Source organism: Toxotes jaculatrix, chromosome 15, assembly GCF_017976425.1.
Source record: "Toxotes jaculatrix isolate fToxJac2 chromosome 15, fToxJac2.pri, whole genome shotgun sequence".
NCBI classification, from domain to species: domain Eukaryota; kingdom Metazoa; phylum Chordata; class Actinopteri; family Toxotidae; genus Toxotes; species Toxotes jaculatrix.
The window spans coordinates 12991055-13051499 of record NC_054408.1 but is presented as its reverse complement, the minus strand read 5'-3'; the positions used below and the strand labels follow the sequence as shown (position 1 = coordinate 13051499).

At 39.4% G+C, this 60445-nt stretch overlaps 1 protein-coding gene across 1 annotated transcript; it reads right to left on the bottom strand.

Annotated features, from left to right (window-relative positions):
- Positions 1 to 852: 852 nt before the first annotated feature.
- Positions 853 to 34591, bottom strand: LOC121193981 (potassium voltage-gated channel subfamily H member 7-like). Its single transcript, XM_041056438.1, has 16 exons — positions 34516 to 34591; positions 33880 to 34110; positions 24034 to 24189; positions 18245 to 18685; positions 16811 to 17022; positions 14062 to 14487; positions 11653 to 12052; positions 11210 to 11409; positions 11041 to 11043; positions 9315 to 9567; positions 6609 to 6814; positions 6330 to 6417; positions 5997 to 6158; positions 4346 to 4502; positions 1866 to 2046; positions 853 to 1146 (listed from the first exon to the last, which is right to left on the bottom strand). Exons 1-16 carry the CDS (start codon positions 34589 to 34591, stop codon positions 853 to 855), a joined length of 3486 nt encoding a protein of 1161 aa, XP_040912372.1.
- Between the last annotated feature and the right edge of the window lie 25854 nt (positions 34592 to 60445).

Below are 60445 nucleotides of genomic sequence, written 5' to 3'. Positions count from 1 at the left end.
AGAAAGGATGGGTGTTTGAGTGTCTGTCTTTGCCGTAAGTCCAAGTGTGTTGGACAGTGGGACCAGCACAGTGTGAGGTAGGTCAGTCAGCTCCTCTTACTTCACAAGTAATGACTGAGGAAGGGGAAACATCTCTGTGAGTGTCAGGTCTTTTTCCTTCCTCTGTGAATAAAGTTGTGAAGGTTGATAGACTTTTGCATTGGTGCTTGTGTCCGATAGGGAAATACAAGACCAGATTTCATGACCGTAGGCCAAGTGTTGGGAGATAAAATGTTCTAACAGAGTCACAGGAAGTACAGAACCTATTAGAGCCCTTTAGAGTATAAAGCCTGGTTAGCTGGTTGGTAAGTTGTTTAGGTGCTGCAGTGCGAGTTCTATCACAACCAGGTGGAGCCCTTTAACCAGCATCCCTACTGATTAAGTAGAATTTAGTTAAGAAGCTGTAAACTTGGTGATTGAGGGATTATTATCCTCACATAGGGGCAGTCTCGGATGGGTTGAACAGGTTCATCCTGATTGGTTGGGCATCTGAAATTTCGGTAAGAAAAGTGAGTGAGTGATGATGCTTAGAGATTCAATCAGAGGGCTCCTGTGTAGATAGAACTACTGTTACAATATGTAACCATTGTTATTACACTGACAACTGCAGAAAACACTTTGTTATTACACTGTTTACTGCAGAGAACAGTGTTTTATCCACATGCATAATGAAAAAAAACCCATTGTATTTCTATTACCAAGGCATTGCAAATTAACAATACAGGTGTCTGTGCCAGCATGCTGATAAAAAGTTGCTACTTAGTAATTACAGCATTACAACCCAGATATTAGAACACTGTGCTGCCCAAAGGTTTAGGGCCCTGGAAACTCTGGGTCTGAAACAGGCCTATGGAGTCCAGTGGCATTGAGGTTGGAGTCAGAGGGGGATGGGGAGGAAGAGGAGGATGTGGACGAGGTTTCAGTTGGAAGAAGCATCAATGCAGACTGTTGATGCCCTGTGATCTGCTGTTGTTGTTGTTGTGGCTCTGTATGTCTTTGTACAAGCAGTGCTGTAAGGCTGTCGTCGATGGGGGCATTCATGTTGGCCAAGCTCGACAGAGAGTCTTTGGATTCCTGAATGGTGCTCTCCAGTTTGTGGTTGGGGCCCTAAAAGAAGAGTGGCAGAGTACATAAAGCTTAGAAGCCTGCAATGGGGTAAGTGGACTTGTATTTACTCTGAAAGTGAATTACAGTTAATTAAATTTATTCATTCAACCTTTGTACTCATTTAAGATTTATTTTCAATCTGGTAACCTATTCCCTGTAAAAGAACTGAATGAGAATTGTCAAATATTAAGTTATCATTGACAGAAAAATGACTGTTGAATTGAATAATATTCATATAATTAATTGATTACAATCAATTACAATTACGAAACATTGTATGTATTTTTTTTTTATTAAAAAAATCGAATTCAAGCCAAAATATCTCAACACAGAAAAAACCCATACTACTTGGTTTAGTCATTCAGACAACTTAGATGGCGCCAGGTAAGTTGAAAGTGATAGAAGATATGTGACACTGGCTCAGATTCTTCCCTGTGATTGTCCAAATGTTATTTGGAAAAACTGTGGCAAACCAATCCATCAAGACATTCATCATTAACAGCGTGAAGCAGTTATTAGTGAATCTTTATAAAACAGTGGGCGCTTGTAAGATTATAGAGACCACCTCATTGTCTCCCTTAACATCGCTAATGACTTGGTGAGAATGTGAAGATGATTGTAACAGATGAAGCTCGACTTCAAGCGCTTCTTATACGTATGTGCAAAAATAACCTGACTCATTGGGTGAAAAAAAAACAAAAACACAAGAACATCCTTACTTGAGTTTCTGTATGGCTGAAAAAATGGCTTGCAGTCAGAGCAACTGGCTGAACCTTTACAGCAGGTCTGTGATAGTCTGGGCTGGCAGTTACAGTGCTGTAAGCTGGAGGTCCCAGAGTCGGCTGTCTCTGCAGCAGATGCAGGATGGTCTGAATATCTGACATCAGCTGGGACTCCAGCCTCAAAAATAACAGAAAAGAACAGAGTGAGACACACAGACAGACAATTAATCCTAGAGAAGAGGAGGTGAATGAATACCAGTAATTCTGTCAAGGCTGATCATTTAAGGGCTGAAAATATACTCTGTTGTACTTCACTGAGCACTAGATGGAGCTTCTGCTCCTCAACAGTGGGCAAATGAAGACATGGTAACGGCGTGGAAACACGTTTTGCCAGAGTAGTAGACGAAAGACTCTGCTCCTGTAAAGAGTGATAATGAGCTTTGTGTGGGAGGTGTGAATTTAGTGTTTACTGTGGAAATGACTGTATCACACTCATTTGGTCAATCTAATTATGACTAGATTTCATCCAAGCTCTATATTTAGGGCATCAGGCAAAATCAGGTAACGCTGAATAACTTTTTAATTACCTGAATCCCATTTCATATACATAGACAATGTCAATTTAGTTATGTTCCTGGTTAAATGTGTTCCTGTAGTGAGGCCCCATTTGTTTCCCAGGTAATGACTGATGTGGGGTAAAGAAAAAGCAGTCACAGTGTAGACATCCATTTCTGGTGCAGCAATTCAGAAAACTGAATTTTTCTTGGCTATTTATATGGATTTGTTGAGGGGAGTGCTACACCAACATTTTTTTCCTGTCATATCCTTTCAGAGTAGTCAAAGCCACAAAAACACAAGATGACAGAGAGGTACTGCTCATCCTGCAGCCAGCTAGCATTAAGGGGAAAAAAAAACAAGGTCAGGTAGAGTGCAGTGGATAAAATGTCTTATTTGTGCTAAATAAAATGAGCGAGCCCAATATTTCAGGCACCCTGATGCTGTCTCTCGTCGTCTGTGATAATTCCAGCTAAAAATACCACCTGCTGTTCAATTGTGTCTCTGTTTCAGGTGTCCTGCTGACTGCAGGTGTGTCATCATAACAATGGCCATCCAGTCAACTACAGGAAACAATGGGACTAAAATGTATTGTATTAATTCTGGAGAGGTAGTGTACTTACGTATTTATTGTTTAAATCACAGTTAGAGAGTGGCTTTGGTTCGAAGATAATTCAGATATACTTTGTTCGCAGTCATCAGTTTTGGATTCTGAGGACTACACTGTATTGTACAAACAAATCTTTTGTACCAATTCATTCTCAAGTTTGACATGTTCCGGTTCTAAAGTGGTATATCCTGCTTCCAGTAGATCCAGCCTCCCACTCTGAGTCCAACAACAACAGCTTCTGCCAGCTAGTTGCCTTCCTCCACCTACTCATGTACACTAGCAATTGAACTGCACGCTGCCAGTGATGGCAGTGTAGCTTACTTTAAGCAGTGTGGGAAGTGACAACTTAAAAAAAAAAATGAAGTATTAAGAAAATCATTAAGTCTCCAACTGAAAATATAATGGTAGGATAATTAATAAGAATAATCACAAATTTCACTGTGTTACTTCCTTAGAAGTTAACCAAAAATCAAAATACCCTGCCAGCTTAAAACATGCACAAATACAAATGTCTGCACAGGCTGCTTTTTAAATCCTGCATGTGTGATTTCCAGTCATTACCATTTCTTTGATTTGTAGTGGTCTGTGAACGTGACCGAAATATGTGCTGCTTCCACTATGACAGGGTAGACAGTCGCAACAGGAGAAATCAAACGACGTAAGCGGTGCCTGACTCTGCCTTCTGGCTATTCCCGTAGTAGCTGATAAAGTTTATAAGACAGCACCAGAGACATACAGGTGCATTTGCTTGTGTATCCCTCATCTTTTAAGACAAAACTACAAATTTTCCACCCTACAGTTAAAGAATGACTTTGAGGATGACAGTCACCAAATTTTGTTTTTAACAATGGACTGTACAAAGTTGAAGGACAGACTGCAGTGAGTGAAAGAATAAATTCTGTTGACGTCAACTTCTGCGGCAAAATGCTACCTTGTCAGACTAACAGTGGTGGAAGAAGCACTCAGATCCCTCACTTAAGATGCATGGAATCATATGAGATAATACTTACATACTTTGTCATCAAAATATATGTAAAGTGAACAAAGTACCTGCAGAAAAACTGTTCCTATGTAACATTCTTCTCGTCGTATTATTGAATCATGATGTATTTACAGTATGTACAGTTATCCTGCAAGTGGCCTGAGTTAAGATGGTATCTACCATTGCTTAGACAGACTCTTGATAGGTCTAGTAAACTGTTACACTGTATGCTAAAGCTAAACTGGTTAAATTCACATTCTGGGGTAATTCAAAGTTTGTGACAGTTAAATGAGGATCAGCCATCTGTGTGCTGACTCTAAAAAGATGTACCTGTTCAAGTGCTCTTGAAGCTGACCTAAGCGCTGTTCCACCTCTCCATATGTGATTTCGCTGGCAGAATTATCATCCTCTCTCAGGTCCTGGAACTGTGCTGACTCATCCAGGTAGTCTGTAGGCTTCTTACAGGCCCATTTATCACAGCACAGATCTGGAAAGCCAAACCAACACGCATGCTTTACATCCTCACATGTGGGTCAAAGCAACGTCATCACTAAACAAAAAATCCCACTAAAATAGAATGTAATTAATCTCTACAGAAGAGCTGTGTGTAGGCTCTTTGTTGTAATTTATCAAGCCCTTGTACTGGGAGAACTGTTAATGCAATGTTTTCCAGTAGCAAACTAACCCTGTTGTTATCTCTGCTGGGCACCTGGTAGTACTCATCTTGCTGTCCAGTGATATGGGTTGAGCCCCTTTTGTGATTTTAAACACATAGATGGTTAGCACTCTGATTACACTATCTCAAGCAGCAGTCTGTGCAGGAGGCTTTGTGCTACCATGATGAGCTGAATAGATATGAGCATCCGTGTTGGCTGCTCTGTGTGCCTTCGCCATGGATGGCACTTACGTTTCTCCTCATGTGGCCTTTTTTTCAGCACCCTTCCAGCAGGAAAGATGAACAATAGCTTCAGTCTGTCACTTGGCAGTTTTTTTTTCTTTCATATCCATTTGTCGGTTTTGTACTAGCTGGCTACTGAGTCTTCTCAATGGAATGTGTTATGTCCATATAAAACTTGTGATTTTAAAGTCAGATGTTATGTTACGGTAAGTGGACATAGTTTTACAGGTAGTGAAGTGTATTTTATATCTCTGAGCCAGACTCCACGGAGAATAAAAAAAGCTGACTCAAAATTTGGAATTAGCACTTTCTGTTTTTGGTTTTATTGAAGAAACTAAGGTTGAACATCAATATGAAGCGTACCGCTTCTGTATTCTTGGCCCACTTATCCAGGGATGAATACTGGACACCTGAAACTATTAGTACACAGCTGAATCTCAGCTCTCATTTATGTTTGCCTGTGTCATAGTTGTGTCTCTATTGTAGAAAAATAGGTCAGTGGTTTGGCTGTTGTTGATATGTATGGGTGTGGACACAAAAACATCAGAAGAATATGAAGCTTTCCATGGCAATGGCCACGCAATAAAAACAGCTTTTGTGAAGCTTGTAATGTTCACCTTTTGTTGGCTGTGTACAATAACTGGATGATGATTATATCAAGCTATTGTTGTGATTCAACTCAACCAATGCATTTTTGCTTTTTAACTCCCTGATTAGGACTGGCTGATGCCCCTGCACTGCGGTCCTTGTATCTCCTAAAGCTGTGTTCAGATCACCAACATTAGCACTACATGAAAAAGCAGTCTCCTCATTCAATTCAATAATACATTTATGAATCAAATATATGCAAGCACATGTTCCTGGTTGATTACTTTGTAATTATTAGGATGCAGAAATGTGAAAGCTCATCTCATACTATTATAAACTGCTGTGCAGTGTTTTGGCTTTTTTTTTTTTTTTTTTTTTTTGTTACCTTGCACCACCCAGGAGCAGCTAGTAACACTTCTTTACTGTTATTGTCATAACAGTAGAGCTTCTGTTAAGAAAATAATTACAGTTCATTAGTAAAACAACATATATTACCCTCAAAAGATGGACTTCTCTCCAAGCTGTCTCTGACAATAAGATCTGAGTCCAGGGCTGGGGGATTGGGCGAAGAGGGACCCAGGACTCCTGAACATCTCTTTAGGCATGAGTTAGACTCCCTCTCTCTCCCCACATCTGTAACCACTTCCTTGTTTTCCCCTGCAGAATGGCAATCAACAGGAGTTAGTGGAATAACACAGTCTTCTATCCCACAGAGAATTGTGTTCTCAGCGAGCACCACTCTGTGAACAATAATAAATAAAAAACAAATTTGCAGCCTCGAATTTGAACAAGACTGTACTAGACCTGTGTGGATTAGATTTAACTTACCCTTGGACAGATCTGGTGTGAAGGAGATTCTTCTTTTAATGCTTTTAGTGCCCTCGCCATCTGAATCACTGCCCTGGGAACTGGAGGGCTGCAAAAATATGAGAGTTAAAATCCATCAATAAATACAGTTAATGGTAAATGCTTACTAATCTAAAATCTAATCTAATCTTACTAAACTAAGTAATTACATGAATGTTCATGGGCGTGACAATGTGAATACTTGTTGAACAGCATCAACTGAACATGTAGTTCTGCAAACATCAGTATAACATTATCTACCTTGGCAGACTCATCTCTGAGGTTGAAAGTAAGCTCCAGGTTGTTGAAGAAGTAGTCAGCAAATTCTGGGTACATGTCTAACACCTCCAGCAGATCTTCCCTCTGAATGGTGCTGAGGTCACAGTAACTCAGAGCTCGCACGTCAGCATTGGACTTTCCAGGCTTAGCAAACAGATGGATCATTTCTCCAAAGATGTCATTTTTTCCTATTAGTGACACACACACACACACACACACACACACACACACACACACACACACACACACACACACACACACACACACAGACAATACATTTTCTGAAAAGGTTCACTGGGAATAGGAAAATGTCAGTTTTACCTGCAATGACTTCCACAAGTAGTCATGCGTATTATAGAGAAGATTTTGTGTTTTCTATGGGGAGTTGTCTAGCTATTCCTCAGGCTCTCACTAAAGGGCAGCAGACGTGTTTGTTTTTGTGGATAATGAAAATCAAACAAACTCTCCTCTCAGTGTAGATGTTCTCCCAAGGCTGGTGCATCAGTTGTCGTTCTATCCTTGATTCATTATTAATGGGGAAAAATAGCTGCTAAGTCACAGCAACTTTGATGTGGGAGGAAAACGAGGGTTTGATTGTGAATGACTCACTTTACTTGTGGCGTACTTCAAAAGGAAATGTGCTGATAATGGCTATCACATAATGGAGCAGAGTTTTTCAGCAAACTTCTAGGAAATCATAAAATCAAGTTTTCAACCACTACTAGAGGAAAAAAAAAAGATTTTCCTCTGCTGAAATGAGCATCCATTTTTCAAAGGACTGGAGGCCCAGTTTAAAGGCCATCATGAAAAATCACTAAATGCCAACACTGTAAGCAGGGGTTCAGGTGAGAGAGATATGATATGTTGGCTGCCAGTGTGCCTTTCACAGCATGCACTGGACACCTTTCTACCACAGAGGACAGCCTCACACAGAGTGGTGTACCTCTCCCCCACACACAGCTCTCACCACAAGGATTTAGATAGTCATTAGCTTGGATGGCAGTGTAAGACACTAATTCCTCACCTGTGGACAGTGCTACTAACCTTGTTGGACCTGATATTGCTACAAGAGAAAAATGTTTTAGCACTGTTGGCTGACCACTACCTTGTTACAAGCTGGGGCTGTTTGGTAGCTGATAACAGACTTAGCAACATGCAAGTTTTCACAAACAAATTTGTGCAAAATGCTGCTGATGGAGCATTATAGTAGTATCAAATATAAATGGGCTGATCAGTGACTTTTCCAGTGTGTTTGTTAATAATGGGTTTTGTGTGATGCAGCAGCTTTTGCTAAGCTTAAACCCCATTCTGTCAGGTGCAGCTTTGGCGACTATTCATCTCATGAATGATGACAGGTTTAATCCAGGCTTGGCCCGTAGCACCTGGCTGTGGTTCTCCCGTGAAAAAGAAAAAAGATAAATACTCATTATTCTAATAAGAGTAATGAGTATTCAGTAGTCAGTATCACTTTATTAGTAAGGGAAAACATTATTTCAAATTCAGAGCTGGCAATTTTACTCAGAGCTGTCTTTTAATGCCCTTTTTAATAATTTCTGTTTTGCAGCTTTAACTCATTTCCCTGTGCTGTCAAAAAAGTGGCAGTTATTTCACTGTGGTCTTTGAAATTGCCAAGCAACCTTTCATGGAGCCACTTAATAGAAATGTCAGAGTCTCAGACCTGTCACATGAACAGCCCTATTGCCCAGAGGACTGAAATGGGGGGACGCTAGGCACACCTTGCTATTCTTGTCAAAGTGTGCGAACATGATGTGGTTTAGCTGCTGTAACAACTTGAAAATTATTCAAGTTTGGAAGGACTCGCATTATAACAGTTCATTCTTTGATGTGCACACAACTCCCTCTGAGCCTCCTGTAAGTATTATTATGTTAAAATGGTTTGTGCCCATTGGGAAAATGCACTGCCTGTCTTTTCCTGAGCTTATGACAGCAGACATATTTGCAAATGTCAAGCATCCTGAGAAGAGCAGATCAATCAATAATTCAAATATTTCAATCAATCAGAACTAATTACACATTTAATCCCTTCACAAAAAAAGTCAATGGTGGAATCTGACATACGTACTAAAGGCACATTCTGTGTTTTCTGACACTGTGTAAAGCATATTGCACATATTTGCATGTTTATGCAAAATGTGAAAACCTATCAAATCCAACATGCGTCCAAGACAACAATGTGCATTGAAAACACATGGGGGTATCAGCGTGACCTTGTTGATTATATAAACCAAAAGCTAAATCTAAGCACACCGATAGCACTGACAAAAGATGCACTGAAGATGATAACCAAGCCAACATTAAGATCAGAATAACATGACTATGAATCATCCCTTTCTTTCTCAAGATAAGACCACCTATGGAGTAAAAGCCTTTACTTTGTCACAACAGGTTTGATGCTGACATTCAACACACAATCAGCTGAGAGACCTTCTATACAGCAGGGAGGTGACTTTTATAGTTCTTCACACCTCTAAGTGGATAGTGGACGTTTTGAGTGCAAGGGAGACTTCCACTACATCCATGACACTGATGGCAGCCAATGACAAAAAGTCAAACAAAAAGATTCTATTTTGGTGCTTACTCTGGACAATGTGTCCTATTAACTAAAGAATTTACCCGTGGATGTGGCAACATGGCAGTAACAAATAACCAACAAGGGATCGTATTTACCCAGGATGGCTACCACAATGTCATCTTTCAGGATCTCAATAGAGCCGCGAGACAGAAAGTAGAGAGCGGTGAGCACATCACCACTGTGGACCAGAGTGTCTCCAGGAGGGGCATGAGTCGTTTTGAAGCGCATGGCCAAGGCCCTCAAGCAGCCTTTGGTGGCTCCCTGGAACGCTTTGCAGTTGTGAAGAAGATTCCTGTTGAGGTGAAGGCAGATATCTGCCTGCAGGCACTCAGGAAAACCTTTTAACACCTGTGATGCAGAGTGAGAGTGTGAGTAAAATGCACAAAATATTGGTTTGATATCCTCAAAGATATGAGTTTAGATCATCACTCTGCAACCCAATGGACACTGTGAGCAGCAAGTATGAAAAGTTGTAATTGAGCTTGACAATAGCGGGGAGATGAGAATAAGTTATGAAAACAAACACATTACAGAGTCATAGACCCATTTAACACAGTTGAATACATAGAAATTACATCTCAAGTGTATCATAAGAGACAATTCAAATGTACAAAAGCAGACACTATTATGTTTTTTAATTAAGACACATTCATACAAATGATCAAGATGGAACTGCTGATATTGTGTGATTTTCATAACAAATGTAGTATGTAAAAATAACTGCCACTTGGATTTATGCAACCGCCCCCTGAGCTAAACACACAGAACAATGCCTGCTCAGTTTTGGCTTAGTCTCTTTCTTTTTCTGAAATGGTAACGCATAATATCAGAGTGAGGAGGAAGTGTGTTGTGTGATAAATGCGAGCAACAACGAAGGCATCATTTTTATAAATCTATTCTATTCTAAATCTATTCATTTGTAGGAGCCAAGAATTAAATTAAATCCAGACGTTTGATGTATGGAAAGAACATGCATGCAATATCATTAACATTATTATTAGCATTATTATTGTATAACTTGTAGAAAAGCAGAGTTTGTTTTTTTCTTGACCAGCAACCACAATTAATAAGCCATGACTTTTATGTCTTATCCCACTCCTTTATAAAATATCAACTTATGTGGTTATATGTAGTAGTAAAGTACAAGGATGGGAAACTTTCTTAAAGTTAGGTGTAACTACTAGATATTGCAAGATAAATACTTGGTAATTACAGAAAATTCTGAAGTAATTACCTTTGTATTTGTCATTGGTAAAATTGACATAACTCACATTTAATCTACTTCTTATAGTTTATCTTGTAAATAAACTGAAAAAAAGTCTCAAGTGGGTGGATGTGCATTATGCATGCCTCCAAAACAGAGATGCATGTGCACAGTGCATTACTCAGATTTAAAAAAAAAAAAAATCACAGTGACAAAAGAGGAACTAATGTAGTAGCTGTAGTAATGTAGTACTAGTGTAGTAAGGAATATAGCTTGTAGTACAAAAGTAAATAGTACAAATTTGCCACCTATAATTTTTTACCATAAAACCATGAAAAAATAAGTTTACTGCAAATGAACGTTACTGCTAAGAATATTGCAAATAACATTTTAGTTGGATATTAATATTAGACAAGACAGTAGCCTAATATCAGTGCTATTTTTCAGTGCATACATATAGTTTTTTCATACATGTTTTTGATCTCTTTGATCTTAGATAAAACTATGGAATTTCTAATGTTTATACTGTATGTAAGGTAATAATAAGAGGTTATTATAAAAATGCTGAAACAGTGACCCATTTAGCCATGAAAATAACAAGAAATAAAAATATGTACCTCCTGCTCTTACCAACGAAGAGTGGTTAATCCAGATGAAAAGCAGACAAGGGAGAGAAAGCTCTTTTTAGAATATTGCAAAACAATGATGAATAACTTTAATTTTGCGTGCATATGCTACCCAGTTACAGCCACATACAATATAGATGTAATGATTATTTTCATTTACCGTGTTCATATCAATGCCGTTTGTGTAGGTCCACGAATGTTGGAAGTACTCCTCCAGCCTTTGCCTCAGTGGGTTGGGAATCTGGTGGAAGCGGATGAACTCCTTTACCCGCAACATCTGAGCATGATAACGGGCCGTGCCCGAGTACAGCCTCTGGATGATGGCAGAGACGTTTCCAAAAATACTGGCATACATTAATGCTGAAACACAGACAATGATCAATAAAGGTGAGTTTCAATCTACTGACTGTTTTGCATTTTTATTGCCTCACTCACTGAGACACACTGTTAACTTGAATGAATGTGAACAAATGCTGCTATAAACACAGACAATCTGTTGTCCAGGATCTGATTAAAGCACTTCAAGTGCTATGCTTAGATGAAAGTAAAAGAAAGTTTTGCTAAAAGAAAATAAATACTGCAAAAACACCATCACATACTCACAGCCAATCAACATGACACAGATGGAAAAAATCTTCTCAGAGTTGGTGTTTGGGGAAACGTTTCCGAAGCCCACGCTGGTCAGACTGCTGAAGGTGAAGTAAAGTGCTGTGACATACTTGTCCTTGATCGAGGGACCAGAGCTAGGATCGCTGTAGTTGTATCGCTTCCCTATGGACACGCCCAGATTGTCTAGCCAGCCAATCTTGTGCTCTAAGTAGGGCTTCTCCACATTGCCGATGGCATACCATATACAGGCTAGCCAGTGGGCAATGAGGGCGAAGATGCACATAAGCAACATGAGGACTGCAGCTCCGTATTCAGAGTAGCGGTCCAGCTTCCTGGCTACACGCACCAATCGCAGGAGCCTAGCTGTCTTCAACAGGCCAATCAGAGTGGTTGTCTAAACAAAATGTACAGTAGGGCATTTTATTAGTAACAGCAGTAACGGTTTTCATGTTAATAATGTGAGACTAAAAATAATTTTACAGGATTATAATATGATAATATGTCATTTCCGTATTGGACATTTCATATATTATGTATTTCTCTCATCAAGAAACAGGCTTATTTGTTGCATATCTACCTCTAATGTGTTCTCTTTGTTGACAGGAAATCCAAGGTGAAAAATCGAGAGAGCCACCTCACAAATACTGAGTTTACAGCTTAACAGTGGAAAAAAAAGGCCAAGATTTTATTGTGGCAACTCCCCACAGAACTTTGGTTAATGGCCGAATTAACACAAAAGTGAAGAAACCAGCAGCGCACAGGTAAATCCTCAGTGAACAGACAGTAACACTCACTCAGTGGGTCCCCAGGAGTTTGTTTTGTGTCTTAAAGAAACACCAACAACAAAACAACTATTCCCATCAGCATGGTCATTCATCTACCTGACAATTACAGAATGACCTTTAAAAATGAAATGAATGTCTCCAGATGAGAGAAGCTCTCCTTTCTAAGAAGTCTGTTAGTATTGTGCTTATAAATGCCTACAAACGACTAACACTGATATCTTTTTTAGGTCGGTTAAAGCCATAAGCACACTGCACTGTACAATGTAATGAAAGTTCAATTCAGTATTAAACGTACCTGCACAAGTAATTACGTGATCTAACCGCACAGTCCTACAAGCCCCCCGCCCCTCTCTCTCTCTCTCTCTTTCTCTCTCTCTGTTCCTTGCTAATGGGAACACCATTTAGGGGTTCAAGCAGGGACAAAACACTCAACTTCTTTTCCACAGTGAAACAGCTTGCAGTAAATCTTTTGTTTTTTTGTTTCTATAATTATTATTATTAACCAAATACTCACTGCTTGGTGCCAATTTTGCAAAATGCCTCACACAGTATGTTCAATCTATCTGAAAAGACTACGTTGTTTTGAAAGAAACCAGACATTGATTGAAAATTATTTCAGATATATTCCCTGCTCTAATCAAAAGGTTTACTTAAGCGCTTGTAGGTTAAAACCGTCTTATTAAGCTGCTAAATTAAATGAGCCTTGTGGAAACCATCTGCCGCTGCCTCAGTTGCTTTTATTTTCTGAATGAGAACGCAGTTGAGCATGACTTTGCGTGCTTGGTCTGAAAACTATAAACACCAAGCTGGAAAGCTAAATATAGAAGTAATGTATCCTCATGTTATCACAGTATATGCCAGTCTATTTACAGACCAGAAAGGGAAACTTCCACTTTTTCAAACGAAAATCAAATTAATAGTGTTTGAATAGCCATGGCGAGGCAAAGGAGAATATATTTTACTTGCAACTCACTGTGCAAATTTGTCAGGACTGTTTTGTTGTTTGTTACTGTCTCCATTTCCTTTCTGGTTTGTTGTCACTCACTGAACTGACTCAGCAGTAGCAACAGCAGCAGCAGCAGTGGTGGAAAAGATGATTATGGTTTATAATCAGGAGCTTTTCTGGTGTAATGGAGTGCCTACAAAGCACGATAAAGCACTGAAGTGGATCCAGATCCTGAGGGGACATATCCTACCAGCAAACAAGCCAGGAGGCCTGGCAGCCAGCCTACCAATGGCCATCTCACATCTGCATGTAAGCTGTGCACACAGCCCTGTTGGCCTGCTCCTCACATAAATGCATCATTGATTGCCATTTGGTAAGCCATTAATCCGTGTAAATGTATTCTAGAATGAGGGCCATTCAAAAAAAAAAAAAAAAAAGAAAGAAAGAAAGAAAGAAAAAAAGAAAAACAAAAAAAGAAAAAAAAAACATGCAATTTAAAGTAATCCTTTCAGAGCCGAGACAGAACGATTCAGGCTTTAAGTAGTGGCCCAGGGGCACAAGTCTGGACTTAGTAAATGGATAACAGTGCAAGCATGGTGGGGTGATGTGCAGTAAAGCTCCCTGGGAGAAAAAAAATCAGGTGAAAAAAAATATGCATTAGAGATAACATACCTCATCTGATCCTGAGCCAAAGATAAGAAGGTCAAAGGGGATTGCTGCCACCATGTCTATAAGGAACCAGCCTTTAAAGTAATGGATTGCTATCTTAGCTGGATGGCTGACCACTTCCTCGTTCAGGTTTACGTAAGTGGTTCTGAAGTTAATGAGGATGTCAATGATGAACATAATGTCCACGATTAAATCCACCACATTAAGAGGACTGCAGGAGTATCCACATTCACGCCTCTTCTGCTCCTCTTGGTCATTGAGAAGAAAAGCAGCAGAGTAGGGAGTGAGGATTGCTGTGTAAATCACCAGCAGCAGGATCAGCCAGTCCCACATGGCTTTGAAGGGGCTGTAGTGGAGAATGGTGAACTTGTCAATGCGGGCTGTCTGGAGTTTGTACTCTGGCAGCACATCAGCGCCGAGTGACAGGACCTGTAGGAGTGGAATGAGAGGGTCAGAACAGCAAGGGAAAACACCTTATAATGCCATTCCTCTTTGTTCATGTGTCAGAAAATTTTGCTTAATCTTAATGTAGGTCAACCTCTTAGTTGCCTTGGATCACTGATGATAAGAAAGCTTTATTTTTTGTAACCTGTCTAAAATGATTCTGATTGTCTGTTTTCATCATATACAGATTTACCTCTTTATTTTTATGATAATTATTTGTGAAGCACGATAGGTAATTTACACAGCTCACAGACTTCAAGGACTGATTTGACAGCAATTGTGACACCCCGACATAAATGCGCTGCAGTCAAACTGCATTAGGTAAAGGCAGCGACTCTACTACAACAAGCAGATTGCCAATGTCATGTCACCATGAATAATGTGACTGCCACTGACTACATTTACAAGAGGTACATTGTTTGGAAAAACTGTAAGCACTTTCTTGTACAGATGATAAAGTGGAGAAAAGCAGTACAGATTTGTGCTGATAGATATTTTATTTATATTGTATGTTTAGGTAAGCAAACATTTCTTTTAATTTCACCATATGAACTCTGACTGGATTGTAAATTATTCAGCGTGCCCAGAAAGGCCAAGCCGTTCCCTGTTTTGGGCTTAATAAGCAGTGGCAGACAAAGAGAGCAGCTCTCTTATGGCAGAAAATAGTGCAGGAGTGAGGGTGAGGGCGGTGGGTCCTTCTATTCATTTCAGCACATCCCACTATCTTCAGCACATGAATTATTGATTTCCCCATGTTCGCAGTCAGGAAGTAGATGCAGTGTTCACATCTCAGCGGTGTCTCCACACTCCAAAGTAAAGTCAGCAGGGAGAGAATTTAATCATGATGATGGTTTGTCTTCATTTATGAATGAGAAAGCTGTGTTGATAGAAGTTCAAATATAAGGTTTCCGGGCCTCTCTTGTGCTTTGTTGTCACTAACATTGACTGGGGGTGCTTGCAGCATTGTTTTTTGGTAGTGGTGTGGCCTACACTCAGTAGTTTTCAAATTTGCAGTGAATAGTTGTGCACATTTTGTTATTTGTCAGAATGGTTCAAGATAACCCTAAACCACAAACACATACATTTTTTGTTTTCTATTTTATTTGAATTGATGAAACACAAGTATTTAGAGATAAGACTGTAATGAATATCTGCAGGGGGAGCTGTATGGGTGTGAAAAGTTAGGACAATTCTAAAGGCTTGTGACTGACAGGGGACCTAAAAAATTATTAGAACATTGGGTTCATTTTTAGGTATTAAATTATTAATCTGTCACCATTAATATTCTATTTACAAAGTACAAATAAAACTGACGGTTTCTTTTTCTTGTCTTGTTTTTGGCAAAAAGTTAACAGCCAGGGAGCCTCTATGTTGCATTGTGTTGAATGACATTTCAGTTGGCACAATTGCAGGGGGTCCATGGGAATTTATTATAATTATTCTTTTTATTATTATGAAAAAAGTGAAATGATTAAATCCTTTTCAATAATAAGAATTCAAATACTGTAATTATTTTCCATAATAATTATTACATAAAACAAAAACAGCTTATAGTCTTGGATGCTGGACAGTTTGAACCACTGAATCAGTCAGTCTGTATAAAAGTGACAGGGAATTCTGCCACTAGATAGCCCTTGTTTCAGCCATATGACAGGAAGTGTTGGACCTGCTGCATTGTCCTTGAGCGAGAAACTGAATCCCTGCTGTCTGCTGAGGTATTATGAGGCGGCACTGCAACTGAATTTCTTTTCTATTTCTATCACCCATAGCTGATGTTGATGGATATGAACGTGACCACCTTTCCTCAATATTATGGCAGTTTTCTCTGCAATTAAGAATGCCCAGTTACCCTTCTCTCTTGTCTTCAATGCCACTGCTCCACCATTGTTGTGGGCAGGCAGTAGGCATGTGTTACCTATGTGACACATGGGATCACCAGCTGCTTTTTTAACCTGCCAGCAAGAAATTTCACTGGCAGGATGTAACATGCTGTGTATCAATGCATCACGCTATCCCACAACCTTCCTTGGAGGCTTCCCAGCCAGTGACTACATTAGGAGTGATTAGTGCACTTAGTGATTAGTGACAAGGACCATTATCCTTTTGCCAGCTTCCCACCCGCAAATGCTGACAATTGTGTTCTTTGAAATACAGAACCAAGGACAATTGGTTTGTGCTGCAGTGGTGGCTGAGAAATTTCCCTCGGTACCACCTGTGCAAGTATGTATTTCAAAATGACCCCCTGCAGATGTCACAGGACACAAGACAAGATACTGAAATATCAAACAAGGAAAACTTCCTGACTCACCTGCGTGACTTTTTCTGTGACATTGTGAGTTCTGTCTTTGACCTTTGGTGCAATGATGGTTTTCTCAGATGTTGGCGGAGAATGAGCCTTTTTATCCGTCCCCTCAGAGAAGTTGAGTGCAATCAGAGGGATCTTGTTGATGGTGCTATACTTGTTGATGTTAGAATCAGAGGTAGAGCCAAGCAGGCTGGACTTCACATGATTAAAAGGGCCTGGTGGTTTAGAACAAATAGCAGTTAAATTAGTACCCTTGTTAAAGTTTTTATGTCTTGGTTAACTGGGTTAACTTAAGGTGTGTTAAAATTATACATTATATGGCTCTCATGAAAAGGTCAATATGTAAGATTTTAAACTTAGATTTTAAACCTTGTCTCCTTGTTTGAGATACTGAGGTAACAACACTGTGACTGACCATTGTATACTGTAGGTGTACTTATGTAGCCATTTGAAAAGTTGCAGCCTATGATACTTACACATTCCTACAGTAGCACAGTACTAATGTATTATAGCATCAGTTCATAGTGGTGGAACAAAAGGGAATGTTTAGCTGGTTTTTCTGCAAAATGGGAAATGCACTACAGCTCACTACAGCTCAGCTAGCTCATGTTGTTGTAGTGTACCAGGAACTGTTCTTGGATGTGAATTAGAACCAATTACACATTTAGAGGAACTGATGATTCATTTAGACATATTTTCCATTTCACACATTCCTAAAAGCAAAGTTTTGACCTACTCTGCCTTTTTATCACTGTTTATGCATGCATCAGTACACATGTAAAGTGTTGTATGGTGGACTGGCTGCTGAGTAAAGAGTAGGTTTTTCTGTACCCTAACATTAAGACGGTTTACAGCCAACTTTGCAATTATTTGGAATGGCTTGGAACATTAGCCAGTTAGGAGAGTTACAACAGTATCATATAATACAAGCATGCATTCATGCAGGTTAATTTAAAAGCAATGGTTTGATTAGCAATGAGAGTGGATATGGGGCTTATGTGATTACACTATTTGATTTCATAGGCTGCTGATATGACAAAATCACATTCATTTAAGTATACAATCATTTCACATAATTAACTCATGCTCCAGAACAGCACTGAGCAATGAAATCATGGGCAGAAATATATGATTACCTCTGACATGGCTACCATTGTCTAAATGCAGCGTTGTGTGGACAGAGAAAGTAAAGGATAAATATTTTAATAAACCTATACACATGGAGGAAAGGATTATAGGAGTAAAGGTGAGAGCAAAGTTAACTAAAACAAAAATGGTAGCTCTTAAACATTATTTTTAAGAACAAATCTGTAATCTGTATACATTGCTTTACTGACCCCAGTGTCATGTCTTGGTTAACACTGGTCTTCATTCTAAATTGCAAACTCAGTCCTAATGTGATGCTAATCACAGCTTGTCAGTTTTATTAGTACATACCTTCACTTGTATGCCGATCCCTGAAAACACTTTTGGAATTTGAGCTGTAGCCCTCAATTTCATGGACGGATGAGGCTCGCCTCATGCTGTTGATGCTGCCTCTGGGGAAGGTGTTTGACAGGGAGGTAGAGGATTGGTGCGGCTCTGTCTGGTACAGCTTCTCCCAGGGGAGTTTAGGGGATGAATGGTCAAGTGGTTCAGGACCGATGCTAGCCTGGGAAGAATGGTGGCTTGAGCCTATGAGGGCATGTGTGTCATTTGCCTCAATGGGACTGCAGATGCTCTTGGTGGGTGAGGGGAAGTTCTGTAGGGCCACTGAGTCCTCATTCTCTTTGGGTGAATCCACCATTACAGCGTCGGGGTCCTCTTGCGGAAGCGATTGCTTGTTGGTATTCATTAGGCTCAAAGCAGCCTGGCGGAAGCGGAAGAATCTACTCCTCCCTAAAAATTGAGAAGAAATCATATAAAGCCTTGTTAATTTTTTTTGGTATGCATATATCCAAAAAAGCATCCAGTCATTAATGGTTGGATGAGAGCCTTCTTCAGCCAAAAAACATATGAAGGGAAATAGAATATGCTCATGTTCCTGACTGTTTCTGACTACAATAGTCTATTGTTGGACTGGCAATTTATACCTTCTGCTTTGTTAAAATTCTTTGGGTGCTCCCCCACTCAGTGACAAAAGTAAAGAAGAGCATGAAAAAAGTACAGGGAGGTCCTGCATTGAGAACGGCAGGTGCTGAAATGTGTTTGCTAATAATAAAATGAGCAGATTTTGGCTCTGGTCTCTCAAGCATTTGGGCCTCTATGTACTTTTTTCAAATTTGTCTGTTAGAAGATATCCATGCTGTATTTGTTCCCAGAAAAACAGAGCATAAAAGTTTGGTAATGTCTGTAAGAATTTCTGTAACTGAGGCTTCACATCTTAATTAACAAAATTGTTTTTGATAGCAGCTATCATTAATTCTTTAAGGATTTCTGCACTAAATATTAAAATGAAGACAAAGTGAAAAACAAACAATTTGGCCATATTGAGACATATTTCTTTTCAGTGCCCAAAAGGATGAGAAGGAGCAGATTTTCTATGCGTCATGCCTCCTGCCTCATCTTCAGAACGGACACAGTGGCAAATGTTAATGACCTCTTGGGGCAGAGTGAAACTTTTGGCTCATTAACAATAGAAAGAGGGTGAAAGTGAACCCTGCCTCACTCGTGAGGCACCCATCCCTCAGCACCCTCCTTACATAACATCACTGCCATCTGTTTCCATTCCCAGGCCAAATGTGCTGATGTTACAACTATAGCAGCTTACAATAGCACCATGACACTCAACAAGTTTCCTGGAGAGGAACCTAATGACATCCTGAGCTGGCAGGAGACATGGACAGCCTCCCTGTCTCTTCTCTGCAGGGAGACTGTGTCATCTGCACTGAGAACGCTTTTGAAAAAGTCTTGCTTGTATAAACCCCCCCAAGATACAGTTTGTTGTTAGAGTGGCCTAAGGAAAACAGACTGTGACAGATATCCTTCTTGTGCAGTGCAATTCACTGTGGTGCCAATGATCATTACTGACCAGCACACATACAGTATGTCCTAAAAATATGGAATTACAAATTTTGTAAATTTTGTACTGTAATATATAAACTTATAGTACCCATATTTTACTAAACCAATTTCCTTTATTCAATAAGGATAAAATTTTAACATGTTAAGTGTTATCACAGTACTATAGATGGACATTTAAGGGAGAGCTACTATAAGAAACGATTTATTTTTAGCCACATTAGTGGCACAGCTCTAGGGATGGCAGTGCTGGTTTGTTGGTGTGTCAGTTAAGTACATTTACACACATACCTACATGTCCATCTGAACTTTGGTGATCCCATAACTTTTCACCTTCACTGGGTCCAATTTTTGAATTGTCCAGTGCTTATGACCAAATAGTAATAATAATAATAATAATAATAATAATAATAATAATAATAATAATATAAAAACAAATGACATTCCCATGTGCCTCAGCTTTACTGTGTGAGCTTCCTTATTTTGTTAAATATTTAATTTTCAATCATAATTTTATTTTCTTGCAACTTTCTGGTTCATAAAACTATGGTTATTTGAAGATATTTGGTTGATTTATGTGTCTGTCAAGTGTATTTTATTCTTACTGGTCCTATCACACAGTAGTGAAATGCTATTGGAGAGAGGAAGCAAGTCCCACCCTCTTTCAGGTAGCAATAGGTAGGTTTCACATGACGTCACGACATAGCGACGCGAGGGCGCCAAATTCAGATGGAAGGCAGGAAGTGTTTCAGCCGTTAGCTGACTGACACACTGGGAATCTACCGTGTGGAAAAATGCCTATGTTTTGCGTAGTTTACCGGTGCGCAAATCGCTCCAATAGATAAAAAGAAAAAAGCTATTATAGGGTACCAAAAGTAGTCACCCACAAAGGTGAGAAATATAAAAAAAATGTACCGAACAACGCCGTAAAAGGTGGATATTAAACCTACGTCTGCGGTCGGGAGGAGCAGTCTGCTAATGCCGTGTGTGCAGTGACCACTTCGTCAAAGGTATGTTAGCTAGCTAACTTGGTTTTTGTGGCTGTGTTTATATCATTAGGTTGTCGCTTAATGCTCATTTACCTAGTAATTATTAAGTTGCCGGTAGTCTAATATGGACTTCATTGGGACTTTTTAGGCTGCCCTAGCGTTTGAGGGGACGTTGACTCAATAGTCCAAATGCTATTTCGCTGTCATGTCATACATTCGTTTTTCTATGAAGCTGACAAATAAACCCTGTTGTATCCCTGTTGTAACCCGGGTTTACTGTAATTGTATGGTCTTGGTGAGTCATTTTTACCTAAGCTAATGTAGCTAATGGCGGTTTCCTGTTTTGCTTCGCCAGGCTGCGAACGTTGTGTGTGTGCGCTAGCTAGCTTATGTGTGTGTTAGCTCATTAACGGGGTACATATTTCACTGTTGTATTTCCCTGCATATAAAATTCATGGTTAAGATAGATTTGTATCCCTAGCTGATCGCTAAAAAGAGCTAGTAATCATAATTTCATACTTAAAAGCAAAAAACTATTAAGAATTAATTTACCATGGATTAAAAATATTTCATAAAATGATGCTGTTGCTATCACAGATGGCATTTTGAGTTGTTGACAATTGGCGATGCATCCCACCTCCCTCTGTTTAGGAATCATTGTTCCATTTCGACACTGATTTCTTTTTCCTCTTTCACACCATCTGTTCTCTCAGTTTCGAAACGTTCGTATTGGTGTCCTCATAGGAGTGTCCCTTATTACTGTTTATAGCCTACCGTTGAGAGTTGACCTGAGGGGTTGCCTCGCTCATATTGGACTTGTTCACTGGTTGCATGTCACTACTGCTGTGCTTATATTTGGGTTTATGGTCATTAGGATGGACAGGTGTCTGCATTAGTGTGGTGCTGGGTTTGAAACACACAGTGTCTATTAAATATCCCTCTTAGTTTCTTGGACACTCCATCCGTGTATCTTATTAAATCTGCATTCTCATTTTGTCTGTCTTGACGTCTGTTCTGCGGTAGCTTCAAAATTTTCACAATTCATTCACAGTTCACACCTTAATTCATGGGACTCTGATGAGTCACACGTAACTGTCATGTGATCTTAACAACTCATACTTGATGTGGCCTTAATGACTCTCATGTGACTTCTAAGTGTGAACAATCCAAGGAAGTTTCCCCACCTGAGACTCCCTACTCTGAGTAGTCATATTATATTTCTTAGTTTAGTGATGAAAAGCCTTCAAGAATTTAACAGAAACTCCAGTTGTGTATGATTTAGTACTGCTAAATACCCTGTTACTGGGATGACTGGAAATGTTCTATTAAGGGGGGATGGGGGTGTGATATTGATATTCTATTGTAATTGAAAGAGTTTCAGGAAACCACTGATAAAGAGTCAGATTTCTGACTCTGTATTTAATCTGCAACTTAATGTGTTTGGACTCATTTATATAGCTGTGTTTATAACTTATTCTTGCTCATATGTACCATTGACCCCTTTAGGGTTAGTCACTGACTGTAAAAAAAAAAAAAAAAAAAAACTAAAATTGACATTGAATTAACAGTTGGAATAACTCAAGGTAAAATTGGAGCTGAAGATTTCAAATAGAGTGTGCATAGTGTTTGGGAACCTCTATAACAGAATTTTTCAATCAATATTCATTTTTGTATTGTACTACATCCAGTTGTTGGCTGAACAGTAAAAGCAAGTCTTTCAGTAGATTTTGTATTTCTAATGTGTAATTTGTAACTGTTGACTGTGGTGTGAGCCCTGAAGGCATGCTGAAGTTGCTGAATGGTGTGTGCTCAGGGAAAGATGAATTGCTCTATTTCAGGTTCAATATTGCGCTAGTTGACACCTGCCGGCTTAGCCTGCTGTCAACACCAGATTATAATTAGCCCCTAATGTCCAAAAATCAGTCTTTGGTGGCTGTTGTTCTAAACTGTAGGACCAGGCTTTGTGGAAATGTTCTCCCTGATCATTTCAGGTGAAATGCTAAAAAAAGGTAGATTAGGAATATGGTCTAAATGCTGTTAAATACAGGTATTGTTTACACACAGCTGAGGAAATACTAAATATATTGCACAAAAACAATCGATATAAAAGACAATATCTGCACATCATATACATAGTTTGATTGCATGCATCTTCAGTACAAGATTAATTAGCATCAGTCCCATTTACAATCTAAACCAAGTGTAGCATGAAATTACACTTAAATGCCGTGCTGTTGTGTAAGGGCTGGACAAAGATAAAGACAATGGAAAGGTCACTTAAAGTGTGATGTGTGCATCATATGTTTATCTACCCATCAACCCACAGGTCCCCTTGCTGAGGCATGGTCACAAGCAATCAACTCTGATTAGCAATGTGAGCAACAGACACTGGCACTCACATACACATAAACAGACACGCATATGCATGCACATGCTTATGCATGTACACATTTAAATACACACAGTACAGCACGAGCCGAATGTCAGTGCCTTGGAGGAATTCATGAGTGAAGTGGATAGCTGAGCTCCAGTCAGAGAAGAGATGCTGAGTGCCTCCAATCAGGGAGGAAAGTCTCACTGACATTTACACCTCCTGACACACATCCAAATAAAAAATGAGGAGTGCAGTATATGCTGCTCTCCCAGAAGACATAAAACAGATATGAAGAATTCAACATTTTCAACAAGATAAGGTTATGTAAGGCGACCATTCGCTCCCTGTGTGCACACTATGTATTTTATTGCTGTATGGGTAAACTGTATTGCACTGGCAAATAATGCTCCATTTTTGAGAATAACAGAAACTGGAAAACTTGTTTGGAAGTTACACTGAGCCTGGCAGGGAACTGAATCGAATGTTCTAGTGCTTAATTTGCTTAATTAATGTTTAACAGATGTTGAGGGCTGTTTAATGAATTACCTCAATTATAGCCATCCTTTTACACAACTGCCCTTTGTTAAAGCAGTAAGTTGTTTTAAGAATGGTGCCATCTTCCAAAATGTGCATGTTTAATTTCAAATAAAGAAAAGAAAAATGTGCAAACAAATGCATAACAGATGCAGTGCCAAGGCATAAGTTTTAGTAGGGCATAATTTCGCTTGGGAGGCGAAAGCAGCTCTTACTCAGAAAACACTGGTGTGGAGACAAAACAAAATCCCATTTTTATACTCCATGGCAATAGTTTTTTAGGTACTGTCATATCATGGTAAGGAGAGAATGGTACATCAAATACTCACTTTGATCTGACTTTGTAGGGGATGTGGGGCTTATCTTCTCCATGGAGCTGTCACTTCCCTCATCCAGAACGTAATCAAAATTTAAGATGAACATCATCACCACACCCTCCTCATTCTTCACTGGGATTATGTGAGTGTTACACTGAAAGTCAGTTCCTGAAAGAAAAACAAAGTGTCAGTGCCAAAAAGCTGAATCATACATTATCCTTCTCTTGTCATCTCTCTCTCTGCCTTCTCTAAAGGTGTTAGTGTGTCCCAATGTATCTTGTAGTCAAACTAAACCTACAGAAAAACAAAGTTGATCTGATTTAAAGGTTAATGCCTGCATGTCAGAGCAAATGTAATAGCTGAGATAAAATAAGTAAGCCCAGGGGTTAAACTAAGTTTTGTGCGTGCTTATGTGTTCATGGGTGTTGCATGCCTGTTTCCGTCCATATACACGTACCACGTGTATTCTAATGAGCAATACATGGCATGAAAATGACTAAACTTGCAGAAGTTGGACAAATATGACGCAAGGGGCACAGTATAGTATAGACAGCATTGTTTAGTAGAATAGATCAAACAGGCAGGACAGATTACAGTCAGTTTGGAGGACTGTTATGTGCTCACGGGAATAATTACCAGAACTTAGTATTGTTGGAGGCAGTGGAGCAGAAACCAATCCGTGATCTAAACTTAGTATTGAGCCCAGACTATTGCTGTTTCTTCACTGCACTGGTTATAGCTGTGTTAGCAAAAGCTATTGATGCCCGCGGGCACAACTGCTAAATAATAAAACTAGCTACCCACTGGACTCTAAACAACACAGCAGCTTCTTCACAGCTAAGGTGACATGCAGTATCACAGTGACCATTTCTGGTGCAGGATAATTTCAATAACAGAAAAACTCTTAAGCTATCTTAAGAGTTTTTCCCGATGATTGAAATTATTCCAGTTTTGGGCACATGATCAAAAACGACATTACATATACTTAAAAAGACTGCATATTTTAAGAGAGGATAATAAAGGTAATGGTATTTGTTATTTGGTACTGGCCTTCAAAATCAAAATGTCTAATACTAAAACCGTCCCTCCGTCACTCTATGTAGATCTGTCTGTCTTTCTGTCAGGCTTGTTGTGTTGCTCCTACTCACAGAGGACACATATTACCAGTGTTCACTGTAATCTCCTCAGGGCTCACAGACACCCTGCCAGCAGCATTCATTAGCAGTAGACTTGCTGTCTGACTAAATATAACAAGCTTGGTCTGCCTCAACATGCCAGAGTTCTGTTGGAAGGGTTTCTGCATCAAAACTCCCAGAAGTAATTCTGTATTGTCACCTCTGACAATATGATAATGCGATTGTAATACAATGGAAAAAATGAAAAAATATATGAATAATGAATAGCTATTTGAGGATACAGGTAGAATTCAGTGTTTCAACGGTATCATGTGATGTGATGGGGATGAAAAAGGGAACACTTGTGCATGTGCTGTATGTGGATAATAAGACCAGCGGGTGTGGACTACACACCCATCTTGTCTAGTGTCATGGGTGCCTGGTTATGTTCTGTTGTAAAGTAGGAGAGCAGTGCTTAGAGAGCGGGGGAACTGCGAGTCCTTCCCCAGAAAATCCCCTTTTCATTAAAAGCACTTTCCTGCATTTCCCAGAAATCCTTCACCTAATTCTACATTGTTCCGTCTATAAAAGGGAACATTTTTGGTTTTGACTTTGATCTGTTGGATTCTGGGGCATGCTCATTTTCCAGAGAGAAGGAAAATGTGAGTGTGCAGGAGAGTTATTCAGTATCGACTTTTAATTATCTGATAAATCCTGTATAAATTAAAATGGTTGGTGATAAAAGCTAAATCTTATTTTCCCTCCAAAATTATACTCATGATTATTGATTTTGGGGCATTTTGGCTGCTGCTGTCAAAGAGAGAAGACATAAATAACGCGTAACAGAGGTCTCCAGTTGGAATCCATCTGGGTGTAAAGGACTGAAATGTACAAGTAGCTTTTTTTTCCCAGTAACTCTCATCGTAGGTGTGTGGACAGATACATTAGGCAACTCAAGATATGATAAATTACATGTATGCTATAGTATATGGTGTTTCTTATTTGTTAATACTTCAAATTCTATTTAACAGTATTTGTTGGGCATTTTTACCATTTATAACAGACAGTGTAAGAGAGAAGCAACAAAGGGTCCTGGTTGGAACTGAACCGGCAATGTTTGTGGTCAGCTCAGGTTTTAGAAACTGTGAAAGGTTTTGTCCCCCCCTGCTCCACTGCTCAAGCATGTAAGTACATTTAATCTAGATTTTGCTCGCTGTCAGGTGTTTTCTAAAGTTGTCTGAATAGAGCAATTACCTGCGTGTTAAATATGACTTGCTTAAGTTCACCGAATGCAGCAGTGAGCACAAAAATATCTTTTTCGTAAGACCATCAGGATTTCCCTGTTACAGTTTGCATGTATGCTTTCATGTAAACATACATTATTCATTCTCTTAAGTGTTTTTTTTACTTTACAGAATATTTTAGACAACACAGACGTGCTGTGTCTCATAGCCACCTGACACAACAGTTATGTAAGTGTACTGGCAGCTGACATTGAGGTTCTGTATGTGAATTTATGAAGAACTACAAAATGTTAACAAAATACTGTAAAAATTCATAAGTTAAAAGCTCATAATCACGCATCTGAAAAAGGAAAAAACAGGAGTAATATGGTGAATATTTATATCACACCAAACAGACATCTAGTGCACATTATGCAGAACTACGCTCTGTGTGCAGCCAAGAGGGTAAATTCAGCAGAAATATTTCTGGGCTGGTTTACCTAACCAGATGGGGAAACAATGGTCATGCTTAAAGGCTAAGCCATGGGGGTCCCTTCTCATCTGGTCTCCTGCTGAATGTCACCTCTACCAAAATGGATCAAAGGAGAGCTTCTTTGTAACTGCTATGGTAAATCAGCAGAGACTGTGCGGCTCTAAATTTGATCTGATAGGTTCTAACCACAATACTCTTTACTATTTTGGAAACTGGGAATCTGACGTGTTTGCCTACAGTGCTCTTATCCTTGTAAACAAGGAGAACTTTTTTTTGTGAATAAAACAGGGAGAGCTCTTCTCCCTTCTACCTAAAGGCAGAGGCAGTAAACCATGTGATCAGCAGAGCTACTCATGACCTGAAGAAAAACTGGCTATTGATTGGGAACAACTGTGTTATTCATCTCCTTTTTTGACTGGGCCGAGTAGTTTTGGCCTAATGAAGGCACTTTGGAGGGTAAAAATGTGAACTCAGAGCATCGCTTGTCTCCATTTTTGAGTACTCTTACTCAAATAAACCTTATTCAGTTTATCCCTTAATTTGTTATACGGATTAAGATCCATAGCTTATGATCCCCATAGGATACAAGTTTAAATTAACTAATTGATGATTATTTAAGAAGATTTATATCCCAGACTTTATGACGAGAGCCTAAACCAAGTGTCATCACCTAGCACAGTTCATTCAAAACCAAACTTTATATTTCAAGCCAAACTCAGGCCATAGAATCTGTGACTAAAAACTGATTTCAGGAAAGATCCCATTTTCTGGATCTGTGATGCTACCCCCTGTTGAGTGACAAATTGCTTTGGCAATGACTTCTCAGCAGAAGTGTCATGACGAACAAAACTGTCAGACAGTTTTATGAGAAGCTATGGCCTTTTTCAGATTTATTGGGAAATAAATCTGAAAATAATATTGGATTTGCAATTTGACCTATTTACACACTGTTGTGATACTACTGTGTACTACATTTGGTGCACAGAGTTACAGAACAGGAAAAGCTTTGGGGAAATACTGTACATTGCAACCAGAAAGAACTAAATATAATATAAATATCAAGATTTGTTATGTTATGTTATAAAATAAATATGATACATATAATGGAAGTAGTATAAAATCAAATTTAATGCGTTCTGATATTCCAATTGTAGAGGAAGCTTTGTACACAATGAAAACAAGGCATCCTGAAGATCTAAAACCTCAACAGGGAATACACTTACTGTTTTATCATCACTGCCTGTTTTATTTTCTGAAACAGTTTTCTCCGCCAGTTTATTTTAAGCTCATTTCTATTACTTTTTAGTATATCTATTTGCATTCCTACTCTTCTTGTTTTTAATGTGGTTTCATATCTTCCCGTTAATGCCGTTATTAAAACATCTTGCTGCATGCTCCTCACCCCAGTTTGAGTGTTGCCAGTTCATCGGAAACCCCTTTCTGATTGTGTTTGAGGACAGACTGTCGATAAGTGTGTGCCATTATCCCAATTTATGTGATTCACTGTGTCCTGCATGTTGTATAGAACAATACAAAACAGCAATAACACAAAAAGTGTTTGTGGGGGTCAATAATGAAAACTCTAGTAAGTAGTTAAAACAGAATCCTACAATCACAATGCTACTGTAAAACAAACATACATAACATTGCTCGTCCAGGTGTGTTCATCTGGTTTTGGAGTCTCTGGGAACTATTTTGTGTTCTGTACAACTTGTGATGTTTCTGTTTGAGTTGACTGCATAAGCTTCCCTCTATGCTACATCATCAAATCTATGAATGTGTCTTTTAGTAGGCTAATATTTTATTTTTTTTGTAGCACTTAATTTGCTTAATTGTGACAGACGTGTTGTCAAAGTGTTGGCAGTGTACTGCCAAGCAAACTCTTCTGCCCTTTACCTTTACATCAGACATGATTAAAATTTTGGTCCTGGTAATATTAATTTGTGCTGTTATGTACCGTATGTATGCTTCTTTAGACAAGCTTTCCTATTCCTCTCCAACAGTCAACTAAGCACAACATAGTACTGTCCAAACACGTCCTTAGCTGCTGGACACACTTAATATTGTTGACAGTAAAGAGGTTGGGAGCAGTGAAAGAGTGGATGTTCATTCATTCCCTGACCTTTATATAGAGTGTTTCCCTGTGAGCCAAGAAATGTTATTTACACCTGCCTGAATGAATGGACAGTGTATTAAGACTAGCCCCCTTTTCATGATGGAAATTTCATTACTGTAGTTTCTATTTCCATCATCAATTATTAAAAACATTGCTGCTTAATCAAATGATCCTTTGGGCGGTATTACAGTGATGACTCACAAGTCAAACAGAGTTATGGTGAAATGTAAGATGTCTTAAAGATACATGAATATATATTTGAGTTTATATTTTTATAGTAGAGCAAGTACCGCTATACATCTTTTAATCTCATTTCAAAGAGAAGCTTTTTCTTGTTTGAACCTCACTTTTCGATTTGGATGTATTGAGGCTTCCTATTAATCTGCATAAGCTGATCTGCTTTAGGGAGAAACATGAGTAATATTGTTGAGCAATGATTTTTGTTTTTGTATTTTCCTACCAATGTACTATCCACAACTGCAGCTTTTAAACAGTACAGCCCCAGACTACTGCCTGGTAGTAAGTCTTGTATAATGAAATCTGACAGGTTTCTTGTTTAGGGCTATTCTGCTTAAGCCAATACGCAACGTTATTGGGGCATAGCCAATCAGGACTAGGGCATGTAGGGAGAGGCCATGCAAACTAACCCTTTGTTTAGAGTCCTTGGGCCTTGTAGCAATATCTCGCCTCAGTAAAGACTGCTGTAAGCTACATAGCCTGGCCTAATTTCACCTTCAATCAGTGTCTCCAGAGCCATCAGGGATAACAAGCAGCTCTGGTTCAAACTACATTTCATTTGTGTTTATATTTATCAATTCACACTGTTTGTGATATTTTGCTCCATGATCTTTAATTCCATTTAATTTAGCACAAACGTTGGCAGATTAAATGTAATGGATGGTAAAAATTTAAGTTAGCATACAGTATCTGATTAAGAGTAAAACACAGATGGTATAGAATGGAATATTAGATTACCACCTCCATTACAAGCATCCCATGAGATGAAAATAGCCCATGGATGATCATTGCTATCCAATGCAAAGTGAGACCTGCATTGTTATAGTGTTCAAAGCTCCATCTGCTGCTCCTCACTACCAGTAGACTTGTTTCACATCCTATTTATGGGCAGCAATGGTAGCAAACCATCATTTAAATAAATATACAAATTATGCAATAATGAAGCTGATATTATTTTTTTCTCTTTGAAATGAAATCAAAGTGTAGATGTTATCCACCCTTTCCATATTACAAATATAGAAAGCACCACTGTGATGTCCAGAGTCATATTATATATGTAGTGAAGACTTTGAAAGAATTTAATAAAAGATATTTAGTGTATTTGCAGAACATTTTATAGTCACAGTGAAGTTGACGTTTGACCTTTTGAGTATAGGATCACTTCATCATTTTATCCTATTAGAAAACTGTGTAAAATTTAGTTATGATTAGCGTGTGACTTCTTGAGTTATGGCCAAAAAAAGTGAAGTCACAGTGTCCTTGACCTTTGACCACCAGCCCAGCACTTGAGTCCAAGTGGATGCTTGTGCCAGATGTAATGAAATTCCCTCCAGGTGTTCCTGAGATATTGCGTTCACAAGAAAGGGACGGATGGAGGGACAACCCGAAAACATAATGCCTTCGGCCACGGCTATCGCTGGCATGGAGGCATAATGAAACCTGATCAGGAAAGCTCTGTATGTGTTTCACCGCATACTGCAAGACACCAAAGAGGGCTGAGTGTGATGAAAAATGGATGTGCTCATTTGGATGCTAGTCATCCAAGTGTCTTGCAGCACACCTTGTGCACTGTAGGCACCCTGTGTCCCCTGTCTCCTCTCTCCCCTGCCTCTAAGCCCTCAGCAGGGGTACACAGCCCTTCAGTCCCCTCAGCGGGGAGTCACCTATGAAACCTTGCACCCACGCATACCACATGTCCCCAGATCATTCAGCACGGTTAGCTAAGCTGCTGCTGTTATGTAGCCATTATCCATTTAACTTTTCTCTGCTGCACGGTGTCAGCTTCCTTTTGTTAAGACTCATTCAGGTACAAAGTATTATTACACCCCGTGGAATAGGATAGCTTTACAAAGCCATCAAGGGAAAGCATTTATCTCATTGATTATGTATCATCGTTGGAGGGAGAATGCACGTGCGGTATCTTTTCACACAACCCGTCCTGGTTGTTCACATAGAGGGGAGCACAAAAATTAAAAGAACATGCCCTTGTGCCTTTGCAGTGCTCTCATGGTCCCCATTGTTCCACTACTTTTAATATCTGAGCATATGCATAAGCAGCTTAACTTTTTAGCCTTTTCAGTGAAAAGACTAAAAGCTTTGTTGCTCCTGATGTTACACAGTTTCCTCAAATTGTTATTTTACTTTTTAAGATTTCCCACTATCAGTGGGATGGGAAAAACAAAACAACACCATATCATTCCCCCATTCCTCTAAGGCATATCCACTTAATTCATAATTCAGCCAATATTTAGAGTGACTGCATCTCCTGCGTGTGAAACAAAAAAAAAAAAATGAAAAAGAGAGAGGGAAAACTGGCAACCTATCTGAGTTCTTAACTCTTTAAAATGCCTGTGTGATTTCTGTCCTACAGTAGGTGCATGGAAAATGGAGGGCTTTAATACAAAGGATTAACTGATTTGCATGAGGACTGATAACTTGAAATACAGTTAGGACAGGAGACATGGAATGCATCCACTTTCCAAGCATCAGCTTCAATTTGCAGAATGACTGGAATCAATAGGGCCATTGCTCTCAAGGATGCCATGAATCTTTCATTCCTCTATAGCTGTGGGAGTGTGGGGATTGTGTCCTCCATACCAGTTTAATGCATTTACTCTGTAAGCTGCTCATTCCCAGTCACTGCACTGTCAGCCCTGACATCTTTATTCATGAGCACACACGCTCACTATAAATTCCTCTGAGGAGTATTAAGAGTTGTGTCTTGAAACCGTGATGCACACCAGGGAGGATTGTGAAGAGACAGGGAGCGACGATTATGTTGGAAGGTTTCTGTACTTCGCATCCACCAAGCTTTAAACATTACAGGCACATGACGTTTAGATGGAGCACAGCATATGCGTGTAAGATAGGAGGATGAGAAGACAAAATGAAGTTGCTTTAAAAACCTGCTTGTCAAAAACCAAGCTGTTCCTGCTCTCACAAACAGACCCTAGAGTGTTTTCCGTAATTGTCTTGCAGGTTTCTGAAACAATCTATTTTAGCACTGTAGCAGCTGGCTCTTGGTTCTTCATGATTAGCACAAAAAAAAAAAAAGGGAAAAAAGAAAGGCTTGGCTGACGGCTGCTGATAGTAGATTAAACATGTATCCATGGCCTAGAATCTAATCAAACTCACAATTAAAAATTAAAGCCCTGGCTCCTTATGATTAAATAAAATATTATGCCTCTTTTTTTTTTTCCTGGGCTTGGCTCTTTACATTCAGCATTGCTGTTTGTACTTGCCTTGGAAGTGATCATAGAGTAAAGAATATGAGTTTTAAGCAATAATATATTGCAATGATGCGAACACTGAAAAATAAGGGGAAAGCATGTTCTTGCTCTGCTCTACCAGAGGAACACCTTTGCACTGACTCTTTACAGCTATGTCATGCTGACCATAAAAAGCTCATGTGAGAGCATGGCAGGAGGTGGTCAATCCGGGGATTTATGCCACTGAGCGGTAACATCGTATTAATTCTCTCTGACTCAGGATTGCTGGCTTTGCAGTACACCATTCATACCAGGACTAGGATTGGCCAAAATGCATGACAAACACCAGTCTAGCATTAAAGGGGGAGCATTTTTTTATGCAGAGCTGGCAGTGCTGTACCCTATCACATGTACAGCGCTTTTACAGATTAGTGGATTGATCCACTGCCTACTAAAGCTACTGAACATCTTTGCTGCAAACCACAACATGGCTAAATGTACCATGTATCTAGAAATACACAGTGAGTGTATTTCATTTTAAAGGTGTAAAGCAGGTGTATTCATGGTAAAGTCAGAAAGCATAATAAACTTTACAAGGCAGCAGGTGAGCTCTGTCTCAACCGCTGTCTCTCACTATGTCCATCAAAGCACAAAAACAGTGTATCATGTCATCGCCTGATCTAGCACCTCCTGTTTCTGTTTCTAGTTCTATGTTAAGTCCAAAACTAAGAGGCGTTGCACACCATAATTTTGGCAGTCGGAGTTTTTCTTTCTTTTTCTTTTTTTCTTTTGGTATCACCCAGGCACATGATGCTGTGAACAAGGCAGGCGCCGAAAAGATGTGTCCCTTCTTTCTACCTCTATCTTTCACAGTGTTCTCATATGGAGCTATTTACTTTTGTATCAGACACTCTGACATTGAGACCTCCTCTGTACTGCACACATTACCATAATTGCTACCATTTTCACGCAGTGGCATACCACTGAATATGAAGCAGGAATAGGAAACATCAAAAACAATGTTTATGATGTATTATTGTTTAGATCTGGATATCATATGGGGCAACATGCTGTTTGTTGTCAGGACAATCTTTCTTGTTTAAACCAACAAGCATTCTACTGAAATCTCTATTCATAATCTTCCTGATGCATGTATGAGAGAGGCTCAAAGTTATTTTTTTTTCTCTCATAGAACATAAATACCTCTAGCATACACTTACAGAAAGGAGATGTTTTAGAGCTGGCTGTCCTGCTGTTTTTTTTTTTCCCCCAATCAGGGGTGATGTGTGCTGCACATCTTCTAACTGACTCTGGCTGATTAGTATCAGACAGGCCACCTCATGAAATGGACATAGTGAGAAGCTGCAGTGGGTGCTCTCACAGGAGCAACATGTCACAAAAGACTCTCTCAGGGCTTTCGGGCATGCTGTGACAGCCAAACTGTTGAGCCAGGTCACTGACTTACCATCCTTACGGTAGTAGGTGATCTCCACCTTACGCTCCTCAGACCCCAGCACAGCCTGGGACACCTGGTTGATGGCCTCCTTGTCAGTTAGGTCACCGTGGAGGAAGTCACAGGTGCATGGCTTCTGCATGATGTCTGGTCTGGAGAAGCCCGTCATCTCACAGAAGCCATCGTTGCAGTATATGATTGCACAGTTCTCCACCCTGGCATTGGCTATCACAAATTTCCGGTCTGCATGAAAAGAAAAAAGTATGCAATGTGTACTGCCTGCTGTGGTGTATCCTCAGAGCCTATACCATAGTGTTAGCTTCTGAATAAAGCCAATCAGCAATCAAGTTGATTGTCACTTCTTAAAGCTTTTCACTGATTGTGTATAGAAAAACTAAGCAGCCTACTGATGATTTTTTTTTTTCAGAAAAGCCCATATAAAAAAAGAAAAAACTCAACAATTCAGCTTGCCTTTTGTCAGTGTTCTTATGAAAGTAAGGCATCCTAATATTCTTCTTTTTTTTAACTTTATTTTATTCACTTATTTTTTTCCTCTGTTAATTTGCAAAAAAAAAAAAAAAAATAAATAAAATAAAAAATCCCTGATCTGGGAGCATAAATTGTAGGCTACATCAAGATCATACTTACTCTGACCCTCGAATTTCCGAATTATTATTCCAAGGAATGTGTTTTGTGGCGCAACGTGACCTCTTCTTACAGGCATGTTTACACACAGAATATCCCACGATCTCCGGTAAAAGCGCCTTTACAAGTAAATCCCGAAGTTACAGATGTTGGCTCTTTGCGATGTCTCCTTCACTGCAGACCATACTCGACGCGAGCACTCTTTCCACTTTAAATGACCTTCCCTGTCACTTCGCCGAGGAGTTCTTTAACCCGCTTGTATGCCTGAGCATGTGAATGCCTCCTCGCCGAAACGCACGGAATCGGGGAGGATTGCTTGACTTAGATTCAGTTCGCAAAGCATTTCGCGTTGTGGACGGATGCGATCCTGACGTCCTCTGTGGTGGTGTGCTGGGCGCGCACAGCGGACAGTGGTTGATATGCCAAGGGGAGTGACGTTGCTCCCAGGGGGCTTAGTTCCCTCTACCTCGGGTAAGGATGAGCCCAAGCCTTGTGCACTGAGACTGAGCATTATGGCTGGAAATTTTATGCCCTTTAACACACTGGCCCGTGTGAAGAAACAGTTCATTTTCCCCACACTGACAGCAGTTCTAGAGAAGAGACAGATTTTAGTATGCATACAATATACAATAGTTTCATACAAAGCATTGTTCCATTTTTGTTAAGTACACTCGTGAAGAAAAAAAAAATCATACTTTGCGTGTTTACCTCTATACAAAGTGGACAGAATACACGTCTAAATATTCCCAAAGATACCAGGGGTGTAATAATTCTTATACTGGTTTGAAGTCCAGAGTAATGAATGTAATTTTGCCTCTTAAACAAGGAGTTTGCCAGTGTGCTCTGGTAGTGACATACATAATGTAAAGAATATTATTTCCAGGATTGCCATGAAGATGATTAAACCATCATCAGTGCCATTTACGAATGAATCATTTGATCATGAGAGCTACAAATGTTTAACAAGTGACTTCACTATCTTTAACTAATGTGTTCTACATCATTTATAAATTTCAATTTAACATAGATGAAACTGTTTTGATGGTTTGCAGCTAGTAATCTTAAGTTGCTGAAAACAAATTCGTTCAGCACTGATGTTTAGAGAAAAATCTTTTGCCAAAAGCAGTGATTAAATATCAGTGTTGGTTCTGGGCTAATTTCTGACCTTATTAGATAAGGATGTTTTCAAAGACCACTTTACACAAGATCTACACACGCACACGCACACGCACACGCACACACACACACACACACACACACACACACACACACACACACACACACACAAAACAAATAGTATAAAATAAAATAAATAAAAATCAATTCAGTGCCCATACACCTATAATACCCTCACATAGTGTTTTACTTATTTTACCAGAAGCATCCTGGACTTTGTGGGTGTGTACAGACTGTGCTTGACTGACATCTCCCTGACTCCATTTTTAGTTTTGGTGCACACAAATTACAAAGTCACACTGTAGCAATCACTTGTGCATAGTCTTTGACGACCTGACATGGTTCTCTGTATAGTGTGTATTCAGAGTTAATCAAAAACCCTTGTTTTGGAGTGTAGGGGCCTTTAAGAGCCCATTCAGATTTTTAACTACCAAGAGTTACTGTCCATGGTGCTGAAGTGGATGATGAATTTAGGTGGTCCAGGTTAGGTTTACATTTGGCATATGTGGGAAAAAGTCTTTCAGCATCAATCATCTTCATCTAAAACTGTGCAGGAAAGTGTTGACAATTTGGTGACACACCCGAGGGTTCAGTTCATTCTGCATCTACTCTGTTGTGTGTAGCTGTGTTGACTGTCACTAGCTGAGATGGATAAGTTTTTTCTTACTGCCACAAACATGAACACTGAAACTAATATTTCAGGTAAGTTGTCTCTGTTGCACTGCTTCAGCCATTTGAGCTTGTGTGTTGGAAACAACCGCCCAGGATTATATTGGGGCTGAATTAGAGTTTTTATGTATGTCAATTGTTGTGATTCCTCCTGTTGCTTTCCACCTACTTAGCCACTTTTGTTAATTCATTTACTTGCTTTTACACCATGGAAATATTAAGAGAGCTGGATACGGCACTGCCACTCAGCCTGGCTGCCAATTTGGCCCAATGTCCACTCCTGGTAAAATCAGAAAAACCAAAAAATCCCCTATAGCCCAAAAAGCATTTTCTACTTAGACCACCATCATTAAAGAGACATCTGTAAAACCATTGACAGGACACCCCCAACTGCATACGAGGTCAATGATTACTCTTTATATTATGAATTTTTAATCCATGTGGGTTTTATATTTACAAAACTTTCCCAGAGCCTTAAAAAAGCTATTTTAATGTCATCCAAATGTGAAGTATATGAGCTGAGTGGGAAGGCATGGGTGGGGCCAGTGGGAAATGTGCAGTGGGATGCAGTACACAGAGGCAAACATGGAAGGTAGAATCCTTTTTTGGCTTATGAGATCAGTGAGCAATTTTTAATTTAATGACTGGGTGCCATTTTGGAAGCCAGTATGCAGTTTGTATCATAGATCCATGTTTTGCAGCCACACTGTGCAGATAGCCAAATTTTTGTCAAAAGAGCCTATATTAAGTGTGGTAACATCAATGTATTACCTCAGAATTTTGAGGTTTGAGCATATTTTATGTACAGCTTTAATTTCTGATTGCATAGAAAGTACAATTTATCAGGAAACTTCATCAAAGGTACATTTTATACCTAGGGAATCCACAAAACGTTCCGTAAAAGTCAAACTCACAGTAGCATGTGGTGGGCTTTGACTGAGGCGCTGTCCATGGTCCTGCAGTTTCAGTCCCACTTTCTGCAAACTGGGGGATATGGAAAGGCTGGTATACTTTGCTTGTTTATTGTCATGAATATCAAGATGTCTTGTATATTTATTTTGAGCAATCAATTACCACCCAATATGTTATGCATTTTGGTGTTTTAACATAACTGGTAGGCCACATCATCATGTGCTATGATAAAAGGCACTATTGTTCAATACTTACTTCATTTTTTACATTCAGTTTTATTGGCCTACATTTAGAAGATCGGGGCAGAAACTTGTGGCAGTATCTTTTCTTTTGTTTTGCACTGCTCTGGAAAAAGAGTTTACTTTAAAAGTCAGCTTGGATAGCAGTTTTTTGACTCTGCAAGTAACATGCGAGATGATCTTTTTTCCCCCCTCTTGTACGCATATACACAGACCTCCCCAGGCCACAGTGCTTTGTCTGCTATACTTTATTAAATCACTGTTGCATTAAGCCAATCTGCAGCTTGTATCCATTACTCACAACACAGCTACAGTTGAACCTTTCAGGGGACAGCCATTACTCACTAACAATTAAGTTAGAAGATCATGCTTTTTTTTCTTAACATCCTAAGATGAAAATTTAATTAATTGATTGTCCATCCTACAACCCAGAGTCCAAACTGTTACTTGCATTATTGTGACTGATCTGAGAAACATAATTGTTGCGTGCATCTCACTTCTGGAAACATACTTGATTAATACTGGCATATATGCTGACTGGTAAAAGCAAAGAGAAGCAGTGGGTGGGTGAGGGGTGATACTTACTAAGAGCTGTACACAAGGGAAAGTACATCCCATGGAGAGCTTTGTGCCCTTAGGTAAAGACAGACTGTGGTGTACAGCTACACCAGCATGCTCACTCATCTCACAATGCATCTGCACCTTGCATTAGAATTACACTTGAAACACCACAGCTGTGTTTGCCATCTCAATAACTGTAGACAAAAAGAGCCACGGCTTGAGCTTTAATTTTTTGTTAGTTATAACAAGTAATTATTTTATGTGTTGAATGTATTTAATGTGCAATATAGTGTATGATGTAGTGTTCAAAGGCAGTTTAAATACTGCATTTGATATGACTGTTGTTCAATTTGGAGTAAAGAGGATAGAAGTTGGGAAATCTGATGATCAGACCGCGCTCCACTCAGCTATGTGGAATGAAATTAAGTTAGTGAAACCCCAAACCCCATACCACGCAGGTCTTAGTATGCTGACGTCCAGAGAGCATTTACTGTAATAACATGGCACCTGATCTTTTATCTTCAAATGGTGCAACTCAGACAAGATGCATTGATGCATTAAATCTTCTGCCAATGACAGGTAGATGTGCTTGTGACTGAATAAGAGGATGACATTCATCACTCTGTGGTTGCAGGACTAATAATTGGCCTGTCGGGTTACAACAGTTTCAGCTTTGAGTGATTTCAAATGGGAGGACAGTGCTTTAGTGAAGAAGGATTACCCAGATTCAAACCTCTGTGCCAGCAAACATCCATCTTTTTAGCAACAAAGGTGAATCCCTCCCTGCTCTGGTAGCGATTGCTGTTTCATAGCAGAGTTCAACCGTGTGGAGGGGGAAAGTAGAAACATAATTTCTGCATAAGGATCAACACTGTCATATTACATTGCATAAAATTTTAAAAAGTAAGTGAAATTCTTCAATAATTCATGGGACATCTGTTTTTTTACAGTACAATGTACAGTTTGAAAGGGCTACAGCACTGACAGCCTGGATACTGTATGGCTGTTTTGCAAATCACGCTTCCATTCATTCACTCGGTCATTCATTCATTCATTCCACATAATCTCTTAGAATTTAGAGCAATTTGAAAAACATCAGCAGCCGCAGCAGCATTCACTATCCAGAGCCTAATCCAGGTCTCACGGCAGTATAGCTCTCTTTGTCTCTCTTTCTCTCTCTCCCTCTCATCCTACTCTACCCTACACTCTACTCTTCGTGCTACATTGGCCCATACATGTATGCCCATGGAGCACAGTCGCAGGGCTTACTCATTGTCCATATAAACCATTACCACCCTGTCTCGGAGAATAATCCACTAGTGCAAAACACCAGAGTGCTATTGCTACTCTTGCTGCTGTGCCTTACCCCATATGCCACTGCACACATTCTCCACCATCTGCCCTCAGTGAGAAAATAAATAAATAAATAAATAAAAAAAATGGCCACCCTGCACTTTTGGCTTAGTATGGGACTTCACAATATCATTTAATCTGCCAGAGGTCAGTTCTTTGCCCCATAGTCGCTACTGAAAATCCTATCACATAGGGTGAAAGATGTGCTTTGAGAATGTGTTTCTAAAAATGACATACTGTAAAACCACGTAAAATGCTAAATTACTGCAATTTGGAATTTTACATGGATTTACAATTAATTGATTAATGCAACAACAATTCTTTTATTTTCACCTGGCGCCTTGGGCACAAATGTTGTTTTGAACCACCCTGTATCACATGTTTCCATTAATTTGCAGGGTCAGAAATACTGCGGCATCTGTCCCCTGCGTCACCACTGTGAGGGAACCTGTGCTCAGTCCCGTGTGAATGCAGCTGCAGTCTCTAGGCACAAGCACCATATGCGGCCACCCACAAATAGGCTACGAAGTCGTCTGACAGTAAACCACTGCCTGTGTGGCTTGCTTTGCCATTTGCCGTTGGCCACACTGTGAATGCTGATTCATCACAAAACCAGTCATCTTCTGTAGGTAAGTGTAAGTGAAATAAACATGCAGGAAATATTAGTTCCAGTTGAGAATAATTTCTTATAGATTACACAAACAAAAAATCATTAGGATCTGAACTGACATTACCACCAGCCATAATCAATCATCACTCACACTCTGAAATAATTAGGGTGCATGTAAAACTACTTGAAGTGACATTAAAGCCTTTTACATTTCACTAATGGTGGGTGTTTCCCACTGACGTCATTAGCAGTATCCCTTTTTTTCCCCACTCATTGAAACAGCTCAATGAGACTACGGCAAAACATTATTATAAATCGTTTACTCAGGGGCAGTCTCGTGGCAGATGACATCACCGTCACTGAACTTTTTCCCACCAAGTAATGTGTGCATGTGTGTAATGAATAATTAAAATGTCACCAATTCAAATCTGTAGCTGACTAAAATGAACACCATTTCAATTCACTTTGATGACCTTCTGAACTGACTGGAGATTAATCAGTTTAGATGATATAATCAGCAACTGTTGTATATATTGTACTATTACTGCTGCAACAGACAGCACTGAATCTCTTAGAGTGTAGAGAGTCTAAAGACACAATTGTTTCAGAGGAGCTAACTCATTAGCTGCATTTATACATTGATATCAATAGCATTTGCTTTGGCAACAGATAGTGATGAGTCAGTCTCACTCATCCACGTGACAAATTGCAAAATATGGCGATGTCTCTTCTACTCTGGATCTTCTCACTTTATTTCCTGCCTTGTGTAGATTGGATGACAAAGAGGAAATGGAAAAAAAAAAAGGAAAAGGAAAAAAAAGGAAAAGGAAAAAAATAGGAATGTCCTTATTATCAGTAAGTGATACACAGATGATTACACCAAAGTGCTTTTTGCAATGTCCATGAAAACTATTATGTCAAATTATTAGCTGCATATCCTTAGGGGACACAGTGATAGCATCCTCTCTGTATTTCCGGGCGAGATTTGCAAAATAGATGTCATCAATACGTAGAAAAAACAAAGTAGCTCCAGCAATTGCCGTCCTCTTGACAAGGTTTTGGAGGTGCAGTTTATTACCAGTGTTGTCAAACTGCTTGCAGGGCTCAATGAAAGTGATTACCTCATTTCAGTTATCCCCTCTGTGATTTCCATGTTACCATGGAAACTGGTGTGCCCCAGTAGATGTGCCACTGCCCCTCTCCCCCTGCCAATGTAGGCTATTTTTCATGCATTTCATGGTAGTGTTTTCCTCGTAAATGCTTTTATTATTACTTCGCCTTGCCTGTGAATTAAGTAAATTCTATGATATTAAATACACCATAATTTGACTGACCAAAAGGATAAATAAAATGCTTTGGTATTTATTGTAAGCAACAGGTCAGCGTGGCTCATACAGAAACATTCAGTATTACCAAATATGACCCTTCGTGTCATTGTGTACTTGATAAAAGTACTTCCAGGGTGTGTGTTATGCTTTTGAAGAGCCCTATCCCTTTGTGCTTTGTCTGGCTGGTACAGCTCACATGGGGGACTCTCACTGTAAATAGTCTCCACAGCTCTGTCTGTCTGGATGATAGCCAATAAAAAGAATGTTCTTTTCCATATCCAAGCTAACTAACGAAGCATGGGGCAAATCTCTCCCAGGCTTCACCATTTTAAATTTGTTCATTATATAGTACCTTATCTTTAAGTTGAATGCAATGAATGGTGCACCTTTTCAGTGTGGTACAATCCTTAGATTACTTTCATACTTTATCACTTCACTAACTTAAAAACTCACATTCTTCTACAGTAGCTAAGTTTTGGTGGTTATAATTTTTTTTTTACTGTAGAGCTTGAAAAATGGAGAGTTTGAGTCTATGCAGGAATGAATAGCTCTGTGCTGACACCATGTGGTTACCAAGGCAAATTACATGTAAGATTTTAGATTCACTGCCTCCCTCCCTGAGCTGTATCCTGGCCCTTTTTGAATCACCCACAACACATGACACAAGCATGTGATCTCCATCTAGCAAGCTGGCAGAATACTCTCTGTTCTGACTATTAGTAACTATTGTGTCCAAGATCAGCCTTTACACTGTGTATTTATGGATGGTCACTGAGGTTTTTGATTGGACAGCTTATTAAAGAAAAGTAGGGAACACATGGTATTAACTGAAGTAACTGCGCAGTGCCATAACATCCATTTTTTTTACAGTTTGACAGCTGATAATATGAGAAGAACATATGCCATTAATAAATCTGATGAAAGTAAAAAGGCGCAATAGCTTTATTACAAGATAATGGGAAGAAATACTTCTCACTGCAAGTGAGATGTCGGAAAGATATTAAAGCATAGATCCCACAAAATAAAATGTCACTTTAACATTAATGTGGATAAATCAAAGTACTTCCTCCATAATATTCTTCTTCTTTAAACATGAAAGGGTAAACGTGTCTGCTCAGTTTGACTGATTTATATCTAACCCTGATATATTTACATCACATAATGTCATGATTCTTATGAGATGCACTGATGCATTCTGTAGTAATGACAGTTTACATCTTACCTGTCATGTTGCATTTTTCACTGTCTATGTAGAATTCTGTGTGTTAGTATATCTGAAACCCCAAAGACTTGTTTGATCTCTCATCCACAGCTGAACGTCTGTGCTATGAAGTACTTCTGTTTCAGAACAAACCAATCATGGCACTATAGTAAAGACCTCAAATAAGTTTGTTCAGATTGTCCTACTCTGACCTGTGATGGTCATCGCATTCAGCATATGAGGACGATAGCCTGTAGCACCAGCTCAAGGGTTCTGCCTGTGCTCGTAGAAATGGCTTTAGAGTGTGCACAGTTCTGTAAAGTTACTGAACTGAAGGTTGCCTTCAGTTTTAATTTACATATTATAGTATGAGTTCACCTACGGGTAAGCCATGGTCATAATCAAAGCCAAAGTAAATAGTTCCATCTGATCTTGTAAGGTTTTTTGGCGTGGTGATACTTTACGGTTTTGATTTTTTTTTTTTATGGGCTATATAAATTTCTTTGGCCTGACTTGAAGTTTGCACATTGTACATATTATAACTGTTGTACCTTATTTCCTTGCAAATGCACCGGTCATACATATAATCTCCAAATTTATGCTACTGACAAGCGTTTTAAAGCCTGCTAAACAATTACAGTCATGCTTTATGGATGATGCACATATAAAGTGTTTTTAGCAATTTATCTGTCACAGAAAATGAAGGGTTTTTAAATTTTTATGATGCTCATTAAAGGTAACTGCATAAACTTTAAAAAAATATATATATATTCACGGTCTTTTGACATTTAGTGTCAGTTGTGTCTTGTTATAATTAATGGGGAGTTATGACATAATTAGGTGGCACATACACATAAATTACATGTGTGCATAAATGCCTCCAGTGCCAACTGAAGTCCAGCCAAGTGAAGCCTTTAAAAAAAAAAACAGTGCTTTATGGAAAATATAGCAAAGGACACAAATAAATGCTGTAAATACAAAGGCTGCAACTTCTACTGAATATCAGAACTTAAAGAAGTTGGATCAAAATATCTATGCATGCACTTGGAGTCTAGACTGTGTATAATAAAATAAATTTGGATTAGCTCCCTCCTCTGTGGGATCTCTGCTCCATTAAGCGATGTTGTCTTTGACCTTTATTGCTGTGGTCAGCTCCAATAAATGGACTGACACATCTCTGCAAAAAATCAGTTAGAGGGGATATTGTGACTTTCCAAAGCTAACTGCTGATGGCTGCATACAAACATTCTAAACACAAATAAAACAGAAGAGGGCAGTGTTGACCAAGACAAAACTGAGAAAAAGAAAAATAACTGGGCAGTCAGTTTCACTTGTTTTACTTGTTGTATGTCTGTTAAAATGCTTGATTGTATTACATTATCCATGACTCATTGGTATTTATGAATTGCTAAAGTTCCAGTACTAAAATAAGAGCTGTGAGAGCACTTAACATCACCTCCTTGCACACTTTCATGACATTTGTACCAGGTTTTAGTTCTTATGCATGAAAGAGACTCTGGATCGTGACACATGCATGCAACCAATCATTCTACTGTATCTTTACTCTCATTTCAAGCTAAAGGTTATTATGCTGGATAGATTTAGACCGATGCTCTGAGTGACCTGACTGAGAGGACCAAACCCATGGCACAGTGTGTGTTGGATTACCACACTGGGAATTTACAGAGGAAGGTTATAAGCCTGTCTAGGCTTGCCAGAGGCAGGGTTAGAACTACAGAGACAGCCAGAGACGTAACCTGACAAAAGATGTGCAGATGGAGACAGAAGGGGATAGATAGATAGATAGATAGATAGATAGATAGATAGATAGATAGATAGATAGATAGATAGATAGATAGATAGATAGATAGATAGTCAATTTACATGCTTCACTTCACATGATAAAATCTTTTTTTTTTTTTTTTTAAATCCCGGATAAAAACTGGTCAATAATAGTGTTAAAATGTCATGTAAATCCTTCCTGGTGGAGTTAATTCTTAGTGAGAAATCTGTGTTAGAGAGCACAGTAAGTATTCTTTGAAGTTACGTCTCCAATGAAGAGAGGTGGATGGTGTTAAAAGTCATTCTTAAGTGTGGCACTGATGATAGAAAGTTGTTCTTGCGAAGGGGAAATGGTGGCATACCTATGTAACATTCATATCATTTGAATTATGAATCAGAGTAAGGAGAACTCTATGTTCTAAGCTGATGAATATTTAAAGGACTGAGTATACAGACGATCATATTGACAAAGGGAGAATACTAATGTCCTCTTCTCTGAGTTTGATTAGAGGTTAAGCAGAATGCAAACTGCATAATTTATTTTTATTCTTGCATTTTTTGCACCTTTTGATTTGGCTCTTCTTTTTAGGTTTGATAACTTCTTTGTGCAGAAGTCCACCCCTTTTAAATTGGACTATGGCAAGACACAGCATGAGAATGAGGGATAATTGGTGTCATTTGTTTTTAGCATGTCAAATAAAGTTAAAGATGTATTTCTGTAACGATTAGTACAATATGAGTCTTCCATTTTCCAGGCCCACGCTCCAGTAGTTGACATACAAAGAGTACCCACTGTCCCCACTGACACAGACATTGTGCACAATCTATTAAATTGAATGTTGTATTTAACTGGTTTGGTGCCAGGGCAAAGTTACATGCTTTTGTATCTTTCAAACTCCTCTCTCTGGTGGAATGTGCTTATTTCAGTCAGAGAGAGGCACAGAGAGAAACTGGGAGTGAGAGCCCATGCAGGTGAGTGTGTCTAACAGTGAGGAAATCAATATGATGTAAATTATTAAGAGCTCAGGAATGTGTCTGACCCCTACTGTCTTACAGCAGCCTAGGCTCTGAAGGCTGGCAGGTGGACGCGAGCTTGGACTCTCCCTCTAACACTCATTAGTGGCTGGGATCCGGGGCTCCTTGCGAGTGGGAAGGCAGGGATCACAGCGGGGAAGTGATGGCCCAGGCCTCTCACATCCCGGCTCAGCCTTCGCTCTGGCTCTGCCAGCCTCTCCCTGGAAGCTCATTAGTAAGTGCACTGATGCATAAGAGCTAGTCATTAGCTGGGCTTTTTTTTCCGTCTTCATCTCTCTTTCCCCCGACACCATGTCTGATCCTGAAGACCGGTGGCAGTGCTGGTTTAAAAGACGAGAGAAGTCCACATTACCGCAGGTACTCTAGACATATGGATATGAGAAAGTGGTAGCCATCAGATTTTTTTTTCCTTTTTTTATGAGGGTGTAGGGTGAGGGTGGGAGTGGGGTGTCAATTTGGAGTTCTTCAAATGGAGTCCATCCATAGCCCTTCAAACCAAAGAGTAAACATTAGCACTTGACCAGGACTTTGGCTGAGCGCCCCTTTCTTCCTCCATGGTTGGTTTTGATCTGGGGTATTTGCTTTTGCTGCTGGCCAGATCCCTTCAGCACCTGATGGTTGCCCAGGCTCTGAGTAAATAAGATCTGGGGCCCAGGCCTCTTTGGGGTTGCTGGGTAAATAAGGTCTCTGGTGTGCGTAGCGTGCCTGGCAGCAGGGTGAGCACTGGTGTGGAGGCCTCTGGAGACACGCCATCCCCCTTTTCTATATCTAGCTGTTTAATTCTGTTATCCTCTCTCTCTTTAGTTTACTCCATCCCCCCCCCCCCCCCCCCCTCACACACACACACACACACACACACACACACACACACACACACACACACACACACACACACACACACACACACAGACCTCCCTCTCTGCAGGTGTACTGATTAATGTTGGCCTTTTTTTTCTTCAACTTTTTCTTATGAACATTTATGCCTTCTAAGGACCCATGTGTGTCTACCATGATAGAATTAACTTGATCACTTGTCTGAGCAGATTGGTCAACTAAAAAGGAAACAAACCATTTCAGATTTGCAGCATATGAACTCTTTTGTCACGACAATGCCCAAGGTTATAAAAATGTTTTTTCATGAGCTTCTGTTATGCTTAAGGTTTGCAGATGGACACTGCTAGAATTTAAAGATCCTGTCATTAAAAGTGTTTGAACATCACATAGGATCAGGCTCTTGTCTCTGAGGAACAGTTTGGCATTTAGTAAGTCTTAAAATGTCAGAAAGATAAATGATGATGATAGCACCTGTAATAATGTAATTACTTTCTCAATGGTAATCTTCCAAGCCCACAAACAAATGGATTTCATATACTACTGAAAGATTAAACAATTTAACACCTGATGTTTCCATGACTTATTAAAACAAAAAGTGGCCATTAGGGACCTGCAAAATATTGTAGTCGTGATATTGCTCAGCCTACATATTGTGTACCTTTTTGCTCTCAGCTTGTCTCAACAAATGGCTTAAAGTAGCCTTTTGTAAGACATAGCTGTTTGTTTCTAGTTTACCCAGTAATTGTATAATGTTCAGCATCTGATATAATATATAAATGTCTTTTGAGTGAAGGAGCAACAGATAAGTTGTTAAGTTTTCATGCTATAGTGTCATTTAGTCACTGTAACGAGGGATTTGCCTTTGTGAAAGTTTACTGAGTCAAATCTCATCAGCTTAATGTGATCTGGCGCTAGCCATGCTGGATCCCCTTATGCCAATTAATCCAGGTTGTAACTCACAGACTCCTGCTGACCAATTCACATCCATTGTTGATAGTTTTTGGCTGCAGGAGCCTTAAACCTCCTTGTTAGAGCCAAAAACCACAAGAAACCCACCACCTCTCTCAGCCCCATCAAACTGTCTGTTTATTGCCAGCAATTAGTAAAGCCAGGCAGGCTGAGAAATGACAAGATGGGGCATGGCTATTGCAATGCATGGGCGGTGTTGGCTCACACGCCAGCTGAAAGCCTCGACAATGTTTGTTAACCCTAGGGGTCACGACTGATTCACTAGCGCAGACAGAAAACAAGATTTATGTAGCACAAATCAATACGCAGTCAGACTTTTACCATTGTGGAGCGCCAATCCAGGCACTTCTCTCTATCAGTCTAACATGACACTAATGTGTTTTTATTCCTGTTTAACCCAGCCTGTGATGAATCTGTTGGCAGGCCAAGACAGAAACGATGAGAAGCAGGATGCCCTTGATTAGTTGGGGAACACATGGCAACATGCAGAGGCTGATGCAGTGGCATGTCGCAGAGGCAATGGCCTATCAGTCTTCAAGTTTCCTGCTGGGGGTTGTTTATCCACTGTTTATCCATCGTGAGAGAAATCAGCTATTTACATCCCAGTGCCTGACAGTGTATCAGCTGGACTAATGATGGTGTACTTGGGTGCTGATCCCTCTCAGTGCTGTCTTAAGTAAATTAGAATGAATGTAGTTTCTCCAGATCTCCTCACTGGGAGTGTTCACTAACCAACCTAAGTCCTCTTTATTCTCTGTGCCATCAGCTCTGATTTCATTAACATTGCTTGTCAGCTGAACACAAAAGGACACACACCTGGCAGAACGCTCACCGCAGACAACTCCCGAGTAAATTATTGTACAGTAGGAATCCTCCTCTTACAAGCTGGCAGGCCAATAATGTAAAATTTGTTTAATGTCCTCCCCACTCACACTGTTGAAGGGGGAAATTGGAAAGTGACATGAGTGACGGGCGGTATTCTCTGAGCATTGACCAGCAGGCACAATAGAGGAGTTGAGTCTGGTGCCAAGTTCTATTTCAGGGGCTGCATTCCAATTGATTAGGAGGCTTGTGAAACAAACGCTGGTGACAGAAACGAGAGTACGGCCCCGGCAACTGTTGGGCACAGTGCCAGGTGTACAGTCTTTCCTTGCAGCATCTCTCTCTCTCTCTCTCTCTCTCTCTCTCTCTCTCTCTCTCTCTCTCTCTCTCTCTGCCTCTCTCTGCCTCTCTCTCTCATACACACATTAGTGACACATTAACGACACACACAATGTGACCACTGGGATAACTTAGCAGCTTTATCTCTCTGCATGTGATTATGTATTGGACCAGCTTTGCTTGCTCCCTGAATTCCACTGAGCGAAAGCTTGTGAGCCAGCACTCTTCAAATGTATAACCTCTATTTTAAAGGAAAAAAAACTTAATTTTACAGGATTAATGAAATAGAGAAATATTCCTAGATTTGCATTAAACTTGGTCCTTGACAATGAATCCTGAATTATGCTTCATTCAAGTATAGTTTTTAAGTACTTTGAGTACTTCTGGACTGAGCTTCAAACTATATCAGCCTATGTACGGTCTCTGTGTGTGTTGCATGGTAAAATTGTGTTTAAGTTTGTATGTGTGAGTGCAAGGGCAAGTGGGTGCATGTGGCTGTGCATGTGTCTGGTCTGAGCAGAAGCACACTGTAAACCCCAGCCTGTCTTTATAGTGAAGTTGATGACTGGATAAACAGTCAGACTCTGGATTATTGTACTGGAAAATGAAAGCATATGCACAATTTGCATTTTAATGAGCAAGTGAGCAGTACAAAACAAATTGTCCTAGCAACAGCAACTTTTACAATAGAGCTGTGGCTTAATATCTGAAATATCTTATTAACACATTTGTCGATCAGTTATCAATATAATTCTGTTTTTACACGTGCTGGGTGCATTTTTTGTTGTTTTGTTCATAAAATTACTTATTTTTTTATTTTAACTTGTTTTGGTTTACTGTATATTCAGTATACACCAAGTCATGTGTTGCATCTGGCTCTTTGCAAATCTGCTTTGATTGAGACACGTATGAGGAAGCCATGCATAAAATTTATGCATTGCTGATGAAAAGTTCAGAAGGCCTGTGCCAAACAAAACACTGTTCAATTAAAAGGAAAGTAATGGCATCCTATATAATAAAGGATATCTGTGCATACATAAACTGACAGAAAAGCATGATGGCTCATTCACGTCATGCTATGTAATTTAGTTAATGCATTTCCCCTTGCTCTTTAAAACACTTGCACATTCAAATTTGCCATCATAATCTCTATGACAGAGGACATTAATTATGTTCGTTGGCTGATCGCTGTTTCTTCACAACATCTCTGATTAAAATTTCACACATTGTAATGATGTGCTTCAGAGCTAGAAGCTGTGAAATTTACTAAGCAGTCAGTGGGCTTGAATTCTTATTCTTGAGAGGTTCATCCAGCACAAAAAACAAAAGAGAGAGAGAGAGAGAGAAACACATAAACCAAATCAAAGCTGTTAAGTGGTTGAAGAAAAGCTTTATTTACATGCAAATGGAAATATATCTTAGCAACTTGTTCATTAAAATATTGTGCAAATGAGGAAACAACAAAGCGGTAACTTCCCTCCAGATATGTGGGTTCAAATTTCATATTTGGGAAGTTTAATTAAGCAATAGATTATATTTTGAAAGGAGTGTTCACTTTAATGAATCCCTAGAGACCGCAGATAAACACTGCAATGGTATCAAAGCATTCATCTCTTTAATGGATGTGAAAATTAGGGATGTAAATGGCTTTGAGCCTTTATTTTCATTGCTCGTGGGAATATTTACTGGATAAAGACGACACTTACGTAACCTACATTATACATATACTTTCATTTTTGGAAAGCACATGAATAGTGCTCAACCATTTTCAAGGACAAACACTAAACACTTATTTAAAGCATGGTTTTAACAACTGCACCTGTCAAAAAAAAAATTGAAGCAAGCAGGCTTTTTCTTTTTCTAACCTAATTCCATGTAGATTTAAATATGCATACTATCTTTAACGTCACCATACAATGCTACCACTGCAGTATCTGATCCTCGCTCCTCTGTTTGGGTGAGCGCTTGTTCGACTCACGAGCATATCTTGCGAGAACCACTGGCCATTTTAACTTTTTCAATAAGATGTTTGCCTGAGTGTGGCTCTATATTCTGCAATCCTGAAACAGTGCAGAGTCAGTGAACCCTGGTACATTGTGTGAGTGGGAGTGCTACGTGCCCAACATTCACCTCTGTGAGGCCGGCTGTTGTTTATCCCTGTAATGTCCATTTTATTGGGAATCTCAGCGAGCCTTCACACTACCTGCTGTGCTCAGCAGTGTGGAGAAGCCAGGGCCAGTAGAGTGGTGGTCAGTGCCTGTCAATCACAATCACAAGGATCAGTTAGCAGCCATCAGTCTGAGAAGTCATACCCAGATGTTGCCTGTCTTCCATCTCCTCATGTTCTACCTCCAAAGCCTGTCCTTTTTCTCATTACTTGTTTTTCTTGAGATTTCCAACCTTCGCACATCATAAACTAATGCCGTCGGACACTTGTGATTATTTCTTTCTGAGTTTGTTTTAATTCATTGCTTAAAAATACAGAAAGAAAAATATTCCTTCAGCTAAAAAAAGGGTGAAGAAAATGTTGTTTTCAACCTCAAGGGAGGCTGTTTGTTTCTGTGCTTGTGTTGGCGTCTATAAAGGGGAGGGCTGTTGTTGGAGAAGAGAGCAGTCAGAGGTGATAAGAAGGGAAGACCACAATATACTCTAGTTGCTGGAAAACAAACACAAAACATTGATTATATCATCTTTACAGACACCCAAAGCTCACCATGGTTGATGTTTACCTGACACGAAGTAAACAGCACGGTGGACAGTAGACTTCTACTCTGCATTTCATTTGTTGCCGTGCCCCCGGTATACGTACGTCTATGACCTGTTCCCGCCCCTAATTTCCCCCATCACATTCAGAGCAGACCTGCCAACGGTCAGCTTCATTACAGCCAATATCTTAAATCACCTCTCATGTGTTTCCCACCAGTTTGGAGCTTGGTCTCCTCTGAATCGTAGTCATTTAAATGTTCCTGTGCTGATTGCGGGTGCAGGTGGTAATACATTAAGGGACTGAGACAGCCAGTGGCACAGTGCTGAAAGACCTTTATCCATTTGCACTAAGTTTCCCCTCACATTCAGAAGCATGTCGGTCTAATTATGCCAATGGTTTTGACTGTGGCCATATTCATATGGGACAGCTCACTTTAAGTTGTACAACAAGGTGATTCTACATCATATATACTCCACCAGGCCAATAGATTATGCCATGGTCTAGGGAATTTCAAGAAGAAATTGTACATTAATGAAAGCAGAGAATGGCTGCGGAGAAGAATTGCGACAGGGTTATTGCTCTTTTCCTCTCCGTCTTTTAAGTAAAGGAGTCTCGGCTCTCATGAGAGGCATAGATGTCTATGCAAAATGCCACTGATGACGCCTTTTTTGTTTTTGTGGCAGTACAAATGAAGATGTGTTCAGAATTACTTAAGCAGAAAATCAATTTACGGATTTCACATGAGGGTCTTAATATAAGGAAAGGTGTTTTACTGCGCTGCATGTCAAATCAAAGGCATTTGTTCAATTTTATAAAAACAACTTGTCTCTGTGTTTGAACCACAGTGAGGTTCCCAGTACGGCTCTGTCTCACAATGATGAGCTCTCCTAGCAGGTAAAAGCTTCAGAAAGCCCTCGGTCCATTTCCATTCTAGCTTCCAGCAGTGTGAGTGGTGTGACAGCCTCTTGGGGCAAAGGGATTATTGAGATCAGGCCTCCCCCAGCTCTATGCCTCTGGCCCAGCCAGCCAAGCCAGCCCAGTCAGTTCCTCAAGCCCCCCCTGGTGCCTTACGGAGCAGCCCACCAGGCGCACAGAGAGCAAAGAGGCACCAGGGACCCCTCTAATTGTCCATGCTTTGGGCGGCTCTCTGGCAAGCCAGCATGAAGAAGACCCCCAGTCCCAAGGCTGTCCCACTGCTCCCCACTCAGCCCTCACTCAGAGATTCTGAGGACGAAATATCTGCTTTGAGGCTTTACGTTTCTGAGGCCGTCCTATAGTACAGCTGGAAATTGTGAATTTCTCTGAAAGTCTACATTCAACATGGTCAGTGCTAGTATTACAGTAGGGTCAGATTCTTAACGGCTCAAATGATCCATATGATTTGTGACGTAAATGTTTTGTGAATTTTATTCGGTATTTCTCCTGCGAGTTTGAAAGTTTTTGGGGTTTTGCTTTTGATCTTGGAGCTTTGAAAAATGTAGGCCTCAATAAAATGTTCAGAGGACAAGACTAAATGTATTTTTATAAATACATATTTGTTTTGAATTCTTTTGACATAGATATTTAGATGTATGTGTGACCTGACCAAAATTATTTTGTCCTTAAAAAGCTCAAAAATATTTGTTGGTGTATACACTGCAAATAAAAATATAGTACAGCACAGGGGTACTCTAGATATTATTAGACAGAAATTCTTCAAGCCATGGAGGAATCAGTATATATTGACTTTAGATCTGGTTGACAAAAATATTGATGATTAGTTTTTAAACACTGTACCTGACTTCTGGAGTAGATTCTGTAAATAAAGTAGCCATAAACAGCAGCACATACTTTGAAAATTTATTTCTTTGTGTTGTGTCTTGGAGATACACAAATTTTCAAGAGGAGCTGCTGTTAATCTAATAGTAAGAGCCAGAAGAATTGGGGAGGCTATGGCTGCTAGGAAATGGATGAGGACTGACAAGGCCACCCATACAAAGGGAAGGTTAGCCTGTAGTGGTCCAGTTGGGGGAGGGGAGGCAAATGAATGTGTACAGCCACAATAATAATCACACAATTACTTTGATACTTGCTGCTTGTTCTTTTCTGCCTGTAGTATGTACGGCAATCTTTTATTAGTCTTTACACCTGTTTATTTACTTCATCTAAGAGCAGCTGTACAGCAGAAAATAATGCTTCTGTTAAATGATGAAATGATGCTTCTCATTTTGATGTGCTGCTCACAACAGGATTTGGATTTCTAAAATTATTGCCATGGAGTAGAAGAGCACGAAGCAGTGGCCTGACAGGGCAGCAAGCAATAGATGTTAATCATTTACAGCTTAAGTGTGGCTTTCTAGCCGCATGATCAGCCACACTGAACTAAAAGCAATTACGAGCCACAATAATATTTAGGTAAGCATGCCATTCCTAAGATTGACAAAACATCACAATTACTGTGTATGTATTAGCAACTCATTAGCAGCATACATATTGCACAATGTCCTCAGCCATTTCATTAAATTGATTTCATGATCCCCCCCTCCACCCCTCATTTTCATTTATAGGCATAAAGACACCTGGTAGCTGACAAATTCCACATCAAAAGCATACTTCAGTGTGTGTGAATGAATGAATGTGGCTTATAATAATAATAACACTGTGATGGTGACTCATTGTTTCATGTCTATAATTCATTAGTACCTAAACCTTTCATTGGGTATTATCCACAAATAGTATTCATATGTGTTTGAGTTGTAGCTGCAGCTTCTGTTTTTGCTTTTCTCATCCTTTACTGAACGTCTAGCCCAAAACAAGACCGAATGTGCTCACATTGTGCAAAAAAGTTATGAGCTCAGTAAATAGGTAGTTAGGCATGCTGGTCATGCCAGTAACAGCCATGCAAAGGATAGCCAGACAATAGGCCCTAACTGGACTGTGACAGGGTAATTACTGTGCGCACATAATAAAATTCTCTTTACATAGGTCACTCGGAAAGTGTAATTAAAAAAGCGTTATAGATTATTTTTATTGAAGCAATTAAACCAAAAAGCAAAAAGTAATTAAGTGTGGAGGTAATAATAGTGTTGGTCAACAGCATTTGTTTTGAGAGAGGGATTTGTCAGCCTCACCTCTCTAATGCAGCACAGACATCCTTTAATTTACGCTCCACAATTTTATTATGTTAAACTGTTTTTTTTTTTTGTTTTTGCTTTTTTTTACTGTGTAACAATTATGTTTATAATGCCAAAAACTGAGCGGGATTTAATGAAATCATTATCATGACTGATAATTGTGAGTAAATGCTAGATTTGAATTATCATCTTCCTCTATGTACTGAATTAATGAATCGTTACTATTCATACTACTGGTTTATAATTATGTTAAATTGGCCGTCTTATCAGCAGTCAAAGACTTGGGATTATCAGCGTCTTGAGTGTGTGGACTGTGCCAAATTCCTTGTGGATATACGCCTGTCCCCTGCACAAAGAAAAAAGGAGAGATAATATTGGGAGGTTAAACTCCACAATTTTCTCTTAAAAGATGTAAGGAGAGCTATTGCTCAAATGCGCTCCTACTTTATGAGAGAAATCAGACTGATGGGTCTGTGGGGCATTAACATCCACTTGACTTTGAGTGCAGCCGATTTTACAAGCCAACACATACATGTAGCTGACACATCAACTGTGTTGATCTCTGCAATTGTGTCAGGTAACTGAATTCAGATGATATGTTAATGTGAAGGGGAAATATGTTGCCCTAGTTAGCATATGGGCCACTTGCATTTCAGAAACTTATTATGATTCAGCCTGCACATTTCTGAGAATCACAGTAATAATCTAATTGTCAGGTAGGAAAAAAACAGCATCATTTCATTCAGTAAGGTCAAAGATTAAAAAAAAAAGAGGGAAGATGTCTTTGTAAATCAAATGCTCATGAATGAGGTTTTTAAAGGTTTTTCTTTCGTATGCTGGCCAGTGATTAACATGAATTAACAGGATGTGACAATACATTAGAATAAAAGAAAAAAGAGAATAAAAGATAGAGTTAAACCAGAAACGTGCTGGAATATCTTAGAGCCTTTACCATCCACTGCAACTCACTGTAAACATCCGCCTGCGTCAAATATGAAGCAAGGACTTGTTAAAGCTGAATTGCACAGGAAACTAGTTTTATCCACAGGTAGCTCATCAGCTACTTATGCTTCACATATAGCTTCAACTCCATGCCTCCTGCCCACCACCATTATCACTTACATCTACATTCCTGGTGTCGCTTATGTGTGTGAAAAAGCTGCGAAAAAAACCCTTCATGGGTGTCCTTTGATGACTCTATAAATACCCATGTAATCATGACACATAGTGAAAGAAGTTAACATGGCTGCGTAACATGGGAAAAAAGAAAAACACAGAGCACGGGCAATCAGATGCAAACAGCGAGGGGTTTTCAAGCAAAGTAACGTGAATGAAAGCTGAGGGTTGTGCTGCTGATTTCACATGTCAGACTGTGGGCACCATAGTTTTGATTTGACATTTTTCTTTTTGTTCCATCTCCTGTCATTGGGAATGCGAACAGCAGAGGGCAGCTTGAATACATAAATACAAACTGGAAGGGTGCATCTTTCAGTCATCAAAGGCATGCACTCGTTTACATCCCTGGGTTCCCAACGCACTGCTCAGCTCCTGTCTGACAGCTGGCCTGGACCAGCGAGAGCTGGGGACTGTGATCAGCATCAACCCTATCACAATACCACACAGGGGACACAGCAGAGGAAGAGGGGAATAAAAAGAATGATGGAGTGATAGGTAATTGACCAACACCAGCCAAGTAGCAGGTAATGTTTTGAAAGCCCTGTGTCAATTTGTAAGTCACATAAAATCTTGATGTCTCTCATTCTTTTTTTCTCTTTCTCTTTCCCTCTCTGCCTCGCTCTTTCCTTATCAGCGGTGTCACTTATGTGTAAGAATACCTGCAGGTTGCCAAGAGAGTTACAGCACCTTGCTGCTGCAGAACAAACCTCAAAGACAACACTCTATGCTGTTTTTATTGTTAAACCTGTGTTCTGCCATTGTCTGCCCTCCCTCCTGAGCTCCACATCTCTCTCTCGCTCTCTCTCTCTCCCTCTGCTGCTCTCTCTCTAACCCTCTCTCGCTCATTGTGGCTCAAGATGAATCTGCCAGCATGCGCCCATGCTCTTCATCACTGTCAGGTGCCCCATGGTGGTCCTCCTCCTCTTTCTCAAACTGGGCACCAACCGCTGGCTGGAATTATTCCTCACCTCCAAAACTCTCCCCACTGTTTCTAAATAAATGTGGCTGTAGTAACCGAGGAGTGTTGCTCATCCATCTTTACCGTGTGGTGTGTGGAGAGTGCAGTGTTTACTGAACTAGACAGAGAGCCTAATAAGCCACACAGTCAGTGTAAAGACACAAAGTATAGAATGTAACATAATGTATTAGATTTCTGGCATTTACAGTGACAGTTTATTTGTCCCCATAATTTAAGGAAATTATGTTTGTTTCTCAGCGTCTCAGAGTTTCAGAGCTGATTTATAGCAATCACATAGCATCATATAAATTTTCTCTGGCTACTGTAAATTTAAGTGTCACAGCAGCTCATTAGCAGATGTTTGGCCAGTTTTATTAGACTTGTTCAAGGGGCCTGTTGATATACAAGAGTCAGTGTTTGTTTCACTTGACATGAGAATAAATCCTTATGTGAAATTTGTAATTAAGGCACAAAAGACAGCTGCACCATCTCTTGACAGGGTGGTGTCTGTAGTGTTTGTGAGTGCCAGTGAGTGTCTGCTAGGTGGGATGTTGGCTGCTAGACTTTACAATGAATGCATGATAAAGATACAGCACGATGTGTTCTGGCTTGTTTAAGTAGGAGACACCTACACATTCTGCATCATGCTGCAAGCTGCTGCTGTTGAACAAGGTGTGTCATTATTTCCTCCCTCTGTGTTGATTATCAGCAGACAATTAAGGAGGATGTATTAATTTGTTTTTCTTTGAGGTAATTAAGCTCTTCTGCTTGAGTGATGTTGTCCTTATTGTCCCCTGCTTCTTGCAAATGTGATTTTCTTCCAATTCTTTTTTTTTTTTTTTTTTTTTTTTAAAAACATTTACTAAAATGCTTTTTGCGCACAATGTGCCAGACGCCGAGCAAATACACACAATATCAGGAAATTAAATAGTTTTATTTTCACTTTTGGATAAAACTTAAAGAATGCAGAGGTTGTAAGTCACTTAAATAAGGAAAGCACCTGCGATACAACTTGATTAGCAGTTAAATAAAATGACCTGGAATACCAGACCTTTGATTGATCTCTTGTGGAATACATCAGCCAGGATTCATTCACTTCTCAGAGTGAATCTCATTCCTCAACACAAATATGCACTTATTAAGTTCCCCAAGTTCAATTTGAAATGGGTTTGTAATTAACAAGTAAGCCAAGCTTTAAAATGTCACATTTATTGTATTTTCATATCTCTGAAATTCAGTCCTGAAACAGAATGATGTGTGTTTTATAGCTGTTATGATAAGAGGCTTACACAGTCAAAATCTCAATATAGATCATTTGACAAACGTCTTTGGTGGCCACTCGTTAAATTGGTTTCACCCGCATATTTGGGCCTTATTTAAAAGATATCTTTGAATAATGGTAAGCAGTTTAGCTCGTCTGAAAAGAGGAGGGTGATGCAAATGAACTCCATTTCACTCTGTTTTGTTTAATCTATAACATTGTAGGTTTTCTGCAGTCTTTTCTCGCAGAGTTTATAGCTTCTATATTCTAGCATAGATTAATACAGCTTAAGCATACCTATCTTGAATTTAAGTCAGTCTAATACTCCTCATTGCATATCAAGGGCACAAGAACATAGTATCTGATCATTCCTTGCATTCATTACATTAATGAATCAAATATGAATAAGTGTTCCTCTTCAAAAAATGTTCATTACCATAAACATTAATATTAATGTCATTATGTGGTGATGCTGAGCTAAAATATCTAATGATGTGTTTCAGTATGCCAGTCTTTGCAAAATAAGGAACCAAAGGAACCAAAATACACTTCCTTTAAATATGCAATTTTGGAAACAGAAGTTGTGACAACATTTGTGGAAAACTAATATCTTTTTGTAAAAGCAAAACATTTTTTCCACAGATCATAATTAACATGCTTACAATCTGCAGTCTGTCACTGAGTTGCAGGCAGGTAAGATCTAAAAGGCATTGTCTGCTCTCTGTGTTTTTGCTTCTCTCAGTCACATCTGTTTGGAATAACAATGTACATCTGCTGAAAATCACTGGATTTAAAGCAGCTGCATTTTCCTCTGGACATGGGAGTTTTTGGCAAATGACATAACACAAGTCTATGATGGAAAAAAATAGCATGAAATACACTATATTTCATTGACATGAAGCTTCTTGGCGCATTGATAGCTACACACACTGACACTATGTATCTTATATATCCTTAGCTCTCCCTTAAGAAACAACAGGAAACACTGTGCGGCTAATCATGAAGAAAACAACATGTTATGGCATACATCTCACCAGCGTGGCCCAAATATTCAGAAAAGCTGTTGCATTTTTTTGGTACCAAATGCATCAACAAGCTGGTTGTATTTTACCCGTACTGAAACGTTGGCTGTCAACAGAACTCCCATCAAAAGCAGCAGTACCATCCAGTGCCTAGAGCGTCTGGCTCTGTCCTCTTTTTCAGCCAGACTGGTCTCTGGCAGCTGCACGCATGCACACTGGTTGAGGTCAAAGCTGTCACTTCAGAGGGCACTGTCAAATCTCAGCCAGCACTGGATGATGTGGGAGTGCTCCCTACAATCACCCAGATGTTTCCAATCAGCTGGGCTTCTCCTATCCTCCTCAACCACTTTCGGCACCGTCTGAATCTGGAGTGCCACCATCAACCACTGGAAACATTTTATGAAAGTGAATGAGAAAAATCCGATTAATTGAAACCTGTGCTGACATTTCCAATGATAACTTGCATTCCCAACCCCTCAACACCCCCTGAAACTAATCACCTCAACTCTTGGCACATTTTCATTCCTTTTGAAAGTAAAAATTGAAATGAAAAATAATTAAGTAAATAAATAAATAAATAAATATTGCGCAGATAATGAGCAATTGTTTGTGAGCAAGTTTTGACTGTACCGTAGAACAGATTTTTAATTAAATATTTTATAATTTAAAATTTCTCTATTTAGCATCATAAAACACAATGACAGCTTCATGTACATTCTAATTGCTTGATTCTTTGGCGTCTTTGTGTGCCTCTTAACCTTTTTATATCAAACCCATATCCATTTCCTGTGCATGTTAACAGTGTTAATCAGTGGCACTAATTTCACCTCTCTTTGACTGTATTTTCCATCAGATGACTGATAACCAATTAGCTTGATTAATCCCAACTGTAGTCTTGCACAGCTTTTATATATATATGTGTGTGTGTGGGTGTCTGTGTGTGTGTCTGTGTGTGTGTTTGTGTACATGGTAAAAACATGTTTTTACAACCTGAAGATTGTGGGAGCTGATACAATCAGCAGGTGTAGTGAAATTGCGTGTTTGTAAAACATGTTCTGAAACATAACAATAATTCTGTTACTATGATTTGACAGTCAAGCATTAAAAAGTGCCTGAGACAAGTTGGCACATTTTGCCCAATGACCTTGTCTGTAAGTCAAACAGACGCAGCAACAGTGCTAATCATTTCCAAAGCAGGATAAAGGGACTGTGAAAAGGTGTGATGTAGACCACTTAACATCAGTCGTCACAGTACACATGGACAAACTTTGAAGTATAAGGAAATGGTGCGTTTAATTTTGTGAGATTGTTTGCTCTTTAAAGAGCCATAAAGCACTTACTGAATGAAAATATTTTACCCTTGTACAACATAAAAAATGAATAACAATAATTAGACTGAGACGGTGACCTTTGGCTTGCCTTAAGGGAAGGATTATCAACAGAGTGGGCAACCCTGGGGCCCCCAGACCACCAGGGGCCACAAAAATCATAAATTCATTCATTAGATTCAGTGAATTGGCATTGGTGATTAGATTAATTGCTTACCATGCAAATCAATATTAACAGTGATGGGTCTTTCAAAGGGGTCCTGTGTCAAAATCTAGTTTTAAGACCTTTAATATTTTAGTTTGTTTTGTGCTCATCTGCTGTATTTTCCAAAATAATTAATAAAAAATACTACAACCTAACTGAGACTTAGATAACCTGGGGCCTGGAGGTATTACTGTAGCACAGGAGCAGCTGATGTTTTCTAGGTCACCTGGTATATAATAAAGATGATATATATGAACAATGTACTGTGTATGCTGTACTTGATGAGACTTTGGAATCAAGAGGGTACAAATAGTAGGGTAGTAGGTGTTTGTC

What these genes read in the sequence shown, in the direction of transcription:
- LOC121193981 (XM_041056438.1), bottom strand. Translation starts at nt 34,591, where the DNA reads ATGCCTGTAAGAAGAGGTCACGTTGCGCCACAAAACACATTCCTTGGA. An exon ending in TCACAGAAAAAGTCACGCAG is followed by an intron (nt 14,488 to 16,810) that starts GTGAGTCAGGAA and finishes CCACTCCTACAG; the next exon opens with GTCCTGTCACTCGGCGCTGA. An exon ending in CACACCAGATCTGTCCAAGG is followed by an intron (nt 6,159 to 6,329) that starts GTAAGTTAAATC and finishes GCCATTCTGCAG; the next exon opens with GGGAAAACAAGGAAGTGGTT.